Genomic DNA, 67,297 nt, shown 5'->3' with positions numbered 1-67,297 from the left:
GGCCACCGGGCCTCCCTCGCTTTCCCGACTAGCCCACAAGCTCCGCCACTCCGTACTCGACCCACCTCACCGATGCCACGCCCTCCAGGAGCCCCCGAAGCGCCGCCCCGATGTTTTCCCCCTCCTCGGACCCGCCGGTCGCCGACGCCCGATTCGCCGGCTCCGGACCGTCCCCGGCCTCGTCCCCGCCTCGAATGGATCCACTGTGAGCCTCCGCTGTTTCTCCTATGCTCGCCCCCTCCGTTCTCGCCCCCTAGCCCCATCTCCCACCGCGACCGAGAGCTTCTCGCCGCCGTGCCAAGTCGTTGCCGTGGCCAGGGCCATCCCAGCGTGCGCCTGAGCGCGTCACCATGTTCGCCGCCCTCCCAGGAGCCCGCAGCGCCCTTCGGTCTCTCTTCTAGTGCTCTATAGCGCCACCCCAGGATTGCCCGAGCTGCTGCCGCCGCCAAACCTCGTCGCCGACCACTTTTCCGGCCACCCCAGCACCTGTCACCGCCACCACTAGATGCGCGCCACTGCGCGCGTTCGAATGCAACAAACCACGGCCGAAACGATGCCATGTGGCTCGTTTCCGAGCCCTCCGCCGCGTCTGGACTCGCCGGCGGCTAAACGCCGGCGACCGCTGACCCGATGACCGGCGTGGGTTGACCCCACTGCCCGGTTTGACCCCCCCTCTCTCTCACTGACCTGCGGGCCCGCCCGGCTAATTAGGCTAGGATTAGTGTTAACTAAATATTAGTTAGTTTAATAGACACTGACAATGGGCCCCAGGCCACTAACTAAATTAGATTAGTTAGGTTAGTCACTGACGGATGGGACCCACTGGCCAGGTTTGACCTGGACCAGCCACGTTGACCTGCTGACGTCACTAATACGTCATGCTGATGCAATATTTGTTTCTGGAATTAAAATAAATCAAAAATGATTTATAAATTCCAGAAAATACCTAAAACTTCTAAAAATCATAGAAAATTAACCGTAACTCCAAATTAAATAAATTATATATGAAAAATTATCAGAAAAATTCAAGGAATCCATCTGTACCATTTCCATGCATGTTAGAACAACTTATCACTACTGTTTAGGGCAAATGAAGTGAAGGGCATTTAAATATCCACATATGGAGTTTGAATTTGAATCTTGGGTTCAAACCAACTCCATTTAATCTGGTTTTAGTTGCATTAGCCCAACACACATTCATTTTGCCATGTCATGATCATGCATCATATTGTGCATTGCATTGATTGTGTTCCCTTCTGTGTTGCCGGTAATTGTCCCCTCTCGATAGACGTGTACCGATGATGTGATCGTTGACACTGATGAAGACTCAATGTTATCTTCAGAAGTGCCAGGCAAGCAAAACCCCCTTGTTCATTCCGATAAAATCCCACTCTCTCGCTCCTGCTCTCTTTTACTGCATTAGGACAACATCGATTCATCTGTTACTTGCTGCGGTAGCTGAACCCCTTTATCCTTTGCATGACCTGTCATTCCACAGTAAATAGATGAAACCCACTAGCATGAGTAGGAGTTGTTTGAGCCCTGTTGTGCCTACTCATTCATGTTTGTTTGTCATGCCTGCTACTGCTTAGAGTTGAGTCAGGTCTGATTCATCGGGGATGAATCAGAGGCGGGTGAACATGTCCTACTGTGTGTGAGCTAAGTGTGTGAACACGATTTGGTAAAAGGTGTCGGTGAGAGGCCATGTAGGAGTACATGGTGGGTTGTCTCATTGAAGCCGTCCTCAGGAACTGAGTTCTGTGTTTGTGATCCATGATTCAGCTACTACCATACATTGGGCCCTGAAATATGACCCCGCTCGACTTCTTATTCACCCTTGTCCTCTATCCAGGAGTTGCAAGTAGTTTCTGGTGTTTGTAGTATGCTGGAGGCCGTGGACAGCGCTGACCGTAGGGGTGGGCTGTGATGCGGTAGGCACGTGGCCGGGTATACCGGGCGCCCGTTTGGTGTCACGGAACCCTGTTCACATCGTCTGGGGCTGTGAGCGAAACTCCGGCCGGATCTCCTCATGGATGGAACCCGAATAGGCGATAAACCTGGACTAGAGACTTGAGTGTTTAGGTAGGTCGTGGTCTACACCCACGTCGGCTTTCGCTTGAAGTCTGCCGAGCACATGTCGTGTGCAGACGCTAAGTGGTGGAAACATGTATGAAGAAGTACACCCCTGCAGGGTTAACATCATCTATTCGAATAGCCGTGTCCGCGGAAAAGGACTTCTGGGTTGCTTATATCAGTTCATAGACAAGTGAAAGTGGATACTTTAAAATGCGCAAGATAAGCGTGAGTGCTATGGATGGCGTTCTCGTAGGGAGACGGGAGCGGATCCATAGTGGTGTATTGATATGGTGAATATGTGGACTCGTGTGCGCCACCTCAAAAGAGTCGCTTGCAGTCGTAGTTTAGGATAGCCACCGAGTCAAAGCTGGCTTGCTGCAGTCAAACCCCTCCACCCCCTTGTTGATAATGATGCATATGTAGATAGATCTGATGTAAGTCTTGCTGGGTACATTTGTACTCACGTTTGCCTATTTATGTTTTTGCAGAGAGACTTCGGTCTCGCTAGTAGTTCCGCGTGGACTTCGACGTTTAGCTTGTTACCTCAGCTACGATCTTGTGCCTCGGCAGGATTTGGTAGATAGTCAGGCTTCTCAGCCTTTTTCATTTATAGATGTCTGTACTCAGACATGATAGCTTCCGCTTGTGCTTGAATTGTATGCTCTGAATGTTGGGTCATGAGACCCATGTTTGTAATATCTCGCTCCTCGGAGCCTATTGAATAGATTACTTGAGTCGTAGAGTCATGTTGTGATGCCATGTTGTATTTGCACATATCGAGCATATTGTGTGTATGTTATTGAAATGCTTGGTATGTGTGGGATCTGACCATCTAGTTGTTTATCTTTAGTAGCCTCTCTTACGGGGAAATGTCTCCTAGTGTTTCCACCGAGCCATGGTAGCTTGCTACTGCTCCGGAACACTTAGGCTGGCCGGCATGTGTCCTTCTTCGTTCCTGTGTCTGTCCCTTCGGGGAAATGTCACGCTTTGAGTACCGGAGTCCTGTTAGCCCGCTACAGCCCGGTTTACCGGAGTCCTGCTAGCCCAGTGCTACAGCCTGGACCCACTTGCTGATGACCGACACGTTCGAAGCTGGGTCATGGATGCCTGTCCCTGTAAGTCTGTGCCACTTTGGGTTTACGACTAGTCATGTCAGCCCGGGCTCTTTATCATATGGATGCTAGCGACACTATCATATACGTGAGCCAAAAGGCGCAAACGGTCCCGGGAAAAGGTAAGACGACACCCGTGGGAATACCGTGCGTGAGGCCGCAAAGTGATATGAGGTGTTACCAGCTAGATCGATGTGACATCGAGTCGGGGTCCTGACAGTTTAAATTTCATTTAAACCTGAAATGGGGATTGACTAAACCCTAGCACCAAATGAATTCAACTAGGGTCAAAATAAAATCTTTTTCATTAAACCCAAAATGCCCTCTAAAAATGTTCAACATTTCTGGTTAGAGGTGAAAGCATCTACCAAAAATGATTTATATTTTTGCAGGACATATTGGGCTCTGAATTAAATCATACTCTATTTGCATTTGGGCATTTAAATGCTATAAAATATTCTAAATGCCCAAATAATTCTGAAAATAAGTGTGGGCTGTTGGAAATAATCTAAATAGAGCCCTTGATTATTCCAGGATTTTTTTAAGATGCCTAAGTATTTTTAATAAAGCCCTACAGTTGCAGAAATAATAGAAAACAGAAAATAGAGGAGAGAGAGAGAACTCACCTGGACCTACCTGGCAGCCCACCTGGCCGGCCCAGCAGGCGGCCTGGCCAACTGGCCCAGCCCACCACCGCAGCCCCTCCGTCGTCTTCCTCCCCTCGCCCCGAAGCAGTTGCGTGCCCGCACGCGAGCGACCGCGGCCACGTCCTCCCGCCACCTCCTGCTTGCCCTCCCTCGTCCTGACCTGCGCCACGGAGACGCCACGCACCCCCTGGCCCCTCTCATTCTCCCTGTGCTCCTCCCCCTCCTCTGTTTCCCTCTCCCGCGAACGGCCGAACGCCATCGTCGCCGCCGTTCGTCACCGCCGCAGCCACAACCACTCCCTCGCTCCCTCTTCGTATCCCCGAGCTCCGCATCATCGTCCTCCTCGTCCACCCCGAGCCAAGCAACCAGGGGAGCGCTGCATCGCCGCCCCGGACGTCTTCTTCAACCTCGGTGCCGGCGATCTCCGTCGCTTGATTCGCCGCATCCAGAGCCTCCCCGGCCCCGCCGTCTGCACCGTCTGACTCGCCGTGAGCCACTTACCTTATCCCCTAACTCCTTGTGCTCGCCCCCGTGCTGTAGCGCCGTTCCCCACGAGCACTGAAGCCACCGTCCGCCATTGCTGCTGCACGCATAGCCTCCATGCCCCTCTGGCCTCACCATGCTGCTCGTGGTGCTCCCCGTGCCTAGCAGGTGCTGCCCAGCCTCTCCTTTTGCTCACCGACGCATCGTAGCGACGCGCCCGTGCATCACCGACCACCACCACCGCCAAAGCTCGTCGCCGGCGCCTTTTCCGGCGACCCCGAACCCAACTACCTGCACCACTCGCCGCGGGCCACTCCCAGCTATCCATAGCGCCCAACGGCGCCCCGAACGGTGCCCTGTACGTGAAACCCGCACCTGCACCGCCGCGTTTAGCCTCGCCGGCGGCTAAACGCCGGCGAGTTGACCCCGCCGACCAGGGGGTTTGACCCTTTGACCCCCCCTGTGTCCATGACATGTGGGGCCGGCCTGTTAATTAGGCTAGGATTAGTGTTAACTAAATATTAGTTAGTTTAATAGACACTGACAATGGGCCCCAGGCCGCTAACTGAATTAGATTAGTTAGGTTAGTCACTGACGGATGGGACCCACTGGCCAGGTTTGACCTGGACCAGCCACGTTGACCTGCTGACGCCATAATTCATTTTCTGGAATTATTCTAATTCTAAATATTCAGGAAATTCCAGAAAATGCCTAAAACTTCTAAAATTCATAGAAAATTAACCGTAACTCCAAATTAAATAATTTATATATGAAAAATTATCAGAAAAATTCAAGGAATCCATCTGTACCATTTTCATGCATGTTAGAACAACTTATAGCAGCTGTTTAGCACAAATCAAATAAAGGGCACTTAAATAATCACATATGGAGTTTGAATTTGAATCTTGTATTCAAACCAACTTCATTTAATCTGTTGCTAGTTGCATTGGCTCAAAACACATTCATTTTGCCATGTCATGATCATGCATCATATTGTGCATTGCATTGATTGTGTTCCTTTCTGTGTTGCCGGTATTTGTCCCCTCTCGATAGACGTGATACCGATGATGTGATCGTTGACACTGATGAAGACTCAATGTTATCTTCAGAAGTGCCAGGCAAGCAAAACCCCCTTGTTCATTCCGATACAATCCTACTCTCTCGCTCCTGCTCTCTTTTACTGCATTAGGACAACACCGATTCATCTGTTACTTGCTGCGGTAGCTGAACCCCTTTGTCCTTTGCATGACCTGTCATTGCCACAGTAAATAGATGAAACCCACTAGCATGAGTAGGAGTTGTTTGAGCCCTGTTGTGCCTACTCATTCATGCTTGTTTGTCATGCCTGCTACTGCTTAGAGTTGAGTCAGGTCTGATTCATCGGGGATGAATCAGAGGCGTGTGAACATGTCCTACTGTGTGTGAGCTAAGTGTGTGAACACGATTTGGTAAAGGTAGCGATGAGAGGCCATGTAGGAGTACATGGTGGGTTGTCTCATTGTAGCCGTCCTCAGGAACTGAGTTCTGTGTTTGTGATCCATGATTCAGTTACTACCATACATTGGGCCCTGAAATATGACCCCGCTCGACTTCTTATTCACCCTTGTCCTCTGTCCAGGAGTTGCAAGTAGTTTCTGGTGTTTGTAGCTTACTGGAGGCCGTGGACAGCGCTGACCGTAGGGGTGGGCTGTGATGCGGTAGGTACGTGGCACGGTGTACCGGATGCCCGTTAGGTATCTCGGGAACCCTGTTCACATCGTTTGGGGCTGTGAGCGAAACTCCGGCCGGATCTCCTCATGGATGGAACCCGAATAGGCGATAAACCTGGACTAGAGACTTGAGTGTTTAGGTAGGTCGTGGTCTACACCCACGTCGGCTTTCGCTTGAAGTCTGCCGAGCACATGTCGTGTGCAGACGCTAAGTGGTGGAAACATGTATGAAGAAGTACACCCCTGCAGGGTTAACATCATCTATTGGAATAGCCGTGTCCGCGGAAAAGGACTTCTGGGTTGCTTATATCAGTTCATAGACAAGTGAAAGTGGATACTTTAAAATGCGCAAGATAAGCGTGAGTGCTATGGATGGCGTTCTCGTAGGGAGACGGGAGCGGATCCATAGTGGTGTATTGATATGGTGAATATGTGGACTCGTGTGCGCCACCTCAAAAGAGTCGCTTGCAGTCGTAGTTTAGGATAGCCACCGAGTCAAAGCTGGCTTGCTGCAGTTAAACCCCACCATCCCCTTGTTGAAAATGATGCATATGTAGTTAGTTCTGATGTAAGTCTTGCTGGGTACATTTGTACTCACGTTTGCCTATTTTATGTTTTTGCAGAGAGACTTCAGTCTCACTAGTAGTTCCACGTGGACTTCGACGTTTAGCTTGTTACCTCAGCTACGATCTTGTGCCTCAGCAGGATTTGGTAGATAGTCAGGCTTCTCAGCCTTTTTCATTTATAGATGTCTGTACTCAGACATGATAGCTTCCGCTTGTGCTTTGATATGTATGCTCTGAATGTTGGGTCATGAGACCCCTGTTTGTAATATCTCGCTCCTCGGAGCCTAATGAATAATTACTTGAGTCGTAGAGTCATGTTGTGATGCCATGTTGTATTTGCACATATCGAGCATATTGTGTGTATGCTATTGAAATGCTTGGTATGTGTGGGATCTGACCATCTAGTTGTTTATCTTTAGTAGCCTCTCTTACCGGGAAATGTCTCCTAGTGTTTCCACCGAGCCATGGTAGCTCGCTACTGCTCCGGAACACTTAGGCTGGCCGGCATGTGTCCTTCTTCGTTCCTGTGTCTGTCCCTTCGGGGAAATGTCACGCGATGAATACCGGAGTCCTGTTAGCCCGCTACAGCCCGGTTCACCGGAGTCCTGCTAGCCCAGTGCTACAGCCTGGATTCACTCGCTGATGACCGACACGTTCGATGCTGGGTCATGGATGCCTGTCCCTGTAAGTCTGTGCCGCTTTGGGTTTACGACTAGCCATGTCAGCCCGGGCTCCTTATCATATGGATGCTAGCGACACTGTCATATACGTGTGCCAAAAGGCGCAAACGGTCCCGGGCAAAGGTAAGGCGACACCCGTGGGAATACCGTGCGTGAGGCCGCAAAGTGATATGAGGTGTTACATGCTAGATCGATGTGGCATCGAGTCGGGGTCCTGACAGCCGGAATTTTATCATCCTGACTAAATCATTGTCTTGTTTCCCTAGGATGGTCAACACGCGCGCTAACCCTGCTTCTCAAGAGCAGGCCGAAGGCAGTGAAGCCAGGGATGTAAATCTGCCTCATCCCCCTTCACTAGCCGAGGTTATGATGGAAGCTGAGAGAAACAAGCGGGAGACCAACCGTTTGTTAGAGCGTATTGAACAGAACACGGCACACCATCAGAGGACTAACGTGGTGTCACTCAGTGATTTTATCAAATTACATCCACCCACGTTCCACCACTCCGTCGAGCCTCTCGACGCTGATGACGGGCTTCGCAGTATCTCTCATAAACTGCGTTCCGCGCTAGTGGCGGAGGCTGACAAGGTCACCTTTGCTGCATATCATCTTGAAGGCCCCGCCAGTCTATGGTGGGAGAATTATGGAGCTATGCGCCCAGCGGGCCATGTCACTACTTGGGCTGAATTCAGCGAGGCTTTCCGTGAACATCACATTCCGGAGGGTCTCATGGACCGTAAACGTGAAGAATTTTGCAGTTTCACCCAAGGCCGACTGTCTGTGGATGCTTACAGCAGGGAGTTTGGTAACCTCGCACGATATGCAACCGAGGAAGTTTCTACTGACGCCAAGAAGCAAGCAAGGTTCCGTAAGGGCCTTAGTCCTGAGCTTCGCCGCGACCTCCGTCTGCATGAGTGCACATCTTTTCAGAAACTTGTCAACAAAGCCATCAGTGCTGAAACTGGTCAGACTGACTATGACGCAACACGCAAGCATGGCCGTGATATGGGTTCCTCATCCGGTGCTGGTCCTCAGAAGTGCCGCGTGTGGGTACCCAACACCGCCCTGCCACCCAGGTTTACACCGAGGCCATCCTTCCAGGCGCCTCGCCCCGTTCAACAGTCTGCTCCAGCCAAGCCCTATGGGGGTCCAACTAACAATGCTCCTCCACGTACCAGTTCCGTGACTTGTTTCAAGTGTGGGGAATCTGGCCACTATATGCGTGAGTGTCCCCAGACCAACCCCAATCAATCTGCTAAAGCTGTTGGCCGTGGCAAGCCGACAGGAAAAATATTCCACGCCAAGCCGGTCACCGCTTCACGTGGCCATGTCAATTGTATTTCTGCCGAAGAAGCTCAAGAGGATCCCAACGTCGTTCTCGGTACGCTTCTTGTTAATTGCCACCCGGCATCTGTTCTTTTCGATACAGGAGCCTCTCATTCTTTTATATCTGAAAATTATGCTCGTTTGCATAACGTCGCATTCGGTGATATGCCAACCTCTATGGTAATTCAAACTCCGGGATCCAAATGGCAAACTTCTCGAGTAAGCCATGGAAATGAAATCCAAGTCGACAGACTTGTTTTCCTCGCGTCTTTGATAGCCCTTAAATCTTCAGATATTAATATCATTTTGGGTATGGACTGGATGTCGGCTCATCATGCCCAAATTGATTGCTTCTCTAGGACTGTTCAACTCACCCATCCTTCGGGGAAGATAGTCAATGTCTTGACCCGAATAGCCAAGCGACAATTATATTCTCTTAACGCCAGCCCTTTGCCAGACCTTGAGGACGTTCCGGTAGTCCGTGACTTCCCGGATGTCTTCCCAGAAGAATTGCCAGGTGTTCCACCTGACAGGGATGTTGAGTTCGTAATAGACCTCATTCCAGGAACCGTTCCGATTGCTAGAAGACCTTATAAGATGGCACCCCTAGAACTAGCCGAGCTTAAGAAACAACTCGATGAGTCCTTGAAAAAGGGTTTCATCCGACCTAGCTCTTCTCCGTGGGCTTGCCCCGTCCTATTCGTCAAGAAGAAGGATGGTACGGACCGGATGGTTGTAGATTACCGACCTGTCAATTTGGTCACAATCAAGAACAAATATCCGCTTCCCAGGATCAACGACCTGTATGATCAGCTCGCTGGATCCTCAGTCTTCTCCAAGATGGATTTGAGGTTGGGCTACCATCAAATCAAAATCAGAAACGGGGACATTCCTAAAACGGCCTTTGTTACTCGTTATGGCCAATACGAGTACACCGTCATGTCCTTCAGATTAACCAACGCTCCAGCCACCTTTTCTCGGTTAATGAACTCAATCTTCATGGAGTATTTGGATAAATTCGTCGTGGTTTACCTCGATGATATACTCATCTACTCCAAGAACGAGGAAGAACATGCCGAACATCTAAGGCTAGTGTTGCAGAAACTTCGAGAGCATCGCCTTTATGCCAAATTTTCTAAATGTGAATTCTGGTTGTCAGAAGTGACCTATTTGGGTCATGTAATATCTGGTAAAGGTATTGCTGTTAACCCTGAGCGAGTTCAAGCCGTCCTTAATTGGACTCCACCTGAATCGGTCAAGCAAGTTCGGAGTTTTCTGGGCTTAGCGAGCTATTGTCGTCGCTTTGTCGAGAACTTCTCCAAAGTTGCCAAACCTCTAACCGAACTCCTCAAGAAAGATAAGAAGTTCGAGTGGACTCCACAATGTGAGCACAGCTTTCAGGAACTGAAAAGACGCCTGACTTCTGCTCCCGTACTGGTACCGCCAGACTTCTCCAAGGACTTTGTTATCTACTGCGACGCCTCGCGACAAGGACTAGGTTGCATTCTCATGCAAGATCGACACGTAATTGCCTACGCTTCACGGCAATTGCACCCACATGAGGAGAATTATCCTACTCATGATCTAGAGCTTGCAGCTGTAGTCTATGCACTTAAGACCTGGCGACATTACCTCCTCGGTAATCGTTGCGAAATATTCACTGATCACCAAAGTCTGAAGTACATCTTCACCCAACCGGATCTGAACCTCAGGCAAAGACGTTGGGTTGAATTGATCACAGACTTCGACTTAGGAATAACCTACACCCCAGGGAAAGCCAACGTCATGGCTGATGCGCTAAGTCGTAAATCTTATTGTAACAATCTGATGCTACAACAAAGTCAACCGCTTCTCCATGAGGAATTTCGGAAGCTTAACCTTCACATTGTATCTCAAGGTTTTCTTTCCACCTTGGTGGCAAAACCTACCCTTACGGATCAGATTATCAAGGCACAGAAGGTAGATCTGGGAATCTCCCGCATCAAGAGAAACATTCAGAAAGGAATTGCGAATTGCTTCTCCATTAACGATCAAGGGGTCGTATACTTCGGAAATCGACTAGTGGTTCCCAAAGTGCGAAACCTGAGGCGATTGATCCTTAAGGAAGCTCATGAATCTCCTCTCACCATTCATCCCGGTAGCACTAAGATGTATCAGGACCTACGCCAGAGGTTCTGGTGGACTAGGATGAAAAGAGAAATTGCTCAGTATATTGCTAATTGCGACGTCTGTCGCCGTGTAAAAGCAGAGCATCAATGGCCTGCTGGCACTCTTCAACCCCTAGCTATTCCTGAATGGAAATGGGATAAAATTGGCATGGATTTCATTACCGGTTTTCCCAGGACCAAGAGAGGGAATAATGCTATTTTCGTCGTGGTCGATCGTCTTTCCAAAGTAGCCCATTTCCTACCTGTTCGTGAGAGTATAACCGCTAGTCAGCTGGCAGACTTATACATCTCCCGAATAGTGTCCCTCCATGGTGTTCCTTTGGAAATTAACTCGGATCGAGGAAGTCTTTTCACCTCTCGATTTTGGGAAAGTTTCCAAAATGCTATGGGCACCCGTCTCTCCTTTAGCACCGCCTTCCACCCTCAGTCGAGCGGTCAAGTGGAACGCGTCAACCAGACTCTAGAAGACATGCTTCGAGCCTCTGTTATCTCATTCGGAATGGATTGGGAGAAGTGCCTTCCATTTGCCGAATTCGCTTATAACAACAGCTATCAATCTAGCTTGGGTAAAGCCCCTTTTGAAGTTCTCTATGGACGACGGTGTCGAACACCCCTTAACTGGTCAGAGACCGGGGAAAGACAATTCTTTGGCCCGGATATGATTCAGGAAGCAGAAGAACAAGTTCGCATCGTTCGTGAAAAGTTGAAAACAGCCCAATCCCGTCAAAAGAGTCAATATGACCGAAAGCATAAGGCTATGACTTTCGAGGTTGACGAGAAGGCTTATCTTCGGGTCACCCCTCTGAAGGGAACCCATCGTTTCGGTATCAAAGGCAAATTGGCTCCTCGTTACATTGGACCTTTTCGCATTCTCGCCAAACGAGGAGAAGTTGCCTACCAGTTGGAACTACCTCCGCATCTCTCCAGAGTCCATGATGTCTTCCACGTTTCCCAACTCAGGCGATGCTTCTCGGATCCTATCCGTGAAGTGGACCACGAAACGCTTGATCTCCAAGATAATCTTACATATCGAGAGTACCCCATTCGTATCCTCGATCAGGCCGAGCGTACCACTCGACGTCATAATATCAAGTTTCTCAAGGTTAAATGGTCGCACCATTCTGAGGATGAAGCAACTTGGGAAAGGGAGGATCGTCTTCGACTCGAGTACCCCGCCTTCTTCCCGGAGGAACCCAAATCTCGGGACGAGATTCTTTTGAGTGGGGGTGAGTTGTCACACCCTAGCTAGTCATGCATTAGAGTGTTGCATCATGTTTACTCTTTCATCAAAAACTTGAAATGGGGATGACAGAACCCCCAGTCCCCGCTGAAACCAACTAGGGTTTACTAAAATAATTTTCAATGAACCTGAAATGCCCTTCTAAAATGCCCATCATTTTGTCTTGGTTCAGAACCTCTGCCAAAAGTGGTGCACATTTTCCTAGGCCATCTTAGGGTTTTTGAATTAATTCATAAATATTTGAATTTGGGCATTTAAAATTATATAAAATATTTAAATGCTCAAATACCTCCAAACTAAAATGTTTCATGTTGGAAATAATCCAACTATGGACCAGGAGTGATTTGGTGATTTTTGAAGTTGCCTAGGTATTTTATTAAATTCAACAAAGTTGCAGATATATTAAATAAAAACAGAAACAGAAAAAAAGGGGGAAAGCTTACCTGGCGCCGCCCCGGCCCACCTGCCGGCCCAGCCCAGCACCGCTCCAGCGAGCTGCTTGCCGGCCAGGCAGGCAGGCAGGTGCCCGACGGCGACCGCGGCGTGCGCCACGCACCTGCTCGCCGCCTCGCCGCTCCCCTCGCCAGGTGACGTCGTGGATCGGCCTCCCTCTCTCCCCCGAACCCCCCAGACACCCCCTCTCCTCTCCAGCTCCTCCCCCTCGCACGCCCCAGCCATGGCCGACGCCATCGCCGCCACCCCCTCGCCGTAGCCACGCCCTCCGACCACCCCACGCCGTCTCACCGTGTCCAGGAGCTCCGCCGCTGTCCACTTCATCGAGCAGCCGAGCCCCGAGCGCTCGCAACGCCCGAGACCACCGCACCGACCTCGCCCGAGCTCACCGTCGCCGGAGATCCCCTTCAACGCCGTCGTCGCTCCGGTCCATCTCCGGCCGCACCAAGGACTCCGTCGCACTCACTGTGAGCTTAGCCATCTTCCCCTCCCTTCCGTTCTTGCTCCCGAGCCGTGTAGCAACCTCCCGGAGCTCAACCGCACCCACCGCCGTGGAGCTCGTCGCCGACGTGCTCCCGGTCATCCTCCAGCCACAAGATGGTGTCCATCTTACTCACCAAGTCCCGCAGCACCTAGCTAGCTACTCCACGAGCCTCACCGAACCCTCTAGCGTCAAGTTCGTCTTCGGCCGAACCCCGGTGGCCGCCAAGGTCGTCGCCGGCGCCAACTCCGGCCACCCCGACCCCAACGGACTCCGCCAAGAGCTGCGGTTTGTCCTCAGCTCCACTCCGGTGATCTCCGCGGCCCATTTGGTGGCCGGAATAGCCAAAACCACTCCCGCCGCCGCGTCGGGCTCGCCGGCGGCTAAACGCCGGTGCAGCCGACCCGGGTTTGACCACGGGTGGGCCCTGGTTGACTCCCCTGAGTCAATGACAGGTGGGGCCCAGCCCTGTTAATTAAACAGGATTAGTTTTAATTAAATTTTAATTAAAATAATCACCCTGACATGCGGGACCCACTGTCAGGTTTGACCTGGACCAGTTCCGTTGACCTGCTAACGTCACACTGACGTCAGGCTGACGCAGTAATTGATTTTCTGGATTTAATTTAAATCAGGAAATTCCAGAATATAATTTAAACTTCAAAAATTCATAACTTTTATTCTGTAACTCCAAATTGGACAAATTATATATGAAAAATGATCAGAAAAATCCAATCTATCCATCTGTACTATTTTCATGCATGATCAAACAAGTTAAATTGATGTTTTAAACAGAACAAGGAAAAGCACTTTAAAAGGCCATGTTTGAGTTTGAAATTTGAATCTTTGATTCAAATTTGTTCAAACCCTTCTGGTTTTAGTTGCATTAGCCCAACACACTCATATTGCCATGTTTCATGCATGCATCATATTGTTGCACATTGTTTGGTGATGGTTGTGTATCGGTGTCCTTGCGACAGGTTCTGCCTCCGAGGAGTACCGTGATTACCCTAACGAAGAACCGTATCAGTGCATCGAACCATCAGGCAAGCAACCAACCATTTGATCATATCGATACAATCCCATGTTCTCGCTCCTGCTCTCTTTTACTGCATTAAGACAACGCGTTTCAAACTGCTGTGTGCTACGGTAGTTGAACCCATTTCCTCTGCATGACCTGTCATTGCCACAGTAACTAGATGAAACCCACTAGCATGTGTAGGAGTTGATTGAGCCATATGTATGTGTTGTCCTACCTTGCTATGCCTGCTATGCTTAGAGTCGCGTCAGGTCTGGTTCATCTGGGTGATGGGCTAGAGTGAAATGTTTATGTCGGTAATGAGAGTGGTGTGGTGAACACGATTTGGTAAAGGTATCGATGAGAGGCCATGTAGGAGTACATGGTGGGTTGTTTCATTGAAGCCGACCTTAAGCACTGAGATCTGTATGTGTGATTTAAGAATCAGCTACTACCATGCATTGGGCCCGAAACCAATGGACCCTCTCGACTTCTTATTCACCCTAGTTCTCCGTCCAGGAGTTGCAAGTAGTTTCTAGTGTTTGTAGCCTACTGGAGGCCGTGGACAGCGCTGACCGTAGGGGTGGGCTGTGATGCGGTAGGTACGTGGCACGGTGTACCGAATACCCGTTAGGTATCTCGGGAACCCTGTTCACATCGTTCGGGGCCGTATGGGAAACCTCGGCCGGACTCCCTGCGGATGGAACCTGGATAGGCGATAAACCTGGACTGGAGGCTTAGGTGATTAGGTAGGTCGTGGCCGACACCCACGTTGGGCTTCCGCTTGAAGGTTGCCGAGTACATGTCGTGTAAACGACGGTAAGTGGTGAGAGCGTGTATGAAGAAGTACACCCCTGCAGGGTTAACATGATCTATTCGAATAGCCGCGTCCGCGGTAAAGGACTACTTGGTTGCCTATACAGTTCATAGACAAGTAAACGGAAACTGCTAAAAGCCTCAAGATAAGTGTGAGTGCCGAGGATGGCTCTTCCGTAGGAAGACGGAGGTGGATCCTCGGTAGTGTATTGAAGTGGTGAGTAGTGGACTCGTGTGCACAAAACCACTTCAAGTTGGAGTATCGTAGGATAGTCTAGCCAAGAGTCAAAGCTGGCTTGCTGCAATAACTCCACCAACCCTTCTTGATACTAAGCATGTATGTAGGATCTGATGTAAGTCTTGCTGAGTACCTTTGTACTCATGTTGCTATAATTTACATTTTTATAGAAGACGCTGCAACCCCTTCTGATGGGTTCTATGTAGACGTTGACATCAACGAGTAGGCTGAAAGACCCAGGTGGTGACCCTGAGCTTGTGAAGGACCTTGTAGTATAGCTAGGCTTCCCAAGCCTCTTTTGTTTTACTAGTTGTTTGTACTCAGACAAGTTACTTCCGCTGCTGGTTTGTATGACTGTATGACTTGTATGTTGGGTCGTGAGACCCGTACCTTTGTGTATGTCATGTATGGCTCTCTGAGCCTTAAATAAAGTACTTGTGTCATAGAGTCATGTTGTGATGCTTCGTTGTATTTGCACATATCGAGCATATTGTGTGTATGACTGAAATGCTTGGTATGTGTGGGATCTGACTATCTAGTTGTTTATCTTTAGCAGCCTCTCTTACCGGGAAATGTCTCCTAGTGTTACCGCTGAGCCATGGTAGCTTGCTACTGCTCTGGAACACTTAGGCTGGCCGGCATGTGTCCTTCTTCGTTCCTGTGTCTGTCCCTTCGGGGAAATGTCACGCTTTGAGTACCGGAGTCCTGTTAGCCCGCTACAGCCCGGTTTACCGGAGTCCTGCTAGCCCAGTGCTACAGCCCGGACCCACTTGCTGATGACCGACACGTTCGAAGCTGGGTCATGAATGCCTGTCCCTGTAAGTCTGTGCCACTTTGGGTTTACGACTAGTCATGTCAGCCCGGGCTCTTTATCATATGGATGCTAGCGACACTATCATATACGTGAGCCAAAAGGCGCAAACGGTCCCGGGCAAAGGTAAGGCGACACCCGTGAAGATACCGTGCGTGAGGCCGCAAAGTGATATGAGGTGTTACCGGCTAGATCGATGTGACATCGAGTCGGGGTCCTGACACTTTATTTCTGACCTTAAGCCGATTGGTGTTCCTGAATCGCGGCATAAGGGCAGACTGGATGGAAAAGGCACGCTAGGAGGGGAACAAATAATATGTATGGACGGACATTCTCTCACTGAAGCACACTACACAGTTCTACAGAATTCCACTTTGGTGGCTCCGTATATGGATAAACACAAGAATTTGCTACGCTCCAAACACCCGGAGCGGTCTGATGACTGGATTACACGTGAACAAACCAGGAGTTTCGCCAGCTGGTTGCAGACACGTACCATGCATGACACCTCTATTGAAGATGACCTGTACTTGTTGTCCTAGTTACCATCTTCAAATATAATGACTTTCAAAGGGTACGAGATAAATGGTAATACATTTTACACGATCGTCCAAGATAAGAAGAGCACCAACCAAAACAGTGGTGTCCGCTTTGATGCAGAAACCAAGACGGGAAAGGAAACATATTATAGTTATATACAGGACATATGGGAACTTGACTATCGACGTGGTTTGAAGGTCCCTTTGTTTCGGTGCAAATGGGTCAAAATGAAGAACATATCCATGAAGATGGCGGACGCCCTTACTTTTACAAATCCCCCTGAGGCAACCTTCCATTGCAACCCGATTCCAGCGGGCTATGCTCGTGTCTTGGTTGATGAGGTGGTGGACCAATATTCGGGGCTAGAGCTTGACATTCCTGGAGGTGACGATGAGCACATATTAGGAGAGGCCAACCATCGTATCATCCTATGAAGAAAGGATTGCATCATCTTTCGAAGGCCACCGACACCACGTCATCCGACTCCTCGTCGCAGTCCGCCACCGAGTCAGCAGACTCCCGCTCCTCCAAGTCCACCAACGCGTTAGGCCACTCCTCCTCCAAGTCCGGCACAGCTTCAGGCCACTCCTCCTCCTCCAAGTCCGGCAAAGCGTCAGGCCACTCCTCCAAGTCCGGCACAACTTCAGGCCACTCCTCCTCCAAGTCCGGCACAGCTTCAGGCCACTCCTCCTCCAAGTCCGGCACAACTTCAGGCCACTCCTCCTCCTCCAACTCAGCCACGTCAGCCGTCTTCGTCGGCTCAGCAATTACGAAAGAGAGCCGCCTCAGCTATGGTGCGTAGCGGTACAAGTCGAGGTAGTACTGGAGGTACAGACGGACGATTTCAATATGGTCCAAGCCTCGCGCCTCTTCCGCAGAGGCCTTACGACAAGTCCGAGGAGGAAAACGTAGCCATATCGAAGGCCGAGGTGGAAGCCCATTTTGCACCGGAACCACCACCGCCGCCAAGGGAGAAAGTGCCTGTGGAAAAGATTGACCACTTCATTCGTATGGCTAGAGCACCAGCTCCCAAGCCTATTGACACAGACTATGAGCGCCACATCAAGAAGTTAAATCGAGCACGTCTACAGAAAGAGGCGAGCTCGAGCTCGAGCAAATCAGCTGACAAAAGGAGCGGTAAAACCGTTCCCCAGCTGGGAGAACAGGCGGCGCAATCAATTCCCCCGCTTGTTGTGCCAACAACACATGAGAGTAGGCGCGCCCAATATTATTGTGGGCAAACCATTAACGTTCCCGGGGTGGGCGATGTGGTAATAACCGAGGAGCATATTACGCAGGCTGAATCGATCGGGATCACTGTTGGACAACTCCTCGATATCGAGCCCATGTCTCCGACTAGAGAGGAGGAAATAAAATGGAAATATGCTCGGGGCCAACCTTTGGTCGAGCCAGAGGAGGTCAATAAACTCCCAACGAGAATGTATGAATTGCATCAATGGTACATGGACATTACCAAGATTTTCAATCGAGAGTCCCTCATGGTGAATGTCAACAAGGAGCATTACTACCATGAGAAAGCTGTGACCGTTGAGTATTCAGAACTATTTCAGCTATACAATAAAGACGCACTCGACAAATCTATCGCCAGTTGCTATTGTCTATAAGTGATTTCTTTCTGTAATTTAAGTCTCGAGCTAGCTGTAGTGATCATTTTGATCAATCATTACCTGTAATTATCCTCACTATATTCTTTTCTGTGATATTATGGAGGATGAAGATTTATGAAATGAAAAAATGTGGACGCTATGGCATTGGGTTCGTTGACCCAAATACCATTAATGAATACACATGGAAAATAGATCCATATCACGAAAAAAGTGTAGAGGAAAGCATGCTATAGTTCTTCAAGGAACTCAAATACAATGAAAATATACTACTTCCTTACAACTTCCAATGAGTCACACTGTCTTGTACTACAAATTCTGTTTTTCCCTACTAGCTATAACTACATGTTTTTGCTTACATATGCCCGCTTAATTAAGACATGCAAACGTGTGTGCATGCAGATTTCACTGGATCTTGTTAATCATTAAAATTGATAAAGGAACAGTTGAAGTACTAAACTCACTACTTAAGAAAGCAAGTGACTACGCCATCGTGAAGGGGATAGTCAACAGGTAATTTCAATCATTATTAACTATATCTCGGCCTATTTAATTAGTTCGTCATTTCCTGATAATAACTATTTAATAACCCATTTATTCATTTTCTTTGTCGGCGGGCAGGGCTTGGGCAAAGTTCATCAGGGCCACTCCAGGCCCATGGAAACAAAATCTGAAATGGTATCGACCCAAGGTAAGTAATTAAGTAGTACTAGCTAGCTGCCATCTCTTTAATTGTCATGCTTGATTAACTATTATCTGATCAAATTTCATTCTCGTAAAGGCCCTGAAGCAGGCGCCGGGAATGATCTATGTGCATACTACGTTTGCGAGAACATTCGCATGATGGCGTCCGAAAGGAGCAAATCTCAAAGACATGAGTGAGTACGATATCGATTGTCAGAACACTATTCACAATTTTTACACCATTATCGATATCTAGTCACACAACTAATACACATGTATATTGATCTCCTTCTTAACAGTTCAAAGAGGTGCGGGACAAGCTCCTAGCACAGGACCGCATAGAAGCAATTCAAGAGGAAATATCGGGATTTTTGCTCGACCAGGTCATAGATCCCAAAGGAGAATACTATTACTCGCTACCGCCCCCATGAACCACTTCCAATTGTTATCGTGCTCCGAAGGCACCAATTAGCTAGGCTAATGCCACTGGCTCCGAAGGCGCCTATGTGTGAATTAATTAATGGTGGTTGTGAGACATTCGATGATATATATATATATATATATTATGATCGGTTCTACTAGAAATTCTATTTATATATATGCATAACGTGTACAATATGTAGTATCGTAAAATACCAGCAAACGAAAAATAATTAAATGGAAAACACAAAATTAAATGAAAAAGAAATCATAAACCCAAACCCCCCCCCCAACCTTTTAATACCGGTTGGTGACACCAACCGGTACTAAAGGTCTCCCTGCCCCCGAAGCTGGCTCGTGCCACGTGGTTGCCCTTTAGCACCGGTTCATACTGAACCGGTACTAAAGCGGGGGGGAGGGGGGGGCTTTAGTGCCTACATTTTAGCGCCGGTTACCAAACCGGTACTAAAGGGCCTTACGAACCGGTGCTATTGCCCGGTTCTGCACTAGTGGAGTATTGCCAAGCCAGCATAACAATATCCTCGGGGGGATTGCCAGCCAGCATACAATATGATATTGTAGGAGTGTGACTAACAACATTTGCATGGCAACTTATCTTAGCCAAACTTATTGTATATGTCCCTTTTGGTCGTCCACAAATGATCAATTTCAATTTTTAAGAAAATGATCGGTTTCTGACAAGCTTTTTTCCTACTAATAAAAATAGGCTTACAAGCTTTGCAAATAGTGCTAGTGTTTTGAGTATACACATAAAAATTCTTTTATTTTACTTTTAAACTAATGAAGTTGGTTCCAAGATATGACACAAGTGTGCATTTACACGCAATGATATACACCCCTATAATATTAAGTGTATATACAAATTGGTTGCCTTGTATTTAGCCCAGCTGAGCTAGAGAAAAGTTGGTATGAACCTTTTCTCGCTAACCTAAGCTAGTTGCACTGTTGTATGAACTTCTGGGAGTTGACCTAGACTAACTCAACTGTACATATCTTAACCTAGAGACCACATATGTGCATGTAGAAGTCAAAAATAATTTAGAATTTCATACCAACTGAGAGATTGAGATTGATGTCTTGTGTTTCCGGCAAGTTGTTTAACTGAGAGATTGATAGCTCTAGTAACAAAAAAATGACAAGTCCCGCAATAGATATTGACAAAGCATGACACTCTCAAATGAGCTACCTCAACTAAGCCCAGTCCAACTACTACCTAGAAAAAGAACACATGCCCATTAAAATACCCCCTTTTTAATAACCTTTTAGAAGTTATACTGATAGGTGTTCTGATCACCAAGTCATACTAAATATATTAAATCCAACAGCGGTCAATTGAAGTAGAGAGGATAAGCTAATTATTTTTACTTTACCTTTTTTATACTAAAATCGCCTTTAGCCAGTGTGCAAAGGGTTCATCTCTCTACTCGAGACCTGCTTTCCCTATCTGAAGTTCATCTTCACCTGTTTTGTCTTTTTACAATGAATTTTTTGATGAGATCACAATCTTCAAAGAAAACGACATGCCCCTCAGCTGACGATCATCTCCTTCCAAGTGGGGAACAATGACTCTCTTGGGTGGACTTTTTGCACAAAGCAATACTAAGAATTTGAGGTGGACTTTTTGTACAAAGCAGTAAGAATTCGAGACCTCCACAAAGTCGTAAAGTGGTACACGTGCAGTCGTAATCTTCAAAGTCTGTTGTCATGTTTTTGTACGTCATAATGATCAGAGTAATTTGTAAGAGAAGATTGCATCTGAGTAGCAGCAAACCTTAATAGCATCGACGCTTGATTTAATAGGAAATGTTATTAGTCACCTGTACAATGATCCATGACATATATGCACTCCATTGAAATACAATGACACTCTACTTGACACAAAATATTATTAGCCACTCGACTACCAGTGAGACACCGGTACTCGACACTCGACTTAACACTGCATATTATTAGCAGCTCAGAAGAAAAAAAAATAGGCCGCGTCATAATGACATCACCGAAAATTTCAAACAGAAAATATATAACAAAACTGACAGAATCCGAATGGACAGCTCTTTTTTTTTGTTTAGGAAATGGCAGTTTAGTATGCTTTCGGAATGTACAGTTTCAGGAAACTGTCAAACAAAAATATTCAGAATGGACAGTTCCGTTCGCACGCTCTTTCTTCACTAGACCGTTGCTAGTTTCACCACGACACCGTGCATCCACTATTTTTCACACAACAAAGTACACTAAGAATTTTAACACATGGATTCATTTAGCTTGGCTCTGGTGCTGCTGCTCTCTTTGGTCTCTGCGACCAGCTCCTGCACCGAGCTGGAGAAGATCTCCCTTCTCTAGCTCCTCGCCGGGCTCTCTCGGGATGGCGGCCTCACGAGAATCCAGCAGCATTCTATTGAAGTTGAGAGAATAAGCTGGAGCAAATTATTTTGACTTTACCTTTATTTGACTCTGAAATCGCCTCCAGCCACTCTCATTCCATGTCCAAAGGGTTCTTCTCCCTCCTCGAGGCCTTCTTTCTCCTTCTAAAGTCCACCTTCACCCATTTGGTCGTCTTAGTGAGATTTTGGTTGATGTCAAATAATTATAACTCAAAAGAAGAGAATCAGAGATGAGCTTCTACGTAAGCGCTCACAGACACATGCCCGTCAACTGACGATCGTCTCCTTCCAAGTGGGAAACTGTGACTCTGTGAGGTGGACTTTTTGTACAAAGCAATAAGAACTTGAGTAGCTCCGGAGCTCTCACAAAATCCTAAAGTGGAGTACGAGTGCAGTTGCAATCTTCAAAGTCTGCTGTCATGCTTCTGTACGTCACAAACAGAATAATTTGTAACACAGTTCCGTTTGCACGCTCTTTCTTCATTAGGCCATTGCCAGTTTCACCACAATACCGTGCAGCCACTACATTTCATACAACAAGCACACCAAGAATTTTAGCATGCCTCCATTTAGCTTGGCTCTGGTGCTGCTGCTCTATTTGGTCTCTCCCACCAGCTCTTGCATCGAGCAGGAGAAGAGCTCCCTTCTCCAGCTCCTCACCGTGCTATCGTGGAACGGCGGCCTCACGGCGTCATGGCGGCACGACACTGACTGCTGCACATGGGAAGGGATCACCTGCAACCAAGATAGGAAGGTTACTGATGTTTCACTGGCTTCTCGAGGCCTCGAGGGGCCCATCTCGCCGTTCCTTGGCAACCTCACCGGGCTTTTGCGCCTCAACCTGTCCCGGAACTCGCTGTCCGGTGGCTTGCCACTGGAGTTAATATCATCCAGCAGCATCCTTGTTCTTGATGTCAGCTTCAACCGCCTGACAGGAGGCCTGGGTGAGCTGCCATCTTCAACCCCTGTGCGGCCTCTGCAGGTACTCAACATCTCAAGCAACTTGTTTACAGGCAGTTTTCCATCCACAACATGGGAGGCGATGAAGAGCCTGGTCGTTCTTAATGCCAGCAGCAACAGGTTTACTGGTCAGATACCAACTACACCATGTTTTAGCGCCCCATCTTTTGCCGTGCTTGAGCTCAGTTTCAACCAACTCAGTGGAAACATCCCTCCAGGGCTCAGTAATTGCTCAGCGCTGAAATTGCTTGGTGCTGGCTACAACAACCTCAGTGGTACACTTCCAGATGAACTCTTCTAAGGTAATCTCGTTAGAGCACCTCTCATTGCCTAACAATAGGTTAGAAGGAGCTCTTGATGGCATCAGCAAGCTCACAAATCTGGTCACCCTTGATCTTGGGGGGAATGAGCTCAGCGGCAATATTCCAGAGTCTATAGGTGATGTGAAGAGATTGGAGGAGCTGCATTTGGAACACAACAACATGTCAGGGGAGCTGCCAGCAGCTCTAAGCAACTGCACAAATCTTGTAACAATTGACCTCCAGGCAAACCAATTTAGCGTAGAACTTACCAAGGTCAACTTCGTAAGTCTGTCCAATCTAAAAAAACTAGATCTTCTTTCCAATAACTTCACCGGCACAGTTCCAGAAAGCATATACTCCTGCAGCAAGCTGACTGCACTACGGCTATCTTACAATCCTTTCCATGGTCAATTGTCAGAAGAAATAGGCAATCTGAAGTCCCTGTCATTCCTATCACTTGCTAATAACTCTCTTACAAATATCACAAGAACAATTCGGATCCTAAGCAGTTCCAGGAGCCTCACCACCCTTTATCTTGGGTTCAACTTCCTGCATGAGACCATGCCAGAGGATGTCAACATTGATGGTTTCAAGAATCTCCAGGTTCTTTATATAAATCATTGTTCATTGTCTGGAAAAATACCTGATTGGTTATCGAAGCTACCGAATTTGGGGATGCTATTTTTGCAAGGCAATAAACTAACTGGGCCCATACCTGAATGGATCAGCAGCCTAAAATTTCTCTTCTCTCTAGATATATCAAACAACAGCCTTACAGGGGAAATTCCAAGTGCTTTAATGGAGATGCCAATGCTAGAATCAGATAGTACTGCACCAAAGGTATTCTTTGAGCTGCCTGTTTGGAACAAGAACCAATTTCTGCAATACCTCACGCCTAGTGCTTTTCCTAAAGAGCTTAATCTAGCCATGAATAATTTCACTGGTATGATTCCGGAGGAGATCGGTCAGTTACAAGGACTATTTTCACTTAACTTGAGCTCCAACAGATTATCTGGAGAGATACCAGAACAGATCTGCAACCTCACGAACCTGCAGATGCTCGACTTGTCCGGTAATCATCTCACTGGTAAGATTCCAGCTGCATTGAACAATCTGCACTTCCTTTCCAGATTCAACATTTCTAATAATGACCTGGAAGGCACTATTCCAAACGCGGGCCAGTTTAGCACATTTCCGGATTCTAGCTTTGGTGGAAACCCCAAACTGTGTGGCTCTATGGTTGCAAACCATTGTGGTTCGGCAAAAGCAAGTTCAGTTTCCATTGACCCCATAAAACAGATTGGTAGTGAGGCCATCATCTTTATGACCGCCTTCTGTGTTTTCTTTGTAGTAGGAGTCCTATATGATCAGAAAGTCTTAGCTAGACATTTTGGCTAAAACCATGTAACCGTTATCACTGCTCACAAATGGTTAATATTTGTAAATATCGAGTTTAGAAAATAAGAACATTTGACTCTGCAGTCCAGCAAAGGGAATCTACAGGGAAAGCACACAAGAGGCGCTCCAATGATATCTTATGACAAAAATGCCATTTTTCGTCTCCTTTGTAGCCTCTCCTGCCTAAAGCTGATTAGGTAAAGAACATTTCTTTCCATTCTCTCCTAGCTAAAGCTGATTTAGCAAGAATACTTCTCTTTAGTGATAACCAGAAATAAATCTTGATTTTCAGATGTTTAAATTACCATGTGTAAAGAGCTAACCAGAAGCCTTGCCAATCAGACCAACTTTGTGTCCCTGTTGTTGTCAAGTGCACCCCTGGTGCAGGCTGACTTCATTTCTTCCTACATAAGTAGGGTGTATCGCCCAAAAGCATCCTCCTGAACTGCTAAAGTAAATACGTTAGATATATAGACACCGTGGAACCACTAATTTCAGAACAATCATATACAGTTTCATGTCAGAATTATTTTTACTGATTCTCCCACGAGCTAACAGCACGGTGCATAAGAAAGCAAGTAGGCACAAAATCTATTTTTGATTGTGAATATGCATCAAGAAGATCATGTGACAGCAGATGTACCATGGAACCTGAAAATTTTGCATATGTGAGCACCAAATGTCATATAAAAATATCAATCAACTTCAAATACAAAACAAATATGTCCATAAGTTGGGGGATTTCAAGCAGGTCAAGCAAGGTACTGTGGTTGGCTAGGCCTGGTTGAGCTTCCCCTCTTCCAAAATCGGCTGCGCTGACTCGACAATGTTAAATTTCGTATCTCCTCTTCCTACAATAAGCTGCGCTGACTCGACAATGTTAAACTTCATTTCCTACTTCCAACATGGCATGAATCATATATGAATAGAATTGTATTGGGATGGCGTAAAGGCTGTGTCAGGAGATGTGGAAAATTCACCTTCCACTTGCATAATTCGGTTTCCCAGTGTTAGTGAGAGACATTGATTCAACAGACATGATGGCTGGTCGGCGTGCTATTGTGGCTGCGGGCCGGGCTCCTAGCAGCAGCAGCAGCCGGCCATAGCCACCGCTGCCGCAGGCCGCTGGGTCGTTGGCCCCAGGTTGAAGTGCACTGCCACGGGTCAGAGCTTGAAGATGGCGAGGAGGGCGAGCGGCGGTCGGCGGCGTTGGGGGGGATCTGGCCGCTGGGCGACGTGAGACGCCGCCTGCGGGTGAGCCGGGGGCCGCAGCGACGGGGAGAGCCGCCGGTTGTACGCCGACGCGGCGGGGAGGAACGCGGCGACAGATGCGCCGGGTCAGCAGCACCGCCGGAGGGAGAGAGACAGATATGCAGCCGAGGCGATGAAGCAGTTGGACGGAGCTCATCCAAAGGATGGCGACGCGGCCCAAGGTGCCTGGCCCAGAGCTTGGCCCTGGAAGGAGCCTGTCGTACTCACGCCCTGAAGGTGTTTGCGAGAATGTCTCTGTTTGCACTTTGCACAGTATGCCGTGTCGACTGACGCTTATTTGCAGAACACGATCATTTCATTCCACCGCAGATAAGATCAGTGCCAACCTCAGGAATAAATGGTGGCAATTGTATTAATCATGTCCACCTAGTTACATACTGAAAACAGCTTCAATCTTGCTGATCAGTATACTCCACCTAGCTACTACATACTGAAAGTGGCTTCAATCTTCTTGCTGATCAATGAGCATCGGAGCGACTAGTCTAGCTAACACTTTAGCCACCTTGTGCTTATAGAGGAAGGTTGGCATGGGCAGCTCGCTCGGGTCCGGCGACATGATGAAGGTCGGCATGGGCAGCTCGCTCGGGTCCGGCGACACCATGAATGTCGGGCCAGCGAACAAGGATGCCTCCGAGTCCACCTCCATCTTAGCCAGAGCCTTCGGCTTCTTCTCGGGCCGGTCCATCAACGGAGCGAGGCCAGCGAAGGGTGCCACCACGGTAGGAGGGGTCGGCTTCTTCTCCGACGTCACAGGACCAACAAAGAGTGTCGCCTCCGAGTCTGCCACCATCTCAGTCGTAGGCTCTGCTTTCTTCTCCGACAGGTCGATCGACGGAGCAGGGCCATCGAAGGATGCCACCACCGAGTCTGCCACCATCTCAGTCATAGGCGTCTCCTTCTTCTCGAACCGGCCGACTGACGGCGCCGGGCCGACGAGGAGTGATGCCTCCGAGGCTGCCACTATCTCGGTCGGAGGCCTCAGCTTCTTCTCGCACCGGTCGACTGATGGCGTACGGTTCGCCGGCCTCTTCCAGTTCTCCCTCGGCATCTCCCCGCGGCCGAAGCGCTCGACGCCGCCGTTCAAAGTCCCGACACGGCGGAGCGTCTTGTCAGTGAGCCAGCTGGAGCTCCGGGAAGCACGTTCGGGAAGGTCGATCTTGTCTCTGATCCAGCTTCGGCTCATAGAGGCACGTCCAGGCTGCTGCTTCTTGGTGTCCAGCTCTACACGAGCCGTGTACACCGCCGGAGGAGGCGTCAGGAGGAGGCAGCGCGCCGGGTAGGTAACAGCGGCGGCAGAGTCGCAGCGACATGGCTAGCCATCTCTGCAAAACAAAGAGCGCAGCAAAGAACAGAGAGACCAAGTGATTGCACAGACAAAACAAGTAATACTAGAACAATTGCGATGCTAAAATTCAAATGATCGGAAAAAAAGGAGAGAAGCTCGCCGGATTCTTTGCTCGCCGTCGCCGGGTTGTTAGGTCGCCGGGAGAACGTCGCGCGTGATCAATCAAGGAGGCGGCTTGCTCGTCGGATCGAAGGAAAAGTGCGATCTATCCCCGCAGCCCGGCTGATATAGATCGACCCCCGAAACCCCGTCGCGTAGAAACCACGCAATCCGAGTTCGACTCGTAACCGCCGCCGCCGCCGCCCGTGGTCCAACCGCCGGAGCCACCAGCGACGCACCGTATCCGGTCTCTCCTCCTCTTCGTCGGTGGCCTGGACCCCACGCCTCGAACTTCTCCAGGGCGTCCCCCGCGGTGGCGCGTCTGCACCGGCATCCCGCCGCCGGGTGCCATCCTTACCTTACCTCGGCATCGCGACCGTTGTGGGCTTGTGGCCGCGGACCTCTGCTACCGCGCCGGCGCACGAGTCGCAGCTGGAAGAGCCCCGGAGAGGGACCAGAAGTAGCGCAGCGGCGAGATGCCGGCCAGGGTTCTCGCTTTCCTCCTGCGCTGATCGCTGGTCTTCCTCGGCGGCTGCAGCTGACTGCTCCACGGATGGAGCCTCCAACCTTCACAAAGCCAAGCACGCGACGAGATCAGCATCATCCTCGCCTACTTCCTATTCGTGGGATTCCTCGTGGCTATGGACAAAGGTAAGGCAATTGGTGCGTTTGTCAAGTGTTTGATGAAATGCATGAGAAGCAGCTACAGATTGAAGCTACCTCAGCATGAAATTCCTCCATTTCTTTGCTTGCAGGTGTTTCAAATGTTCCATGTGGCCTTGGCATATGGAACAAATTCTGGGAAGTTCCACAACTTCTTGTATCTCTGAATGAAGTTTATCGTCTTGAATCTTCAGAAAACAACTCAATATTTGAAGTGCTACGATAGACATTCATCCAGTGTCCTGTTGCATGCCCACATATTCTCTCTCAGTTACTAACTTGTTTGGACAGATGAATGACAGCCAGCCATTGAATTCCTCCTGGGAAGTTCTGTCACCGATTGGATCTCTGGAAGAAGAGTTTCTTCATCTTGTGCTTTCGGAAAACACTTGTTAGCGGTACTGCAATTATTATGCCTTCTTTGTATCACCATATATTGTTTGTCCTGTTGAGAGCAGAGTAAATTGCATTTTTGCTGTATTGTCTTGAGAGCAGAGTAAATTGCATTTTTACTGTCTTGTCTTGAGAGCAGAGTAAATTGCATTTTTGCTGTATTGTGGTCATTGTATATGTTGAAAGTTTATTAAGTAACCCTGGCTATTGCTCTTTATTTGCAGCGCTCTGGATACCATCCTCCTGCCGAAATGCAGAGGCTTTTAGGTATATTGAGCATACTGCATGAAACAAGACGAGATGCCGGAGATTCGAGGGCATGGATGGGTAGAAGATGATGTGGTTTTAATCAACTTTGAGTCCTTTATCCTTCTGGGGAGTTTTGAGACTGTGATATGCCATATTGAGCAGCTACGCGTATCTCTATATACTTGTAGTTTGACTCATAACAATTTGGATAATTTTTGTCCTGTTCCTTGAACAATTGTACACTTTGGCGCCATCTATATACTTGTAGTTTAAGACTGGGATATGCCATATGAGCAGCTATTCATAAATCTACATCATTGTATTTTTTCAATTATGATATTTTGGATAATTGTGTCCTGTTTGTTGAATAATGGGTTGTATATGTGATAGTTTTGACCAACAAGTGTATGTGCTGCTTGGTTATGGGAAGATCTTTATGTCCATTTTTCTAATGAGGTTGCCATATAAGCGGCTATGTATATATCTAGATCATTGTATTCTGAATAATTTTGTCCTGGTCCTGAAACAATTTCACCCTTCGTTGTCATCATTTCCTGGAGTTTTGAGTCTGCACTCTGTGCCACTTGTACTCATTGCTGGTCATGTTTTGTTGTGCTATTAGAGTGATGGTATGGTATAATAGAAGTGCATGCATGACCACATAGAGTGGCGGAGCTATGCAAGAAAAGTTGGATGGGCCGGCACAAAGGAAGCCAACTATTTTTACCCACATGACCTAGTTTACTCTCAGTCCTACATTGTATTTGCTATGTGTTGGGCGGGCCATGACCCATTTTCCCAACACATAGCTCCGCCAGTGACCACATATATATCACTTCCACGGGCCATTGGCTGTGTAATAATCTAAGCAGTCCAACGTTGTCTTTCTCTACTGGTTCATCCCTCGCAAAATAGGGAAACAAACTATTTGTGAGCCCCGCAAAAGACGAACTCTTTTTGTTAGAGAAGGAAGATGAAAAACATTGTGTTCAAATAAGTTCTTTTTTATTTCTGATGAATTTTTATAATAGATCTGATTCATTTTTGCAAAAATGTAAGTTTTTTAGGGGATTGTGTTCAAGTAAGTAACTCTATTCCATTCGTTGCATCAGGTACATTTTTTTTTTTGAGAAAGCCTCATCCCACTTCATTCGACAACAATGGTCAAAGGAATTGTTACAGAATCATGTGCGTAGCCAAGCCACACATGCCCACCAAATCTAGGTACAGAGAAAATTTAGCAAAACTATCTGCTTCATAATTTCTACGTCTAGTCGTAGATAAAATGGCATGACTCAAAATCATTTCTTTCTCGCGTTCAAATTCATTATCACCGCACCACTTGTGTTGGAAATATGAGCAATTTACCAAATGATTTTATTAACAGAAATACTAGATAAAGCATGACTAATATATTAGAGATAAAACAAGTCATGCGTTCGGACAGAGAGAAGGTAAAGAGAATTTCATATATGAACTTGAACTAAACACATCTAGCGTTCGGACAGAGAGAAGGTAAAGAGCATCTGATATATAAACTTGAACTAAACACATCTAGATCAGACACTAGATGAAATTGCATATATGAAGTAGAACCTAACACGTGTAGGACGGAAAGTAGAGCAAAGAACTGTGTCATGACATCTAACAGAAAGAGTAAGAACACGTACGAGACAGCAGCAGTGGAAGTGCTGGACTTGGGGTCGGTGTCCTCGCCTTCCATGTCGTCGAGGAGATCGTGGACGTCGGGGAAGAAGTCGTCGTCGGGGAAGTAGTCGTCGGCGACCGGATCGTCCGTGATGAAGCAGCCAGTAGTCGCGCTGAGCGCTCTCCAAAAACCTTATCACCCTTCTCCCGTACAGGACTCAAAAGGTGCGGTTTCGGAGGCCTACTGTCTCGACCTGCGGTGCACGCCGCAAGCCGGGATGGGGAAGATCGTAGCAGCAACTCAGTGCTCAGGAACTTGTGGCGAGAGGAGGAAGAGGTTCTGGTGCGTCTCTCTGGGAGGAGCGACCTCCCTTTTATAGGCACAAGAGAAGGAGGCGAGAGGGCAGCGACGGGAGGCGAAACGAAGAGACGGAGGCGAAGCAAACAGCCAGCAGCCGAAGGGCTTCACCGTTCGCATTCGAACTCCACGTTCGCAAAAATCTTTTCAGCTTCCGTGTGACCTTTCGTATACCCGTAGTGTGTGGCAAAAAATTAGATATTGGCTCGGCTCATTCCCGCAACCCGCGGCACGTCGTGACGAGGCGTGGCGTGGTGAGGCGGGCGGCGGCGGAGGAGCGCGTGTGGATATCCCTCTTGTTCTCATGCCCATACAAGTGGGGAAAGAACCTCCCTTATAAGGAGGTCCAATTCCCACTCAACTAGCAATGTGGGTGAGGGAGTCCTGGATTAGGGAGTCTCCGGACAACCGGACTATATCTTTGCCGGACTATATCTTTCGGCCGGACTGTTAGACTGATACAAGATTGAAGACTTCGTCTCGTGTCCGGATGGGACTCTACTTGGCATGGAAGGCAAGCTAGGCAATACCGATATGTATATCTCCTCCTTTGTAACTGACCTTGTGTAAACCTAACCCTTTCTGGTGTCTATATAAATCGGAGGGTTTTAGTCCGTAGGACAATAGACAATCATACCTTAGGCTAGCTTCTAGGGTTTAGCCTCTCTGATCTCGTAGTAAATCTACTCTTGTACTACCCATATCATCAATATTAATCAAACAGGACGTAGGGTTTTACCTCCATCAAGAGGGCCCGAACCTGGGTAAAACATCGTGTTCCCTGCCTCCTGTTACCATCCGCCTTAGACGCACAGTCCGGGACCCCTTACCCGAGATCCGCCGGTTTTGACACCGACATTGGTGCTTTCATTGAGAGTTCCTCTGTGTCGTCGCCGTTAGGCTTGATGGCTCCTACTATCATCGATAGCGATGCAGTCAAGGGTGAGACTTTCCTCCCCGACAGATCTTTGTGTTCGGCGACTTTGCACTGCGGGCCAATTCGCTTGGCCATCTGGAGCAGATTGAAAGCTACGCCCCTGGCCACCAGGTCAGGTTTGGAAGCTTAAACTACATGACCGATGTCCGCGGAGACTTGATCTTCGACGGATTCGAGCCTCTGCCTTGTGCGTCAGGCGGTCACGATGAGTACGATTTAGCTCTACCATCAGACAGTGTTCAGGAGATCGCACCGGCAGCCGCTCTGACCCTCAATTTGGAGCCAGTTGCGCCGTCCATGGACGGGTGGATGGACCCCGCCACGGAGGCCTTACCCTCAGCGGCGATCGAGCCGAACATCGACCTTACCTTGCACGAGAGCCGTATTGTTAAATTGCCAGATCTTTCGCCGGCCACGGACTCCGAACCGCCTGCGCCCGTTCCTATCGAATCCGATTGGGCGCCGATCATGGAGTTTACCTCCGCGGATATCTTTCAGCACTCGCCCTTCGGCGATATACTGAACTCATTAAGGTCTCTCTCCTTGTCAGGAGGATCCTGGCCGAACTATGTCCGGCAGGACTGGGATGCGAACGATGAAGAAATTCGCGGCCCACCCACCACCCACTTAGTAGCCACTGTCGATGACTTAACCGACATGCTCGACTTTGACTCCGAAGACATCGACATTATGGACGACGATGGGGGAGACTAAGAGGAACCACTGCCCACAGGGCACTGGACAGCCACCTTATCATACGATATATACATGGTGGATACACCCAAAGAAGGCAATGGCGACGAGATAGCGGAGGATGACCCCTCCAAGAAGCAACCCAAGCGCCGATGTTAGCGGCGCTGCTCTAAGTCCTGCCAAAGCAAAAGTGGTGATACCGGCACAGGAGGTAATAACACTCTAGATAGTGCCGAAGACAACAACAACCCCCTCCAGCAAGAGTTAGAGCAGGAGGATGGAGGAGCCAGCCCTCCTGAGAGAGTGGCAGATGGAGAAGCGGAGGATGATAATTACATGCCCCCCTCCGAAGACGAGGCAAGCCTCGGCGATGACGAATTTGCCGTGCCAGAGGATCCCATCGAACAAGAGCGCTTCAAGCGCCGGCTTATGGCCACGACAAATAGCCTTAAGAAAAAGCAGTAGCAGCTTCAAGCTAAACAAGATCTGCTAGCTGACAGATGGACTGAAGTCCTCACGGCCGAGGAATATAAACTCGAGCGCCCTCCAAGAGTTACCCAAAATGCAGGTTGCTACCTCGACTGGAGGAAGAAGCATATGATGCGGCTGATCGGCCACCTTGTGGCCGTGATAGAGAGGCATTCCAGCCAAAAGCTCAGCCGGCACCCCGACGCCATTCAAATAAAAAAGCATGGGGAAACACACCAGACCTGCGAGACGTATTGGAGGACAAAGCAAAACATGCAAGATCGATCTACGGATCACGAGGGCGCGCCACTATGCGAGATGATAAACGTCATGCCGGATACAGTAAAAGTAAATCCGATCGGGCCGAACACAGCGGGCAAGACCCATTCGAGCTGCGATATAGCCCAATACAGAGGCGCCGCACACCCCTTATGCTTCACAGACGAAGTAATGGATCATCAAATCCCAGAAGGTTTCAAACCTGTAAATATTGAATCATACGACGGCACAACAGATCCTGCGGTATGGATCGAGGATTACCTCCTCCACATCCACATGGCCCGTGGTGATGACTTACACGCCATCAAATACCTCCCACTAAAGCTCAAAGGACCAGCGCGGCATTGGCTTAACAGCCTGCCAGCAGAGTCCATTAGTTGTTGGGAAGATCTGGAGGCCGCATTCCTCGACAACTTTCAGGGCACTTATGTGCGACCACTAGACGCCGATGACTTGAGCCACATAATTCAGCAGCCAGAAGAATCGCCCAGGCAATTCTGGACTCAGTTCCTAACAAAGAAAAATCAAATCATCGACTGTCCGGATGCAGAGGCCCTAGAAGCTTTCAAACACAACATCCGCGACGAGTGGCTAGCCCGGCACCTTGGTCAGGAAAAGCCGAAATCTATGGCAGCCCTTACGACACTCATGACCCGCTTTTGTGCGGGAGAAGACAGCTGGCTGGCTCGCAGTAACTGTAGGATCGAAAGTATGTCTAGAGGGGGGTGATTAGACTACTTGACCAAATAAAAATCTAGCCTTTTCCCAATTTTAGTTCTTGGCAGATTTTAGCTATCTTAGCACAAGTCAAGCAATCTCCACACAATTCAAGCAAGCATGCAAAAGAGTATATGAGCAGCGGAAAGTAAAGCATGCAACTTGCAAGAATGTAAAGGGAAGGGTTTGGAGGATTCAAATGCAATTGGAGACACGGATGTTTTTGTCGTGGTTCCGATAGGTGGTGCTATCGTACATCCACATTGATGGAGACTTCAACCCACGGAGGGTAACGGTTGCGCGAGTCCACGGAGGGCTCCACCCACAAGGGTGCACGAAGAAGCAACCTTGTCTATTCCATCACGGCCGTCGCCCACGAAGGACTTGCCTCACTAGCGGTAGATCTTCACGAAGTAGGCGATCTCCTTGCCCTTACAAACTCCTTGGTTTAACTCCACAATCTTGTCGGAGGCTCCCAAGTGACACCTAGCCAATCTAGGAGACACCACTCTCCAAGAAGTAACAAATAGTGTGTTGATGATGAACTCCTTGCTCTTGTGCTTCAAATGATAGTATCCCCAACACTCAACTCTCTCTCACAGGATTTGGATTTGGTGGAAAGAAGATTTGAGTAGAAAGCAACTTGGGAAGTCTAGAGATCAAGATTCATATGGTTGGAATGGAATATCTTGACCTCAACACAAGTGTAGGTGGTTCTCTCTCAGAAAATGTGTATTGGAAGTGTAGGTATGTTCTGATGGCTCTCTCCACGAATGAAGAGTGGGTGGAGGGGTATATATAGCCTCCACACAGAATCTAACCGTTACACACAATTTGCCAAACTCGGTGGGACCGAATGGTTAAACTCGGTCGGACCGATTCAGCAAACCTAGTGACCGTTAGGATTTTCGGTGGGACTGAGATGCAACTCGGTAGGACCGATATGGTTAGGGTTAGGGCATAACATAATCTCGGAGTGACCGATTACACAAACTCGGTGGGACCGATTTTGGTAATAAGCTAACCAGAGAGTTGGTTAGGTAAACTCGGTGGGACCGATTCGCTCATCTCGGTGAGACCGAAATGTTACAAAAGGGAAACAGAGAGTTTACATTGCAATCTCGGTGGGACCGATCGCTCATCTCGATAAGACCAAAATGTTACGAAGGGAAACAGAGAGATTACAATCCCATCTCGGTGAGACCGAGATCCCTATCGGTGAGACCGATTTGCCTAGGGTTTGTGGCAGTGGCTATGACATTTGAAACTCGATGGCGCCGGATAGAAAGAATCGGTGGGGCCGAGTTTGACTTTTGGTTTAGGTCATATGTGGATGGGGAGAGTAGTTGAGGATTTTGGAGCATATCACTAAGCACTTTGAGCAAGCAAGCCATTAAGCAACACCTCATCCCTCCTTGATAGTATTGGCTTTTCCTATAGACTCAATGTGATCTTGGATCACTAAAATATAAAATGTAGAGTCTTGATCTTGAAGCTTGAGCCAAACTTTTTGTCCTTAGAATTTTGAGGGATCCACTATCCTCATCCATGCCATGCCATTCATTAAGCTTTTCCTGAAATATTAATCTTGGAATAATGTTAGCTCAATGAGCTATATGTTGTTAGGAATTACCAAAACCACCCAGGGATAGTTGCACTTTCAGTAACAATATGTCAAAAAACCATGGTACTTCGGATACCAAGGACGGCAATAGCAGGTCACGTCGCAACAAACATAAGCGCCGCATTAACAGCGATAATACTGAAGATACGGCAGTCAATGCCGGATTCAAAGGCTCTAAACCCGGTCAGCGGAAAAAGCCATTCAAAAGAAGCACTCTGGGCCCGTCCAGTTTGGACCGTATACTTGATCGCTCATGTCAAATACACGACACCCCCGACAAGCCAGCCAACCACACCAACAGGGATTGTTGGGTGTTCAAGCAGGCCGGCAAGTTAATTACCGAAGACAAAGATAAGGGGCCACATAGCGATGACGAGGAAGAGCCCCGGCAGCCGAACACCGGAGGACAAAAGAGGTTCCCCCCACAAATGCGGACGGTGAACATGATATAGGCAACCCACATCCCCAAGAGGGAGCGGAAGCGTGCGCTCAGGGACGTATATGCGTTGGAGCCAGTCACGCCAAAGTTCAACCCATGGTCCTCCTATCCGATCACCTTCGATCGCAGGGACCACCCCACTAGTATCCGTCATGGCGGATTCGCCGCACTGGTCCTAGACCCAATCATTGACGGATTTCACCTCACTCGAGTCCTTATGGATGGTGGCAGCAGCCTGAACCTGCTTTATCAGGACACAGTGCGCAAAATGGGTATAGACCCCTCAAGGATCAAACCCACAAAAATGACCTTTAAAGGCGTCATTCTAGGTGTAGAGGCCCATTGCACAGGCTCAATTACACTGGAAGTGGTCTTCGGATCCTCGGATAACTTCCGAAGCGAGGAATTAATCTTCGATATAGTCCCGTTCCGCAGTGGTTATCATGCACTGCTCGGGCGAACCGCATTTGCGAGATTCAATGCGGTACCACATCACGCATACCTCAAGCTCAAGATGCCAGGACCTCGTGGGGTTATTACAGTTAATGGAAACACAGAGCGCTCTCTCCGAACGGAGGAGCACACTGCGGCCTTCACAGCAGAAGCGCAAAGCAACCTCTCAAGGCAATGCACCAGTTCGACGTTTCAAGATCCGGACACCTTCAAGCGCGCTCGGAGTAATCGGCAACTAGACCGCCTGGCACGATCTGAGCTCGCGTAGCAATGCGTCCCCCACCCCAGTCCCAACCAAATGGCGAAATCCGTGCCACGCGTACATAATTACGCATTAGAAATACCATGGGCACAGGTGGGGAGGGGGGCACAACTACGACACGCTCCAAGACGCGGCCTAAACCGCACTAGGGGCTTCCCGCTTTGTTATTTTTCTCTTTCAGGACTTTAATCTCTGGAAACCTTGTCCGGCAGCATGATTGCCGAACACATGATGCAGCAACCAAGAGAGGCAGAAAGCTACATCACACCATGGAACTCCCAGGTGGATTACGATAACGAGTGAAATATTTGCTTTAATACTATTCCTTAGCTTGCCCTTGGAAGGGACATAGTCCTACTTTTTGCTTATCGCACTATCTGTATCATTCTGCTTTAACGCACCTCTTTGAATAAACAATGCATAACATTACGACTATTATTGCGTTCTTGTTTTATATATATGTGTTCATTAATGACACCTTGCAACCGTACACTTTGGTACAGCCAACACACCAGGGTCTTAAGTACCCCACAATATGGTGTGAGAAGTCCAAACACTTTCACAAGTGCGGCACCCCGAACTTATAGCATTATATGCATCAGCTCGGAATCATGTCTTTGGTCAAATGTTGGGTTTGCCCGGCTCCTATGTTTTGGTACCTTACGTTCCGCTCTATCGGCTAAGGTAGCGCTAGGAGAACTACTGCGATTGTGCCCCGGTTCTGCTGGGCTAAGCACCTCAGTAGAGAAAGCTAAAACTGACTGTCATGATAAGGCGAGAGACTGGTCGCTGTTCGGCGAGGTTTCGAGTCCCTAAAGACTTATGCCGCTTAGAGCGAGGAGCCGGTCCTGTCCGGCTTAAAGGCGTGTATCGCGCCCCGAATTCGGCCTTCCGAATACCAGGGGCTTTGCCGAAATTTAAAATTATAGAATTCTATGGCTAAGTGAGAGTGATAAAGCATTATTAGTCCGGTTGCCTTGTTCGCTGTGCTAAGCACCTCCCTCGAAGGACCCAAAAATGGGAACAAGAGTGCTCAGGTTTATCCCGAACACCCCAGCACTCGCGGCATGGGGGCAGAAGCCGAGGACTAGCCATCTCTCAGATTGGATAAACAGCCAAATAGAAGGTAATATTTTAAATTCAAACAAGCGTTGCATAGCGCATATGAAACAAGTTTTCATCATATAGGATCACACGAGCAAGTTTACTCAAATATTACATCCTTTGAACATTCGTCCGCTACAAGAAGGGCACCCTTCAGGACACCCTCATAATAAATTTCGGGGGTGCGATGCTCCTTACCCTGCGACGGTCCCTCCTTGATCAGCTTCACGGCGTCTAGCTTGGCCCATTGCGCCTTCACGCGTGCGAAAGCCTGGCGTGCACTTTCGATGCAGATAGACCGCTTGACGACCTCCAGCCATGGGTAGGCGTCCACAAGCCGTCTCACCAGGCCGAAGTAGCTATTCGGAAGAGCGTCGCCAGGCCACAGCCGGACTATAAAGCCCTTCATGGCATGTTCGGACGCTTTGTGTAGCTCGACCAGCTGCTTCAGCTGGTCGCTCATAGGCACCGGGTGCTCGGTCCCAGTATACTGAGACCAGAACAGCTTCTCCGTTGAACTTCCCTCCTCGGCCTGGTAAAACTGTGCGGCATCCGACACGCTGCGGGGCAAATCTGTGAATGCTCTTGGAGAGCTCCGGATTCGGGTAAGTAATAAGTAATTTACTTTCACATGCTTGCTTTGCATATAGAATGCCTTACCCGCCGCTATTTTCTTCATCACGTCAATCTCCTGGAGGGCCTTTTGGGCTTCGGCCTTGGCACTTTTTGCGCTCTCGAGGGTCGCGGCAAGCTCAGACTCTCGCGTCTTTGAGTCAAGCTCCAACGCCTCATGCTTCGTCACAAGAGCCTGGAGCTCTTGCTGCACCTCGCCCACCCGAGCCTCTTGCCTTTCCCACTCGGTGCGCTTCTTGGCCGCTTTATTTTCGGCCTCGGATAGCGCTTGCCTTAGGGTCGCCACTTCGGTCGTGGCCCCTGGCAAATTCATGATGATCCTGTCATTTTGCAATTGGATTCTTTTTATACATATCCATAAACTAGGTATTACTTACCTTTGTTCTCCTCGAGCTGCCTCTTGGCAAGGCCGAGCTCGTCCTGGGACCCTTTAAGGTCCTGCTTCAGTACGGCGACCTCTGCAGTCAGTGCGGCAGATGCCAGCAGTGAAGCCTGCATATGCATATTGACATACTTATATTAGACTCCTGCGATATTGTTTGATCCTATGTTCGGCTTTTCTTTGTGAACACCGAACAGAGCATCAGGGGCTACTGTCTATGCGGTAAATTTTTCCTATATTTTAAACACTTACCTCAAAGCCTGTTAGAAGGCTGGCACAGGCTTCAGTCAGTCCGCTCTTGGCGGACTGAACCTTCTGGACCATCGCACTCATAATAGTACGGTGCTCCTCGTCGATGGAAGCGCTGCGAAGCGCTTCCAGCAGATTGTCTGACGCCTCTGGATGGGCAGAGGTCACCGGTATAGGCGTCTTGCCCCTCTTGGAAGAAGGCTGCCTGCCCGAGTCCGGAACCACTGGAGGTTCCGGCGCGGTGTTGGGCTGAGGGCCGAACTCGGAGCCCTCAGGGGCCCTGTCCCCTCTGCTCCTGGAGTCCGGAAGGTCGCCTTGAGGTGCCTCCGGAATTGTCTCCCCTCGGCCCGGTGCCTCGTGAGACAATACCTCGGCGTCGTCCGCAGGGTAAGGGGAGGTGGCGGTCAGAAGTGGATCGCTATCCATATCTGACGAGCCCAGGGAGCCGTCCGACGATACATCGATACGGGCTCGTGGCGGCCTGCATAATCATATTCGGCGTTAGGGGAAGCAGTGCAACAGAGGAATGCTATGAGTCACTCTAGTATCCGAATACTTACGACTTCCCCAGGGGCTTGACCCTGGGCAACCACTCGTCTTCGCTGTCGGCGGCGGTGGTAGAACTGTCCGGAAGGAGAGTCCTTCCCTTCTTGGACCCTTCGGCCTCCCCAGTTGGGGCGACCTTCCTCTTCTTGTCTCCCCCGTCTGGAGGGGAGCATCTTCTTCTGCCTCCTCATCTTCGGGGAGGAGTGTGCCATAGAGTCATCAGACGGTGAGTCTGATGACGCCAGGCGTCGGGAACTCTTTCGGGCTCCCTTGGCCTTCTTGGTCTTCTCCGGCACCGTATAAGGAGCCGAAGTCAGCATCTTCGCCAGGAGAGCGTCTGCTGGGCCTTCGGGCAAAGGAGCCGGACAGTCAATCTGTCCGGCTGTCTCCTGCCAGTCCTGTCAAAGGTACGGGAGCTTAGATCCTGCATAGATTCAAACTATGGAAAACAAGTATCCTATGAGAGGTAAAACAACTTACCACGCTGGCTTGGTGCTTCGCGCAGAATCCGCGGTCCTCGGTAGTGGGAGGGGGAACCTCGGCACTCTTGAATAGCACCTTCCAGGCATCTTCGTGAGTTGTGTCGAAGAGCCTGTTCAGAGTTCGGTGCTGGGCCGGGTCGAACTCCCACAAGTTGAAAGCCCATTGTTGGCACGGGAGGATCCGGCGGATGAGCATGACCTGGACTATGTTGACAAGTTTGAGCTTCTTGTTCACCATGTTTTGAATACATGTTTGGAGTCCGGTCAGCTCTTCCGAACTACCCCAGGACTGACCCTTCTCTTGCCAGGAGGTGAGCCGCGTGGGTATGCCAGATCGTAACTCGGGGGTCGCTGCCCATTTAGGGTCACGCGGCTCGGTGATGTAGAACCACCCCGATTGCCACCCCTTTATGGTCACCACGAAGGAGCCCTCGAGCCATGTGACGTTGGGCATCTTGCCCACCATGGCGCCTCCGCACTCCGCCTGGCGGCCGCTCACTACCTTCAGCTTGACATTGAAGGTCTTCAGCCATAAGCCGAAGTGGGGCTTGATGCGGAGGAAGGCCTCGCACACGACGATAAACGCCGAGATGTTGAGGATGAAGTTCGGGGCCAGATCGTGGAAATCCAGGCCGTAGTAGAATATGAGCCCCCGGACAAATGGGTGGAGAGGGAATCCTAGTCCGCGGAGGAAATGGGTAAGGAACACTACCCTCTCATGGGGCCTGGGGGTGGGGATGAGCTTCCCCTCTTCCGGGAGCCGATGCGCGATGTCGCCGGGCAGGTATCCGGCTCCCCTCAGCTTCTTGATGTGTCCCTCCGTGACGGAGGAGACCATCCACCTGCCTTCGGCTCCGGACATGGTTGGAGAGGGTTGAGGTGGGAAATGCAGACTTGGGCGCTGGAGCTCGAGTGTGCGAAAATGGATGAGCAAAGGAGGAAGAAGGCGTGGATGAAAAGGTAAATCCTTATCCCTTTATATGGGTGGACGAAACTATGCGTCCCCACTAGCCTGGTAAAACTCGCTTATCCCCCAAGCGCCGTAATCGATGGCGTGATTGGGTTACCCACACCCGTATTGATGAGAATCCCGTGATAAGGGGACATGATCTCTGCTTTGACGAGACGTGTCAAAAAACTGCCTCGCGTTATGTGCGGGGCTAGTTAAAGGAAACGGTTCGAATAATCGCCGGGCCATGACATAATGTCGTGTTGCCAAAACAAGTCAGCAAATTAGATTTGCTAAAATATTATTCTCTCTGCGGTGGTATGTGGAATTTATTTTGCAGGGTCGGACACTATCCTTGTATTCAAATTCTTCCGTGGTGTATTCGGAGGAGGAACCCGCCTTGCAATGTCGAAAACAATACCGCGCGCCGGACTCATCGTCATTGAAAGCCTGGTTCAGGGGCTACTGAGGGAGTGCTGGATTAGGGGGTCTCCAGACAGCCGGACTGTTAGACTATGAAGATACAAGATTGAAGACTTCATCTCGTGTCCGGATGGGACTCTACTTGGCGTGGAAGGCAAGCTAGGCAATACGGATATGTATATCTCCTCCTTTGTAACCGACCTTGTGTAACCCTAGCCCTTTCCGGTGTCTATATAAACCGGAGGGTTTTAGTCCGTAGGACAACAAACAATCATACCATAGGCTAGCTTCTAGGGTTTAGCCTCTCTGATCTCGTGGTAGATCTACTCTTGTACTACCCATATCATCAATATTAATCAAGCAGGACGTAGGGTTTTACCTCCATCAAGAGGGCCCCAACCTGGGTAAAACATCGTGTTCCCTGCCTCCTGTTACCATCCGCCTTGGACGCACAGTCCGGGACCCCCTACACGAGATCCGCCAGTTTTGACACTGACAGTGGGACTAAACTTTAGTAGTATCCATTGCCTTGCACAAATGGGCTAAGTGGGACTCTAGGATTTATTAGGAATTTCTGAAACTGCTATTGGGCTAGGCCCAAAATAGACAAATTCCAGCAATCCCCCACCAGATCCCAAAGGCACACAAAAATTGCCTTTGGTTCCAAAACACTGTTTTATATACCGGTACTGCAGTGGAGACTGTTAAGTTGAACTTCCACCTAGAACTCTATGCTACACTAGTAAGCAACTGGAACAGTGGACTGGGCCTTGAACTGCAAGTTTTCTACGAATCTAGCTTCACATAAAGTCTTGACCGATACGTGGCTACCGTGGGTCTTCCCCGCGGGTGGAGCTTATACGTCATACTCCGTGACCTTTCATGAGTTTACTAGAGAGAACCCTACTCTCATAGATTGCGACGTTTGACAATCATATTCATATAGGTGTGTTCTTCAAAAGATGTTCTATAGGATAGCATCTTTGCTTTAATGAGCCACTTAGAACACATTAAGATATATATCAACCTGCCATGCATATTAGGAGAGTATTGCATCTTCATGGAGTGGTATTGTGAATAGTAAGGATACTCTCCTCTTAGTTGACCAACAGCTTGTCTTCCACATCTTATTCACGGGATCTCCGATCACAAAGAATAGGTTACCACTATGAACAACTCATATTGTGGGTCTCATACCCATCTCCCTCGATGCATTATCTATCACATTACGTGATAGACCCTTAGTAAAAGGATCTGCCAGATTTTTAGACGTTTGGATATAATCCAATGCAATAACTCCAGAGTTTTTCATTTTCCTGACAGACTTTAACCTTCTCTGAATGTGTCTTGATGACTTCATGTTATTCTTTGAGCTGCTCACTTTTTTGATCATACTTTGATTGTCGCAGTTCATAAGGATACCCGGTACAGGTTTCTCAACAACCGACAAGTCATTCAAGAGCCGGCGAAGCCAGTATGCTTCGACCATAGCTGTATCTAGTGCTGTGAGTTCTGCTTCCATTGTTGACCTCGTTAAGATGGTCTGCTTGCAAGACTTCCAAGAAACAGCGCCACCTCCATGAGTGAATACATAACCGCTCGTGGCCTTTATCTCATCAGCATCTGAGATCCAGTTTGAGTCACTATACCCTTCAAGCAACTTTGGGTGCCCGGTGTAGTGAATTCCATAATTCGCAGTGCCTTTCAAATAACGCAAAACTCTCTCTAGAGCTTGCCAATGCACATCTCCTGGTTTTGAGACAAACCGACTTAGTTTGCTAACTGCAAAAGAGATGTCAGGTCTTGTAGCACTGGCTAAGTACATAAGTGAGCCAATGATCTGAGAATATTTCAATTGATCTCTAGCAATTCTTCGATTCTTTCGAAGTAACACACTCACATCATATGGTGTTGGAGAGGGCTTGTAGTCACTATAGCCAAAGTGACTCAATATCTTTTCCACATAGTCAGATTGAAGCAATGTAATCCCACCATCATCGTCTCTCAACAACTTGATGTTCAGAATGACATCAGCCACTCCTAAATCCTTCATCTCAAAACAGCGAGATAGGAAATTCTTGACCTCCTTAATAACATTCAGATTTGTTCCGAAAATCAGTATGTCATCAACATACAAGCAAAGGATAACTCCTCGCCCCCACCATGGCGATAGTACACACATTTGTCAGCTTTGTTTACAACAAAGCCTGCAGCTGTGAAAGTTCTTTCAAACTTCTCACGCCACTGTTTGGGTGCTTGCTTGAGTCCATACAAAGAATTTAGCAACTTGCACACTTTTCCTTCCTAACCATCTAGTACAAACCCATCTAGTTGTTCCATATAAATTTCCTCGTCCAACTCTCCATTTAGGAAAGCAGTCTTAACATCCATTTGATGAACGAGAAGACCATGTGAGGCAGCTAGTGAAAGTAGAACTCGAATAGTGGTCAGTCGAGCCACAGGTGAGTAAGTATCAAAGAAGTCTTCACCTTCCTTTTGGGTATAACCCTTTGCCACGAGCCGAGGCTTGTACTTTTCAATAGTACCATCAGGCCTAAGCTTCTTCTTGAATACCCATTTGCATCCTATAGGTTTGCACCCATAAGGACGATCAGTTATCTCCCAAGTTTCATTCGCCAAGATGGAACCCATCTCGCTACGAACCGCTTCCTTCTAGTAGTCAGCATCTTCAGATGCATAGGCCTTTGAAATAGAACTGGGAGTGTCATCTATGAGATACACAAGAAAATCATCACCAAAGGACTTTGCAATCCTCTGTCTCTTGCTCCTAGTAGGAACTTCATTGTTCTCCTCCACAGGACTTTCAAAGTGTTCTATTGAAATGGCAGGTTTGGTAATTGTAACTGGTTCCTGATTCGATGAACTAGGCATCTCCTGATTAGATGAGGTAGCCATATCCTTCATGGGAAAGATATCTTCAAAGAAAGTCGCATCATTCGACTCCATGATCGTACCGACATGCATGTCAGGTACCTCAGATTTTACAACCAAGAATCTATAGCCAATGCTATGAAAAGCATATCCTAGGAAAACACAATCCACAGTCTTTGGTCCAAGCTTCCGCTTCTTTGAAATTGGAGCATTGACTTTCGCGAAACAACCCCATGTTCGCAGATAAGAGATTTTTAACCTTTTCTTCTCCCATTCCTCGAATGGAGTTATCTCTTTGTTCTTTGTGGGGACTCGGTTCAGGACATGACATGCTGTCAATATCGCCTCCCCCCACCATGCCTTGGAGAGACCCGATGTGTCTAACATGGCATTAACCAAATCAGTTAGAGTACCGTTCTTTCTTTCGGCCACCCCATTTGACTGAGGTGAGTAGGGAGGCGTCCTCTCATGGATTATACAATGTTCCGCACAAAAAACATCAAACTCATTGGAAAAATACTCTCCACCACGGTCGGACCTAAGCCTCTTGATTTTTCGATTAAGTTGGTTTTCCACTTCAGCTTTATAGATCTTGAAAAAGTTCAAAGCCTCATCCTTAGATTTCAGAAGATACACACGACAGTATCTAGTGGAGTCGTCAATTAACGTCATGAAATATTTCTTTCCACCTTTTGTCAAAACACCATTCATTTCACATAGATCTGAATGTATGAGCTCTAGTGGTGCAAGATTTCTCGTTTCCGCAGTCATGTGAGACTTACAAGGTTGCTTAGCTTGCACACACACTTGACACTTAGATCCCTTGACAGTGGTGAAACTAGGGATTAAGTTCAACTTTGCTAGTCGCGACATGCAACCAAAGTTAACATGACAAAGACGTGAATGCCACACATTTGATTCACTATTTTTGCAAACATGATTAACAACTTTATTGCAAACGTCTGATAAGGATAAATGAAACAGACCTCCTGACTCATAGCCTTTACCAACAAAGGTTCCATACTTGGATATTACAAATTTATTTGACTCAAAGACAAGCTCGTAGCCATCTCTACACAGAAGGGATCCGCTAACAAGATTTTTATTGACAGAGGGGACATAATGCACGTTCTTCAGCTGCACGATTTTCCCTGAAGTAAACTTCAGATTGACCGTGCCAACACCACGAACAGAAGCACTTGAACCGTTGCCCATCAGCACTGTTGAAGTCCCTGCGGTCTGATAAGACGAAAGCATGGAAATATCACCGCATACATGCACATTAGCACCCGTGTCAATCAACCAATCAGGAGAATGACATACTGAAAGAATAGTGGGGAATATACCATACCCAGCATCCTTCATGTCAGTGTCTCCAATGACAACATTAGCGGTCTTGCCACCTTTCCCAGGATGACGCTTGTCATAGCGATTAGGGCAACTAGGAGCCCAATGATCAGGATCCCCACACACATGACAGACACCTTTCTTCTTGTCATTCTTCTTCTTGAAGTTCTTGTGCTGGACAGCCTTGTTCTTCCCATCAAACTTTGCTTTACCATCAAACTTGCCCTTGTTCTTGAACTTGTTGGGCTGGAAGTTCTGCCTCTGTACCACATTGGCACTAGACCCTCCCTCAATACCTCGAGCATGTGTGTCCTTTGCTCTCGCCTTTTCTTCCACATTAAGAGTGCCAATGAGATCCGGAATGGAAAACTCCTGCCTCTTATGCTTCAGTAAGGTAGCAAAGTTCCTCCACGAAGGAGGAAGCTTAGTGATGATACCTCTGGCAATAAACTTGTCCGGTAGCATACAATTGAAGTGCTCAAGTTCTCTAGCAAATGACTGTATCTCATGAGCTTGCTCAACCACGGAGCGCTCTTCAGTCATCCTGTAATCATAGAATTGCTTCATGATGTACAGCTTAGTGCCTGCATCCGAGACCCCAAACTTGGCCTCGAGTGCGTCCCACATATCTTTTCCATTATCAATTGATGCATAAGCATCAACTATGTTCTCACCAAGAACACTCAAGAGAGCAGCCTTAAACAGAGTATCCATTTTCTGAAACGCTTGTTCCTGTTGGGCATCAAGCTCCCCTTCAGGCTTGCCAAGCGTGGCATCATAGCAACTCATGGTTTGAAACCACGAGACTGCTCTCACGCGCCACCTCTTATAGTGGATACCCTCAAACATAGGAGGTCTCACGGAAGCAACAAAACCACTTGGGGTAAATTGCCTATAGTAAGGTTTTTGGATTGTTGGAAATATGAGCAATTTACTGAATGATTTTATTAACAGAAATACTAGATAAAGCATGACTAATATAGTAGAGATAAAACAAGTCATGCGTTCGGACAGAGAGAAGGTAAAGAGCATCTGCATATATGAACTTGAACTAAACACATCTAGAATAGACACTAGATGAAGTTGCATATACGAAGTAGAACCTAACACATGTAGGACGGAAAGTAGAGCAAAGAACTGTGTCATGACATCTAACAGAAAGAGTAAGAACACGTACGGGACAACAACAGTGGAAGTGCTGGACTTGGGGTCGGTGTCCTCACCTGCCATGTCGTCGAGGAGATCGTGGACGTCGGGGAAGAAGTCGTCGGCGGGGAAGTAGTCGTCGGCGACCGGATCGTCCGTGATGAAGCAGCCAGTAGTCGCGCTGAGCGCTCCCCAAAAACCTTATCACCCTTCTCCCGTACAGGACTCAAAAGGTGCGGTTTCGGAGGCCTACTGTCCTGACCTGCGGTGCACGCCGCAAGCTGGGATGGGGAAGATCGTAGCAGCAGCACAGTGCTCAGGAACTTGTGGCGAGAGGAGGAAGAGGTTCTGGTGCGTCTCCCTGGGAGGAGCGACCTCCCTTTTATAGGCACAAGAGAAGGAGGCGAGAGGGCAGCGACGGGAGGCGAAATGAAGAGACGGAGGCGAAGCGAACAGCCAGCAGCCGAAGGGCTGCACCGTTCGCATTCAAACTCCACTTTCACAAAAATCTTTTCAGCTTCCGTGTGACCTTTCGTATACCTGTAGCGCGTGGCAAAAATTTAGATATCGGCTCATTCCCGCAACCCGCGGCGCGTCGCGTCGAGGCGTGGTGTGGCGTGGCGGGCGGCGGAGGAGGAGCGTGCGTGGATATCCCTCTTGTTCTCATGCTCATACAAGTGGGGAAAGAACCTCCCTTATAAGGAGGTCCAACTCCCACTCAACTAGCAATGTGGAACTAAACTTTAGTAGTATCCCTTGCCTTGCACAAATGAGCTAAGTGGACCTTTAGGATTTACTAGGAATTTCTGAAACTGCTATTGGGCTAGGCCCAAAGTAGACAAAATTCCAGCAGCTTGCTCCCCCGTGTTGACTTCAATGTCCTTGATTACTGAACTGCTATCAGAAGAGATGAATATGCGCATCATCATAAGATCGTTTGCTAAAGCTTAAGCTTCCCTACAAGCCAATACCTCAAGGATTGTCACATCACTGATCCATTTATACTAATATAAGATGATCCCATGAATTTTTCATCGTGATACGGGCAGACCACAGGTGGTCACCCTGTTTACTAACAACACCGTCTACATTGATTTTAAGATAGCCTGGTGCATGAGGGAGACTAAGGTAGCCGATCCATTTCATGCATTGTAGCATTAGGTGTCATCTCCTTAGTGATTTGATCAAGTTCATCAATGAAACTTTTGACAAACATTTGGGTGGACATTTGTGGATGAAAAATATTTTCATGAATAGCCTTTCGACTAGCCATCCAAATTGTCCAAAGTGTGACACATACCAGCAAGAAATCCATACGCAATATGCAAACAACCATTCCCTTCCTTTGTTTTGATCATATGCTCCACCACTTCATCTTTTGAGAGGGCCCAAACACATCTAGACGTAGAACAGTTGATCAATGCGTGACTTCAAGAATCCTGGTTACCGCATAAAGGACAGTTATGGGTGACCTCCATGTCTCTATCTCGTAGAATGTCATGTGTCGGCATCGAATGCCTAGCAAGACACCACAAAAAAAACCTTCGCTTCGTTGGGACAGGTTATTCCAGAGTTTGATCCAATATTTTGATTCGAACCTATTTAAGGAACCTGCCTGGTGGAATAGCCAACCTTCGTGTTCCTGAATAGTTTGAATCAACATGTTATATGCAGAACACACCAAAAAATGCTCTTTCTTCCAACGTGCCCATTATTAAAAAGTCATTGATGTTGTGTATGCACAATGGAATGGAAAATCCTACAAGGCGCACGTTGTGTCAAGCTATCGAGGCTTCGCGTAGGTTTCACGAGCGAGCGACACAATCTAGGTCGGCCGTTAATTGTTGCAGCGATCCCGGTTTTGCAACCTTCTAGAGGTTCCCAGACAGTTTTTCCGGTTATAGGAACCTTCTAGGAGGTTGCTGAACCTTTTTTTTGTTTATGTTTCTTTTTCCCTCCTTTTTGTTTCGTTTTCCTTCAGTTTTTGTTTTTTCCTTTTTCCAATTGTTTGTTTATATGTTCGTGTTTTAAAACATTATTCACAAAATGTCCGCGTTACCAAAAATCATTCATGTTTTCAAATTTGTTCGGGACTTTCAACAATGTTTACGTTTGCAAAAAAATGTTTCTCTTTTCAAAAATTGTTCATAATTTCTAAAAAAATGTTCGTATTGTTTTCAATTTATTCGGGGGAGTTTCAAAACAAATGTGCGTGTGTAATGCCCACGATGCGGCTATATCTCCCACGTGTCGAAGCACGACTTAGAGGCATGACGGCATTGTAAGCAATGTTGCAAGTGAGGTAATCTTCACACAACCCATGTAATACATAAGGGAAAAAGATACATAGTTGGCTTACAATCGCCACTTCACACAATACATGAATAAAGCATTACATGAACCAGATACAAACAAGATCCGACTACAGAACCCAAAATAAAAGAAGACTACCCCAAATGCTACACAGATCCCCGATTGTCCCAACTGGGCTCCACTACTGATCAACTGGAACGAAACAACACTACGAACAAGGTCTTCATCAAGCTCCTCCTTGAGCTCGGTTGCGTCACCTGTACGGCATCATCGAGCACCTGCAAAATGGTTTGGAAGCATCTATGAGTCACGGGGACTCAGCAATCTCACACCCTCGCGATCAAGACTATTTAAGCTAATAGGTAGGGTAAAAGGTATGAGGTGGAGCTGCAGCAAGCGACTAGCATATTTGGTGGCCAACATACGCAAATGAGAGCGAGAAGAGAAGGCAAAAGCACGGTCGAGAATCTATGATCAAGAAGTGATCCTAGAACAACCTACGTCAAGCATAACTCCAACACCGTGTTCACTTCCCGGACACCGCCAGAAAGAGACCATCACGGTAACACACGCAGTTGATGCATTTTAAATAAGTTAAGGTTTCAGGTTTTCTACAACCGGACATTAACAAATTTCCATCTGCCCATAACCGCGGGCACGACTTTTGAAAGTTCAAATCCCTGCAGGGGTGTCCCAACTTAGCCCATCACAAGCTCTCACGGTCAACGAAGGATATTCCTTCTCCCAGGAAGACCCGATCAGGATCGGAATCCCGGTTACAAGACATTTCGACAATGGTAAAACAAGACCAGCAAAGCCACCCGAATGTGCCAACAAATTCCGATAGGAGCTGCACATATCTCGTTCTCAGGACACACCGGATTGTCCAAGGTTCCGGTAGGCCAGCCCAGAGTTGCCCCTGGTGGCCACCGGCAGCTGACAGGTTGGACCAACACTCAGAGGAGCACTAGCCCGGGGGTTTAAATAAAGATGATCCTTGGGCAGGCCTACCCAAGGGAAAGAAAAGGCTAGGTGGCAAATGGTAAAACCAATGTTGGGTCTTGCTGGAGGAGTTTTATTCAAGGCGAACTGTCAAGGGGTTCCCATTATAACCCAACCGTGTAAGGAACGCAAAATCGGGAACATAACACTGATATGACAGAAACTAGGGCGGCAAGAGTGGAATAAAACACCAAGCATAAGGCCGAGCCTTCCACCCTTTACCAAGTATATAGATGCATTAATTAAATAAGAGATATTGTGATATCCCAACAAAATAACCATGTTCCAAACATGGAACAAGCTCCAACCTTCACCTGCAACTAACAACGCTATAAGAGGGGCTGAGCAAAGCGGTAACATCGCCAAACAACGGTTTGCTAGGACAATGTGGGTTAGAGGCTTGGCTTAGCAATATGGGAGGCATGATAAGCAAGTGGTAGGTACCGTAGCATAGGCATAGCAAAAGAGCGAGCATCTAGCAAGCAAAGATAGAAGTGATTTCAAGGGTATGGTCATCTTGCCTGAGATCCCACAAGGAAGAAGAACGAGTCCATGAAGAAGACAAACGGACGTAGCCAACGGATCCTCACAAACGCAACGTTACCGGATTACCGAGAAGAAGTACACCGGAAAGAAAGCAAACAACATAGTAAACAAACATCACATAATCATGGCATGATGCACAATCAAGTATGATGCATGTCCGGTTTAATGAGGCATGGCATGGCAAAGTGCACAAACAACCCTACAAATTAAGTGGAGCTCAATATGCAACTCCGTTGCATATTGACGAAACACCACATTAAAGTTATTTCGTTCGATCTCGTTTATGTACCCAACAATATTCAATGTTGTTAACATGGCAAGAGGTGAATCATGATGAAACTATCTATCTAGGAAAGTTTAAATGAGGCCGGAACAACAAAACAACAAGTCCGGAAAAATCCTCATGAGCATATTATAGATTTGGTATTGTTCTGCCCTAAACAATATTTTAGAGTTGTTAAACATGCAAAGTAAAGCCACCATGTTTAACTAGGCATTTTTCCACCCCATTTACATATAAAGTTTATTAAGTTCGGAGCTACGGTTAATTAGTTATGAATTAAAGCATTTTAACATGACATAGGAGAAAATTTAAACAAACAACATTTTAAACATGGATGAAAATGGCATATTATTAATCTACACATAATTCTAAGCATTTTACATATATAAAGTATTTTAATCCGATGCATGTTTTAGAAGTTATTAAATGCATGAACATGGAGGGGTTTTCTGCAAAACCTACAGTCTCTGATAATTAGCAAAAACCCAGGCGCTGGAAAAAAATACACGAGCCGAAACTAGCTGGGCCAAAGGAAGGGAAAAAAGAGAGGCACTAGGGGGTTTGCCTCACCATGGGCCTTGGCCCGATTGAGGAAGAAGGGCCGGCCTGGGGAACGAAGATCGTTACTGGGCCTCAGTCAATGCGATAACGAGGAACCACTCCTTCGTCCTCTGCTCAACAGAGACAGAACGCGACACAGAAGGTCAACGGCGAGGCGGCAGCGGGTCTCGGCGCGGCAACAGGTGATGCAGGGGAGTCGACTCGGGCGCTGGTCATTGGTCGTCCTCGTCCTTGAAGCAGCGGGAGTAGGTGCGTGACGGCGCGAGAGGAACCGGGCGGAGGTGAGGAATCCTTGGCGCGAATCCATGGCGGCGCCGAACGCCGGTGACGGGGCGCAGGGGTCCAGGAGCCGTGAGGAGAAGAGGAGTGGCCATGGCGTTCCTGGGGCTTGGCCGGCTCGATGAAGACGAGCAGCAGCGGGTCAACGCAGGCGGCGGCTCGCTGCAACACAGGGACGAGGCGGTGCTGTACTTGGCGTGATCTCCGGTGACGCGGGAAAAACGAGGGAGGCCGGAGAACATGCTTGGATGGCGCCGGTGCAGGGACGACGCGGGGACGGACTTGGTGTGGCGGAGCTCGGGGCCATGGCGAACGGAGCACCTGCGAAGGGGAAGAGAGAGGTCAGGGACGGGCGAGAGGAGAGGAAGCACAGGAAGGAGTGGGGCGGCACTATTCCTGGAGGACGAGAGAGGAGGCAGGGGCTTCGGGAGAGCGAGGAGGATCTCCACTCCTCTGGATCGAAGAGGGAGGAGGAGGCTCTTGATCCAATCGGGATCGAGCGCGGGGTCGATCTGAGAGGGAGAGGTGGGGGTTGCTGGTTGGATCAACGCTGAATACAAGGAAAATGGCGGCGGCGTGGGGAATGGGATGGATGGGACAAGGTGGAGAATTTTTAGGGTTGTCCAAAATGACTAAGGGTGGACTATAAATAGTAAGTCAAATCAGCTTAGGGCGGTTAGGTCTCTCCGATCGTAATCGGACGGTCGCGAATAAAATAGCTAGGGGGCCCAAATAAGAAAACGGAGACGTTTTGTAGACATTTGGGGATGATCCGGGTCCAACGGTGAAGACTGTCCAGGTCGGGTTCGGGTAAGTCTCGGACACGCGCGAGGGGTCGATGCACTGTGCAAAGAGGGGTAGGCTGGGCCTAGGTGGACTGTGGAGAGTGGGTTTGTGTGGGAGAAGAGGGGAGATATGCAGCCCGGCACGGTTTCTGGAGACCGAAAACGTCCGACGATAAGACCGGCTATAATGCCGCTATAGTTTAACGGTTGGGCTATCAAACGAACTCTGAATGCGATGAAACTTGACAGGCGGTCTATCTACACTATAATAAGACCACACGCCAACTTTTAACCCAATCCGAGAACATTTCCCGGCCACTTATAAAATAATATTTCGGACGTGCCGCGGGCGCGTGCAAGGGTGTCTGGGCTCAGAACGGACAACGGACAGAACTGGGGGAACCCGGACGGATGCAGGTTTTGAAAACATGATGATGCAATGCACATGATGACATGATGAAATGCAACATGCAAGTAAAAGACATGGCAATGTCGGCGAATAACTGGAAGACACCTGGCGCAACGGTCTCGGGGCGTCACAACACTCCACCACTACGAGAGGATCTCGTCCCGAGATGTAGAATGGCACCGGAGGGAAAAGGAAGAGGAAGAGCAGCAGTAAAACTAAGTTGCTTATTTGACAAACGAGTGAAACCAAAGAACCTTGAAAATTTGAACAAATTGAAAGAAAGAATGCAACGGGGATAAACGAAGTTGAAAGCACTCCGTTAAGAAAGAGGAATAAGAAAGAACTGATTCGGGTAGTACTCCGGTTGAAAAGAGATGAAAGACTTGATAAGATGAAAGAACTTGAGCAGAGGACAGAACACTCCAGTTAAATGGATAAGCAAAATAAAGAAACATGATCTTGACAAAACAAGATGATGGGTTGAAAAGAGCAACAACACAATGCCTCCGGAAGAAAGAATAGAAGATAGATAATTGAAATAAAAGAATAGAGAAGAAAATGCCAACTTCTGCCACAAAAGAGTTTGAAAAAGGCATCCTTAGGAGAAGGGTCGAACGGAGTTGTTGGAAAACCAACAACGAAAAGAGTAAGCTTGTAGTGGGCTTATGGAAAACATCCCAAAATTATGAGGTGAAATTCTGCCACTAACGAAACATTAGATTAGATTTATATCACCAAGGAGATGAGAAACTTATCACCGGGAGGATAGATGAAGAACTTGGATCATATATAATCACCACAAAGAGCTACATTCCCAATGGAAGGCTTTAGGTGAAAACTATACCAAGATAACTCCATGGAAGAAAGTGATGGGTTTAAATACCTCATTCTTGTGAATGAAGAATGATATATTACCACCTCAAAAGATAAGGGAGACCAATTTCACTCCGGATTTCAAGATGAAGAATGCTTGAGCTCCTCTGAAAAGAATCTCAATGAACACTTCGAGAAGGAATTAAATCCTTGATGAACCATCATGTAGAGCCTCCATGAAGAACTCCGGTAAACAAAAGGATTATAGAAAGAAAGAGAAGTTGACAACACAAGGTGAATCCTTGTAATGATTTAGATGGAGCTTCGCGATGAGATAATTGAGAGAGCTAGGAACTCCGGGAATAGAAAAGATAAAGCATCTCGAACCGAGTATGTGACATGATGAACCTCCGGAATAAGGAATTGCATTTACTCGATGAAACAAGAATAGGAATTACATTATGCTTATCCTTCACCAATTTAAACTGATGACAAGCAACGGGTTTGGCATACTACTTATTCTCGTAGAAAGGATTAATATAGATATAGCGTAATCTTGAGAAGGTCTTCGACGAACCACTGGTAGGATTGGAACAACGAATAAATTAATATGATAACCATGGAAGAGAATCTTGAGCAAACCACCTTAAGAATTGAAAATGAAAATAACAAAGTCACAATTCACTGGGAAGAATTTGGGAAACGAATGAAGATACTAGAGGGGATTTAGATACAAGTGAACGAAGAGAGCCCGAGCTGATTAGGGGATACTTGAATGAAGCATCGGTAAGATTTGGAGAACGAGAGCTGAAAGCTGAGAATGAATAAATCCGAAATGATGGCCTTCGGAGGCACAAACTGAAAAGACTCCTGAATTGCTCCGGATGGGTGAAAGAATTCTCACAATCGAATACAATTATGGGAGGATGACAACAAGCTAGAATCATGAATATTTAAGAGAATGGAGCAATATTTAAGAGAAAAATCTTCTTCGGTCTTCAAAATCCGAGATTGACGACGAGAAACACCACCATGAATTGTTGAGATACTCCGGGAGAATGAAAAGCGAAGAGGTTGAACCAACGATGAAAAGAATTTGAAAAATCTTGGAGGAATACATATGGCTGATGATGAATCATTCTTACGTCAAACTTTGAAAAGAATTTGGGAGTAACTCCGGGAAAAATTAGAAGAGTCAGGTAAGATCCTGGGAAAAGACCTGTGGGTTATGGGCCCACTCAAAAGAAACACCGTTGAACGATTGCTTGAAAAGAGAGATTGCACCGGTTGAATTAAATGGCTTGAATGAGATAACATTCTCGAAATAAGTTGATTGAATGAGGAGTGGAAACATGAATCTTCGAGATATCTTCAGCACTCCAGAACAAATGAATGGCGAGAAGTGGATGATTAAGAGGTGCACCGGCATGAGAAAGCATTGAAACGAGGAAAGGATATGATCAACACCAAAAGCTTGAATTTAATCCACCGGGGAAGAAAATGAGTGAAGAGTGACGAACTTGAAATTCCGTTAGAATCTTCCTGAGAATCACCGGATAAAACATTGATTGAAAAGAAAGAAGAGACTTCACATCCCTAAAATGGATAACGAATTAAGAAATCTGAGTCCTTGAAGGGAAAAGGGTGGGAGGGTGGGAAAACAAAGGCAACTTAGGAAGGATGAAACAAACACCGTTGAGAGAGCTTAGAATAGATCTTGGGGAAAAATGATAGGATCATCTTGAAGAGCATCACACCGGTTGGAAAGGATTGACATGACAATCTCGATTAATTAGGAAGGATTAGTATTCACATCGGAGTATGAGAACACCGTTTAGGAAAGGTATGGAATCAACACTTGACTTCAAAGAAACTCGAATACCACAACTCAAAACAAAACAAAGGATTGGCTTGCAAAATAAGCCGGAACAAACATATGATAGAGATTTCGTACGAAGTTTTTGTGGTGGGGCCTACATGGGCTCAATCATACAGCACCATCATGTACAAGGCAGTGCACATGACATACGAAGCGTCCTCGAGTCAGCATAGCCAAGGACTCTTTAAGACACAACGAGACCACTGTAAAACCAACCGTGGATAGGCGGACCACTAGATGTCGAACCCCAATTTCATATCATATATCTGTCGGAAAGATATCCTAAGAGCTACTTGAATTCCCACTTATAAACTCCCGAAATTTTTCGGTTACGCAATCAGGTGTTGGGGATACAGGGGAAGCATAATATCTCACCCAAAACTAACAAATCCTACATCCAGCTGTATCCATCCTTCAACACATAACCAAGAAACCTTCGGAAATCATTTACCTCAACCTTCAAAAAGCATCCATTATACGAGTTATGGCAATACTCCCGAACTCCCGCCCTAGTACTGGGTGGCGTCGAGGTTATCTCACCAACAACTGCATAAAAGAGATTTTCGATGTCGGCGAAACTCAGGTATTCCAGAACTGCAACGATAAGATTGTGACGACAACACCTCGGAGCTCAACTCCCCGGGACACTGTCACAACCCCTAAATGTCAGGAGGCACCAAGAACAATGTTCTCATCACAAAACAATCAGAACAATTCCAAGATACCCGCGTGATCCTAAAAAAAATTTAGTGAAATTTGAGAAGAGAAGAGTCAAAACTCTACGTCAGGATGCCTCACCAAAGCGACGAAGGGACTGAGGAGTAAAAAGAATCCTACTCTCTGATATATATATATAAACCTAAAAGACTCAAAACATTTTTCTAGACTCAACAACGCCAGTGATTCGATCAAGCAGGGGCTCCTAAGTCGGGGAAGGCTCTGATTACCAACTTGTAACACCCACAATGCGACTATATCTCCCACATGTCAAAGCACGACTTAGAGGCATAACCGCATTGTAAGCAATGTTGCAAGTGAGGTAATCTTCACACAACCCATGTAATACATAAGGGAAAAAGATACATAGTTGGCTTACAATCGCCACTTCACACAATACATGAATAAAGCATTACATCAACCAGATACAAACAAGGTCCGACTATGGAACCCAAAATAAAAGAAGACTACCCCAAATGCTACACAGATCCCCGATCGTCCCAACTGGGCTCCACTACTGATCAACTGGAACGAAACAACACTACGAACAAGGTCTTCATCGAGCTCCTCCTTGAGCTCGGTTGCGTCACCTGTACGGCATCATCGAGCACCAGCAAACTGGTTTGGAAGTATCTGTGAGTCACGGGGACTCAGCACTCTCACACCCTCGCGATCAAGACTATATAAGCTAATAGGTAGGGTAAAAGGTATGAGGTGGAGCTGCAGCAAGCGACTAGCATATTTGGTGGCTAACATACGCAAATGAGAGCGAGAAGAGAAGGCAAAAGCGCGGTCGAGAATCTATGATCAAGAAGTGATCCTAGAACAACCTACGTCAAGCATAACTCCAACACCGTGTTCACTTCCCGGACACCGCCGGAAAGAGACCATCACGGTAACACACGCGGGTGATGCATTTTAAATAAGTTAAGGTTTCAGGTTTTCTACAACCAGACATTAACAAATTCCCATCTGCCCATAACCACGGGCACGGCTTTCGAAAGTTCAAATCCCTGCAGGGGTGTCCCAACTTAGCCCATCAGAAGCTCTCACGGTCAACGAAGGATATTCCTTCTCCCAGGAAGACCCGATCAGGCTCAGAATCCCGGTTACAAGACATTTCGACAATGGTAAAACAAGACCAGCAAAGCCACCCGAATGTGCCGACAAATCCCGATAGGAGCTGCACACATTTTGTTCTCATGGCACACCGGATTGTCCAAGGTTCCGGTAGGCCAGCCCAGAGTTGCCCCTGGTGTCCACTGGCAGCTGACAGGTTGGACCATGATACGTCCATTTTGCATCATGCTTTTATATCGATATTTATTGCATTATGGGCTGTTATTTCACTTTATGTCACAATACTTATGGCTATTCTCTCTTATTTTACAAGGTTTACATAAGGAGGGAGAATGCCGGCAGCTGGAATTCTGGGCTGGAAAAGGAGCAAATATTAGAGACCTATTCTGCGCAACTCCAAAAGTCCTGAAACTCCACGGAACATCTTAAAATAAATAAAGAAAAATCCTCGCAAAAGATGAAGGCTAGGGGGCCCACACCCTGCTCACGAGGGTGGGGGGCGCGCCCCCTCCTAGGGCGCGCCCCTACCTCATGGCCCCCCTGGTGGGTCTCCGACGTCCATCTTCTCCTATATGAAGTCTTTCATTGAGAAAAAAATAAGAAGAAACCTTTCGGGGCGAGACTCTGCCGCCACAAGGCGGAACCTTGGCGGAACCAATCTAGAGCTCCGGCAGAGCTGTTCTGCCGGGGATACTTCCCTCCGGGAGGGGGAAATCATCACCGTCGTCATCACCAACGCTTCTCTCATCGGGAGAGGGCAATCTCCATCAACATCTTCACCAGCACCATCTCATCTCCAAACCCTAGTTCATCTCTTGTATCCAATTCTTGTCTCAAAGCCCGGGATTGGTGCTAGTAGGTTGCTAGTAGTGTTGATTACTCCTTGTAGTTGATGCTAGTTGGTTTATTTGGTGGAAGATCATATGTTCAGATCCTATATGCATATTATTACCCCTTTGATTATGAACATGAATATGCTTTGTGAGTAATTATGTTTGTTCCTGAGGACAAGGGAGAAGTCTTGCTATTAGTAGTCATGTGAATTTGGTATTCGTTTGATATTTTGATAAGATGTATGTTGTCTAGCCTCTAGTAGTGTTATGTGAACGTCGACTACATAACACTTCACCATTATTTGGGCCTAGAGGAAGGCATTGGGAAGTAATAATTAGATGATGGGTTGCTAGAGTGACATAAGCTTAAACCCTAATTTATGCGTTGCTTCGTAAGGGGCTGATTTGGATCCACATGTTTCATGCTATGGTTAGGTTTACCTTAATAATTTTGTTGTAGTTGTGGATGCTTGCAATAGAGGTTAATCATAAGTGGGATGCTTGTTCAAGTAAGAACAGCACCCACACACCGGTCCACCCACATATCAAATTATCAAAGTACCGAACACGAATCATATGAATGTGATGAAAACTAGCTTGACGATATTCCCATGTGTCATCGGGAGCGCTTTGCCTATTATAAGAGTTTGTTCCGACTTGTCCTTTGCTACAAAAGGATTGGGCCATCTTGCTGCACTTTATTTACTTTTGTTACTTGTTGCTCATTACCATTTATCTTGTCACAAAACTATCTGTTACCACTTATTTCAGTACTTGCAGAGAATACCTTGCTGAAAACCGCTTATCATTTCCTTCTGCTCCTCGTTGGGTTTGACACTCTTACTTATCGAAAGGACTACGATAGATCCCCTATACTTGTGGGTCATCAAGACTCTTTTCTGGCGCCGTTGCCGGGGAGTGTAGCGCCTTTGGTAGGTGGAATTTGGTAAGGAAAAATTTATATAGTGTGCTGAAATTTACTGTCACTTGTTACTATGGAAAGTAATTCTCTGAGGGGCTTGTTCGGGGTATCTTCAGCCCGTCCAGTAGAGCAAAGAGTTGCTACTCAACCTACTGAACCTATTGAAAATGAAACTCCTTTTGAATTTCCTTCGAGTATGATGAAAAAACTGCTAGCTAACCCTTTTACAGGAGATGGAACAAAGCATCCTGATGAGCACTTAATATATGTGGATTAAGTTTGTGGATTATTTAAGCTTGCAGGTATACCCGATGATGTTGCTAAGAAGAAGGTCTTCCCTTTATCTTTTAAGGGAGACACATTGATATGGTATAGGCTATGTGATGATATGAGATCATGGAACTATAAAAGATTGAAGTTGGAATTTCATCAAAAGTATTACCCTATGCATCTTGTTCATCGTGATCACAATTATATATATAATTTATGGCCTCGCGAAGGAGAAAGCATCGCTCAAGCTAGGGGGAGGCTTAAATCAATGTTATATTCATGCCCCAATCATGAGCTCTCGAGAGAAATAATTATACAAAGTTTTTATGCTCGGCTTTCTGAAAACAATCGCACCATGCTCGGTACTTCTTGTGCTGGCTCTTTTATGATGAAGACTATTGAATTTAAATGGAATTTATTGGATAGAATTAAACACAACTCTGAAGATTGGGACCTCGACGAAGGTAAGGAGTCAGGTATGACACCTAAGTTTGATTGTGTTAAATCTTTTATGGACACCGATATTTTCCGTAAGTTTAGCACTAAATATGGACTTGACTCTGAGATAGTATCTTCTTTCTATGAATCTTTTGCTACTTATGTTGATCTCCCTAAGGAGAAGTGGTTTAAATATCATCCTCCCATAGAAGTAAAAGTATCTGCACCTATTAAAGTTGAAGAAAAGACTGTCACTTATAATGATCCTATTGTTCCTACTTCTTATGTTGAGAAACCACCTTTCCCTGTTAGAGTAAAGGATCATGCTAAAGCTTCAACTGTTGTTCGTAAAAGAAATATTAGAACTTATACACCTCCTGAGCAAGTTAAAGTAGAACCTAATATTGCTATTGTTAAAGATCTCTTGTCTGATAATATTGATGGGCACGTTATTCAGTTCGATGGTGAAACTGCTAGAATTGCTAAGCCTTGTGATAAAGATAAACATAGACCTGTGGTAGGCGTGCCTGTTATTTCTGTTAAAATAGGAGATCATTGATATCATGGCTTATGTGATATGGGTGCTAGTGCTAGTGTTATACCTTATGACTTGTATAAAGAAATCAAGCATGAAATTGCACCTGCTGAGTTAGAAGATATTGATGTCACAATTAAACTTGCCAATAGAGATACTATTTCAGCGATGGGAATTTTTAGAGATATTGAAGTCTTGTGTGGGAAAACTAAATATCCTGCTGATTTTCTTGTTCTTACTTCTCCGCAAGATAGCTTTTGTCCCATTATATTTGGTAGACCCTTCTTGAACACTGTTAATGCTCGGATATATTGCGAAAAGAATGTTGTTACTATTGGCTTGGATGATATGGTTCATGAGTTTAATTTCTCTAAATTTAGTAAACAACATCGTGAGGAAGAATTACCTAGTAAGGATGAAATTATTGGTCTTGCTTCTATTGCCGTACCTCCTAGTGATCCTTTAGAACACTATTTGCTAGACCATGAAAATGATATGTTCATGAATGAAAGAAGGGAAATAGATGAAGTATTCTTTAAACAGGAACCTATTCTGCAACACAATTTGCCTATTGAAATTTTAGGGGATCCTCCTCCACCCAAGGGTGATCCCGTGTTTGAGCTTAAACCGTTGCCTGATAATCTTAAATATGCTTATCTTGATGAAAAGAAGATATATCCTGTTATTATTAGTGCTAACCTTTCAGAGCATGAAGAAGAAAGATTCCTGAAAACTCTGAAGAAGCACCGTGCTGCTATTGGATATACTCTTGATGATCTTAAGGGCATAGTCCCACTCTATGTCAACATAAAATAAATTTGGAGGCGGACGCCAAACCAGTTCATGATCCTCAACGACATCTGAATCCTAAAATGAAAGAAGTGGTAAGAAAAGAAATACTCAAGCTTCTGGAGGCAGGTATAATCTATCCCGTTGCTGATAGTCAGTGGGTAAGTCCTGTCCATTGTGTCCCTAAGAAGAGAGGTATCACTGTTGTTCCTAATGATAGAGATGAATTGATTCCACAAAGAATTATCACAGGTTATAGGATGGTAATTGATTTCCGCAAATTAAATAAGGCTACTAAGAAAGATCATTACCCCTTAACTTTTATTGATCAAATGCTAGAAAGATTATGCAAACATACACATTACTGCTTTCTAGATGGTTATTCTGGTTTCTCTCAAATACCTGTGTCATCTAGAGATCAATCAAAGACTACTTTTACATGCCCTTTTGGTACTTTTGCTTATAGACGTATGCCTTTTGGTTTATGTAATGCACCTACTACCTTTCAAAGATGCATGATGGCTATATTCTCTGACTTTTGTGAAAAGATTTGTGAGGTTTTCATGGACGACTTTTCCGTCTATGGTTCATCTTTTGATGATTGCTTGAGCAATCTTGATCGAGTTTTGCAGAGATGTGAAGAAACTAATCTTGTCTTGAATTGGGAAAAGTGCCACTTTATGGTTAATGAAGGTATTGTCTTGGGGCACAAAGTTTCTGAAAGAGGTATTGAAGTTGATAAAGCCAAGGTTGATGCTATTGAAAAGATGCCATGTCCCAAGGACATCAAAGGTATAAGAAGTTTCCTTGGTCATGCTGGATTTTATAGGAGGTTCATTAAGGACTTCTAAAAAATTTCTCGGCCTCTGACTAATTTATTACAAAAAGATATACCATTTGTCTTTGATGATGATTGTGTAGAAGCATTTGAAATACTTAAGAAAGCATTAGTCTCTGCACCTGTTGTTCAGCCACCTGATTGGAACCTACCCTTTGAAATTATGTGTGATGCTAGTGATTATGCTGTAGGTGCTGTCCTAGGGCAAAGAGTTGATAAGAAATTAAATGTTATTCACTATGCTAGTAAGACTCTAGACAATGCTCAAAGAAATTATGCTACTACTGAAAAAGAACTCTTAGCAGTTGTATTCGCTTCTGATAAGTTCAGACCTTATATTGTTGATTCTAAAGTAACTATTTACACTGATCATGCTGCTATTAAATATCTTATGGAAAAGAAAGATGCTAAACCTAGACTCATCAGATGGGTTCTCCTGCTACAAGAATTTGATTTGCATATTATTGATAGAAAGGGAGCTAAGAACCCCGTTTGTAGACAACTTGTCTAGGTTAGAGAATGTTCTTGATGACCCACTACCTATTAATGATAGCTTTCCTGATGAACAATTAAATGTTATAAGTACTTCTCGTAGTACTCCATGGTATGCTGATTATGTTAATTATATTGTTGCTAAGTTTATACCACCTAGCTTCACATACCAGCAAAAGAAAAAGTTTTTCTATGATTTAAGACATTACTTTTGGGATGATCCACATCTTTATAAAGAAGGAGTGGATGGTGTTATTAGACGTTGTGTACCTGAGCATGAACATGAACAGATCCTACGCAAGTGTCACTCCGAGGCTTATGGAGGATACCACGCTGGAGATAGAACTGCACATAAGGTATTGCAATCTGGTTTTTATTGGCCTACTCTCTTCAAGGATGCCCATAAGTTTGTCTTGTCTTGTGATGAATGTCAAAGAATTGGTAATATTAGTAGACGTCAAGAAATGCCTATGAATTATTCACTTGTTATTGAACCATTTGATGTTTGGGGCTTTGATTATATGGGACCTTTTCCTGCCTCTAATGGATATACACATATTTTACTTGCTGTTGATTACGTTACTAAGTGGGTAGAAGCTATTCCAACTAGTAGTGCTGATCATAACACTTCTATTAAAATGCTTAAGGAAGTTATTTTCCCGAGGTTTGGAGTCCTTAGATATTTAATGACTGATGGTGGTTCACACTTTATTCATGGTGCTTTCCGTAAAATGCTTGCTAAATATGATGTTAATCATATAATTGCATCTCCTTATCACCCTCAGTCTAGTGGTCAAGTAGAGTTGAGCAATAGAGAGCTCAAATTAATTTTGCAAAAGACTGTTAATAGGTCTAGAAAGAATTGGTCCAAGAAACTTGATGATGCATTATGGGCCTATAGAACTGCATATAAAAATCCTATGGGTATGTCTCCGTATAAAATGGTTTATGGAAAAGCATGTCACTTACCTCTCGAACTAGAACATAAGGCGCATTGGGCTATTAAAGAACTCAACTATGATTTTAAACTTGCCGGTGAGAAGAGGTTATTTGATATTACCTCACTTGATGAATGGAGAACCCAAGCTTATGAAAATGCCAAGTTGTTTAAAGAAAAAGTTAAAAGATGGCATGACAAAAGGATACAAAAGCGTGAGTTTAATGTAGGTGATTATGTATTGCTATACAACTCTCGTTTAAGATTTTTTGCAGGCAAACTTCTCTCTAAATGGGAAGGCCCCTATGTTATCGAAGAGGTCTATCGTTCCAGTGCCATAAAGATCAACAACTTCGAAGGCACAAATCCGAAGGTGGTAAACGATCAAAGAATCAAACATTATATCTCAGGTAATCCCATAAATGTTGAAACCAACATTATTGAAACCGTAACCCCGGAGGAATACATAAGGGACACTTTTCAGAACGTTTCAGACTCCGAAAAGGAATAGGTATGTGGTACGGTAAGTAAACCGACTCCAAAATAAATTTTAAGGCAATATTTCTCCGTTTTGGAATATTTAGAAAAATAGAAAAATAAGTAGTAGTCCGGGAAGGACACGAGGGCCCCACGAGGGTGGTGGGCGCGCCCCCCTACCTCGTGAGCACCTCGTGTGCCTTTCGGAATCCGTTTTCTTGCACGATATGTATTTTGGTCGGTAAAAATTCACTATATATTCTCCCGAAGGTTTTGACTCCCGTATCACGCAAATATCCTCTGTTTTCGTTTCGACCTGTCCCGTTGCAGATTAAATCAACATGTCTTCCCAGGATTCAGAAGGAGAAAGCTATGTGGATGATTACTTAGCAAATCCCAAGGTCTATGGAGATGTGGAACACGATGGTTGGACCACGGAGGAAGAAGAGGACTATGAACCCAAGGGGAAGGAGGAGACGAGCTCAGATGAAGATTAAGCCCCATTTCCTCAACCTGGGGACATGCACGTGGAGTTCAAAAAGTCAAGTCTCCCTGATAGGGGACCAAATGCCGTCCTCAAGCGCAAGTTAAGGGAGAAGCCTAAGCCATCAACTAAGCCAACATCACCACCACCTTCTTCACCGACAAAGGAGACATAATCACATGGGTATGGGCACTCCCCTTGGCAACTGCCAAGCTTGGGGGAGGTGCCCCGGTGAAAGGATCGATATGGTTGACTAGAGGGGGGGTGAATAGGCAACTAACAATTTTAGCTTTTCTTTAACAATATAAACTTTGCATCAAAGTAGGTTGTCTAGATATGCAACTAGGTGAGCAACCTATATGATGCAACAAGGATAGGAACACAAGCAAGCAAGATATAGGAAACAAATAAGCTTGCACAAGTAAAGGCACGAGATAACCAAGAGTGGAGACGGTGGAGACGAGGATGTGTTGCCGAAGTTCCTTCCCTTTGAGAGGAAGTACGTCTCCGTTGGAGCGGTGTGGAGGCACAATGCTCCCCAAGAAGCCACTAGGGCCATCGTATTCTCCTCATGCCCTCACACAATGCGAGATGCCGTGATTCCACTATTGGTGCCCTTGGAGGCGGCGACCGAACCTTTACAAACTAGGTTGGGGCAATCTCCACAACTCAATTGGAGGCTCCCAACGACACCATGAAGCTTCACCACAATGGACTATGGCTTCGCGGTGACCTCAACCGTCTAGGATGCTCAAACACCCAAGAGTAACAAGATCCGCAAGGGATTAGTGGGGGAATCAAATATATCTTGGTGGAAGTGTGGATCGAGGCCTTCTCAACCACTCCTGAGCAAATCAACGAGTTTGGTCGGCTAAGGAGTGAGATCGGGCGAAATGGAGCTTAGAGCAATAATGGAGCTTGGGGGTGGAAGAGGTAAGTCAACGGGGAAGAAGGGGATCGCTTATATAGTGTGGGACAAAGATCCAACCGTTACCCACCAACCAGCCCGCGGCCAGCGGTACTACCGCGCCTGGCCAGCGGTACTACCGCAAGGCCGCGCGGTACTACTGCTTACAACCAAGCGGTACTACCGCACGGCTGTGTGGTACTACCGTACCGACCCACAGTATTGCCGCAACCCCAGCGACAGTAAAGATAAACAGACGCGCAGGAACTGGGGGCGGTACTTCCGCAAGCGCGGTACTACCGCGCCCCCCATGCGGTACTACCGCAAGGCAAAAACCCCAGCCAAGGGGAAGGAAACTTCCGTGCTTACTTCCGCAAAGAAACGGAAGTAGCAAAAACCCGACACAGTAGTATCGCCGAGGGGCGGTACTACTGCCTGACTGCATAGCACGGTACTACCGCGCGGCGAAAACGGTACTACCGTGGTAGGTGCGGATGTAAAAAATTACATCCGCCCCTACTACCGCGAAGGGGCGGCACTAGCCTGGTGGGCAGCGGTAGTGCTGAAGGAAATATGCCCTAGAGGCAATAATAAAGTTATTATTTATTTCCTTATATCATGATAAATGTTTATTATTCATGCTAGAATTGTATTAACCGGAAACATAATACATGTGTGAATACGTAGACAAACAATGTGTCACTAGTATGCCTCTACTTGACTAGCTCGTTAATCAAAGATGGTTATGTTTCCTAACCATGAACAATGAGTTGTTATTTGATTAACGGGATCACATCATTAAGTGAATGATCTGATTGACATTACCCATTCCATTAGCTTAGCACCCGATCATTTAGTATGTTGCTATTGCTTTCTTCATGACTTATACATGTTCCTATGACTATGAGATTATGCAACTCCCGTTTGCCGGAGGAACACTTTGTGTGCTACCAAACGTCACAACGTAACTGGGTGATTATAAAGGAGCTCTACAGGTGTCTCCAAAGGTACATGTTGGGTTGGCGTATTTCGAGATTAGGATTTGTCACTCCGATTGTCGGAGAGGTATCTCTGGGCCCTCTCGGTAATGCACATCACTTAAGCCTTGCAAGCATTGCAACTAATGAGTTAGTTGCGGGATGATGTATTACAAAACGAGTAAAGAGACTTGCCGGTAACGAGATTGAACTAGGTATTGGAATACCGACGATCGAATCTCGGGCAAGTAACATACCGATGACAAAGGGAACAACGTATGTTGTTATGCGGTCTGACCGATAAAGATCTTCGTAGAATATGTAGGAGCCAATATGAGCATCCAGGTTCCGCTATTGGTTATTGACCGGAGACATGTCTCGGTCATGTCTACATTATTCTCGAACCTGTAGGGTCCGCACGCGTAAGGTTACGATGACAATTATATTATGAGTTTATACGTTTTGATGTACCGAAGTTTGTTCGGAGTCCCGGATATGATCACGGACATGACGAGGAGTCTCGAAATGGTCGAGACATAAAGATTGATATATTGGAAGCCTATGTTTGGATATCTTAAGTGTTCCGGGTGAAATCGGGATTTTACCGGAGTACCGGGAGGTTACCGGAACCCCCCGGGAGCTATATGGGCCTTAATGGGCCATAGTGGAAGAAGAGGAGAGGCAGCCAGGGCTTGGGCCGCGTGCCCCTCCCCCCTAGTCCGAATAGGACAAGGAGAGAGGGGGCCGGTGCCCTCCTCCTTCTCTCTCTCTCTTTTCCACCTCATGAATCCTATTCCAACTAGGATTGGGGGAGAAGTCCTACTCCCGGAGGGAGTAGGACTCCTCCTGGCGCGCCCCTCATGGCCGGCCGGCCTCCCCCCTTTAGTCCTTTATATATGGAGGCAGGGGCACCCCAGAGACACACAAGTTGATCCACATGATCTATTCCTTAGCCGTGTGCGGCGCCCCCAGCCACCATAGTCCTCGATAATATTGTACAGTTTAGGCGAAGCCCTGCTGCAGTAGTACATCAAAATCATCACCACGCCATCGTGCTGACGGAACTCTTCCCCGACACTTTGCTGGATCGGAGTCCGGGGATCGTCATCGAGCTGAACGTGTGCTAAAACTCGGAGGTGCCGTAGTTTCGGTGCTTGATTGGTCGGGCCGTGAAGACGTACGACTACATCAACCAAACGCTTCCGTTGTCGATCTACTAGGTATGTAGATCACACTCTCCCCTCCCGTTGCTATGCATCACCATGATCTTGCGTGTGCGTAGGAATTTTTTTGAAATTACTACGTTCCCCTACAGTGGCATCCGAGCCTAGGTTTTATAGGTTGATGTTATATGCAGGAGTAGAACACAAGTGAGTTGTGGGCGATATAAGTCATACTGCTTACCAGCATGTCATACTTTGGTTCGGCGGTATTGTTGGACGAAGCGGCCCGGACCGACATTACGCGTACGCTTACGCGAGACCGGTTCTCCCGACGTGCTTTGCACATAGGTGGCTTGCGGGTG

The 67,297-nt window shown here is 46.9% G+C and overlaps 1 long non-coding RNA gene and 2 pseudogenes across 2 annotated transcripts; 2 read left to right on the top strand and 1 right to left on the bottom strand.

Annotated features, from left to right (window-relative positions):
- Positions 1–20,870: 20,870 nt before the first annotated feature.
- On the bottom strand, positions 20,871–26,747 carry LOC123132315 (uncharacterized; annotated as a pseudogene). Its single transcript, XR_006464634.1, has 2 exons — positions 23,027–26,747; positions 20,871–22,916 (listed from the first exon to the last, which is right to left on the bottom strand). The product of XR_006464634.1 is annotated as an uncharacterized protein (transcript).
- Positions 22,055–24,051, top strand: LOC123129499 (receptor-like protein 2; annotated as a pseudogene).
- Positions 26,748–27,220: 473 nt separating the features above from the next.
- Positions 27,221–28,635, top strand: LOC123132319 (uncharacterized). Its single transcript, XR_006464635.1, has 3 exons — positions 27,221–27,522; positions 27,627–27,932; positions 28,152–28,635. It is a non-coding gene; the product is annotated as an uncharacterized lncRNA (long non-coding RNA).
- The last annotated feature ends 38,662 nt before the right edge of the window (positions 28,636–67,297 follow it).

This window comes from Triticum aestivum, chromosome 6A, assembly GCF_018294505.1.
Source record: "Triticum aestivum cultivar Chinese Spring chromosome 6A, IWGSC CS RefSeq v2.1, whole genome shotgun sequence".
In the NCBI taxonomy this organism is placed as follows: domain Eukaryota; kingdom Viridiplantae; phylum Streptophyta; class Magnoliopsida; order Poales; family Poaceae; genus Triticum; species Triticum aestivum.
The sequence above is the reverse complement of the archived record's forward strand: the minus strand, read 5'-3'. Positions and strand labels throughout refer to the sequence as shown.